The sequence below is a fragment of the Gymnoscopelus braueri genome (genome assembly GCF_963280865.1).
Source record: "Gymnoscopelus braueri genome assembly, chromosome: 11".
Lineage (NCBI taxonomy): Eukaryota > Metazoa > Chordata > Actinopteri > Myctophiformes > Myctophidae > Gymnoscopelus > Gymnoscopelus braueri.
In genome coordinates, this window is record NC_137613.1 from 48,011,669 (window position 1) to 48,078,404 (window position 66,736).

General features: G+C 41.2%; 3 protein-coding genes across 4 annotated transcripts in view; all 3 read right to left on the reverse strand.

Moving 5' to 3' along the window:
* LOC308095689 (5-hydroxytryptamine receptor 3E-like) overlaps nt 1–7,341 on the reverse strand; it is a gene marked incomplete at both ends in the record, with an annotated part of 14,139 nt that extends 6,798 nt beyond the window's left edge. The window contains 3 exons of the mRNA XM_080442732.1: nt 3,574–3,680; nt 6,119–6,223; nt 7,315–7,341. Of these exons, the coding sequence (XP_080298858.1) occupies nt 3,574–3,680; nt 6,119–6,223; nt 7,315–7,341 (239 nt within the window). The remainder of the gene's footprint in view (nt 1–3,573; nt 3,681–6,118; nt 6,224–7,314) is intronic.
* An 11,198-nt stretch (nt 7,342–18,539) lies between these two features.
* Nucleotides 18,540–25,255, reverse strand: LOC308095690 (class I histocompatibility antigen, F10 alpha chain-like; the record flags this gene model as incomplete). Its single annotated transcript, XM_080442733.1, has 6 exons — nt 25,155–25,255; nt 23,388–23,654; nt 22,308–22,586; nt 21,122–21,439; nt 18,739–19,154; nt 18,540–18,614 (listed from the first exon to the last, which is right to left on the reverse strand). The coding sequence occupies exons 1-6, from the start codon at nt 25,201–25,203 to the stop codon at nt 18,540–18,542; spliced, it is 1,404 nt and encodes a 467-aa protein (XP_080298859.1). The 5' UTR covers nt 25,204–25,255.
* A 2,278-nt stretch (nt 25,256–27,533) lies between these two features.
* Nucleotides 27,534–59,963, reverse strand: sema4ab (sema domain, immunoglobulin domain (Ig), transmembrane domain (TM) and short cytoplasmic domain, (semaphorin) 4Ab). 2 transcript variants are annotated; one of them, XM_080442806.1, is made up of 15 exons: nt 59,847–59,963; nt 48,556–48,796; nt 45,644–45,804; nt 44,413–44,472; nt 41,938–42,036; nt 41,487–41,583; nt 40,252–40,374; nt 39,184–39,311; nt 38,492–38,673; nt 37,789–37,933; nt 36,418–36,607; nt 35,079–35,194; nt 34,719–34,882; nt 33,434–33,528; nt 27,534–29,506 (listed from the first exon to the last, which is right to left on the reverse strand). In XM_080442806.1, exons 2-15 carry the CDS (start codon nt 48,653–48,655, stop codon nt 28,677–28,679), a joined length of 2,490 nt encoding a protein of 829 aa, XP_080298932.1. In that variant the 5' UTR covers nt 48,656–48,796; nt 59,847–59,963; the 3' UTR covers nt 27,534–28,676. The 2 variants fall into 2 exon arrangements, with proteins under 2 accessions (XP_080298932.1, XP_080298931.1); XM_080442805.1 differs by lacking the exon at nt 27,534–29,506 and adding an exon at nt 31,186–32,544.
* Between the last annotated feature and the right edge of the window lie 6,773 nt (nt 59,964–66,736).

Consider the following 66,736-nt stretch of genomic DNA (forward strand, 5'->3'; position numbering starts at 1 on the left):
ATCGGAGTGAATGAGAATGCATTTCTGCATTCTGCTTTTCTGCAGCACTCATCTGCGTGGCTGCAGATGAGTGCAGCCACGACAATCGGATATAGCTCGTGTAGTGCTGAGGAAGGGTGAGGTGAGGGGGGGATGAAGGCGAGGAAATCTGGTGACCAGGCTGACGCAAACCACCGTCCCTGGTAGAAGCCACCAAAACCGAGGGAGGGGGCCGCGTCAGTGTACAGTTGGATGTCATGAGGGTTGGAAATTATCGTGTCATGAAATAGGGTGATGCCGAAAAATAAAAAGAGCCCTTCCAGGCCACCCCGAAAAGAGGCCAAAATTCGGGGCGTAAGGGCAGTACCTTGAACGCATTTGTAATGTCTGCTTTGGACAGCATGGCCCCGTGACCGGCGAGATGGATGAGGTTTATTGCATGAGTGACGGTGGAGTATTTCATGGAAAAATCATGACTGGGGATGGTGCTGTTGATGCTGGGGGAAGGGAGGGAGGGAGGGGGGAGTGAGGAAGGCGCACGGCGCCGCTCCGGGAAAGGAAGCAGCCAGCTATGCTTCGCTGGAGGAGGAGGCAAGGTGTGCCGTCCTGTTAGGGGGGCGGCGGGGGCGCTGTGCCGTCCAGATGATAGTGGACGGCTGTGCAGGGAAAGGAGGGGAGGAAGGGAGGGAGGGGGGGGGTAGGAGGGAGGCGCAGGCGGAGCCTAGAGCCTGCGTGGGCGGGGCCGCTGGAGCGGCCGCTGGACCTGGAACTGCTGGGCTGAGGTGGGCCAGGTAGGCTTGAAACAGTTCGGGTTTGTGGTCTGCTCTGGAGAAGGGAACCCCCCTCGCCGCGAGCACGCTCTGTAGGCCGGCGACAGTCCACAAGGAGATGGAAAGCAGCGGTACGGGGCCGTGCGAACTGCCGCCGGCTGTGACGGCGCCGCGGCGAGAGGAGGACGCGTCCGCGGGTCCGCTCCGCTGATCGCGTCTCGGCTGCGCTGGAGGGAGCTGAGGTTCGGGTTCTGACCCGCGGACGTACGACGAGAAGCTGGATTCTGACACCGTATGGGAAAACGGTGACAGAGAGAACAGCTCCTCGTCGTCGGAGGCATGCAAGTTTAATTCGCGCTTGTCCATTGACGGAACGGCGGAGGACGCACGCTATACTATACCTGATATACTACCTGCTTTGAGCTATAAACACTTGCACTGTTGTTTTAACTTTAGCTTTAATTAGTTTAGCAACAGTGCTGCTGCTTAGATGTTATGAGGAGAAAAGAACAAATGGAAAACTGCTTTTTACCTGCTGAATGCGAGCGAAAGAAAAGGCGATTACTTATAGCTGCTTTGTTGGTGTTTGTCTTGTCTGAGTAACGCAAGCGAAATCAAACAGGTAAGTGATACAATCGCAGGTGTATTTATACTGTAGTGATTGCTACATGGATTGGCTGAGAGATAAGCAGTGCAGGTGAACTTGATCATGAACGTGAGTGGCTGAGCAGAGGGCGGTCTCTACTCCCGAACCTACGTTGAACACAACTACATTTAAAGTTTCCCAAGATTAATACATTTAGTTATAAATATATAGAGTAGGTACTCAAAAAACAAAGGGGGGGACATAGTGACATGCTGCAGCATAGGACATGAGATTGTAATAGTTTAAACAGGGTCTAAATAATAGGGGGGATCGCCACTTGGGAAACTTTAAATGTATTTTAGTTTATTGCTATTCTTGGATGATCCTGGGATGGGTACACACTGTTTATCTCCAGATATTCTTGACTTTACACATTAGCCAACCTCCTGATTGAGTTGGCTGCATGTGACCTCACTTGCCCTATTGGGGTGAGCCTATCATTGAGCCTATCATTGCATAGTAAACCTCTGTGTATGCCCTTTTCCACTATATATGTCCTGATGAAGGCCTGAACAGGCCGAAACGTTGACGAGCAATACATTCTGGAGCTTTTTGCAACTACCAGTGTGCAGACTTTATTCTTTTTCATTATACTGTACTTTGTTTGTCTAAGCACCTGGACCAACGGATGTGCGTGCACTACCTTTTTCATTCCTCGTGTTTAACCCATCATCAGGACATTAGCCTGGCATTAGCTAAACTCATCACGTGGGTTCACTGGCCAAAGTCAGGCTATCATGCCGAGTACTGATCCGATACAGTACCAACATGTAATAAAAGAACAATCTAGGGGTAAATCTCTGCTGTCCAGCAGAAACCAGCTTACTCCAAAATGTTAATTTTTCAGGAAATTATAAAAACAAAACAAAAAGTGGAGTTAGGAAGTTTTGTTCATCATTGATAAGAACAGCTGAATGCACCTCCAAGCTCACAATGAGGTTGGAGGTCAAAACGGGGTCGAGCCTGGAGTCAGCAAAACCAGCTAACTCCACCCCCCTTTGGTGGACTTAACTGGTTTAGCAGAAAGTTTGAGGATCTAATGGAGTTAGTTGGTTTTGTCAGAAGCGTTTTTTAATAATTTTCATTGGTTCAATATATATATATTTTTTTATTAAAGATATGTTTCTGCCTTTATTGATAGGATAGTGGGATAACAGGAAATGGGGAGAGAGATGGGGGGTGAAACACAGCAAAGGTCATTGGGATCGGGAGTCAAACCCGCGACACGCTGTCAAGCTGGATTAACAGCATATGTGGTCTGCGCCTGGACCGCTAGGCCAGCGGGCGCCCAATATTTTTCTAATCAACACACAGATGTAAAGGGTGTTCAATAGCACTGATTTATGGAAAAAAAATGCAAAAGCGGAAAAATTGAGTTAGCTGGTTTCTGCCGGACAGCAACGAAATAACAATTCCATAATAATAGTTAAAGCCACAAGTTAAAATAATAATGTAAACAGTGCAGTAAGAGTATAAAACAGTACTGCAACATCAACTGAAAATAATTGTTCAGTGCAAATGAGAACATCATATTATAAATGACGTGGTATCATATTGGCATAGACTGGCATACTCGCTGATACTGATCCCAGCATTTTTGGGCAGTATCGGCAGCTTTTCTGATACTGGTATAGGTATTGGAACGACTCTACTTAAGAGACAATCATGTAGTACAGGGGTGGGCAACTTTGATGATGGAGAGGGCCACTATATTTCCACACTCATTCCAGGGGGCCAGATTGCATACTGTCGGGCAGACACCTCTTATCTCCGTTTTTTAACTATTTTCATCATTATATCACTCAAAAGTAGCAAAAATAGCCGATTTGAGACGCGTTTTGAGCTTGCAGATCTGCTATTTTTGCTATTTTTGAATTGGAATCCAGATTTCTTTCCCGCTATTTTTTAAATAGAATCCTGAAAAGTATTTTGATTTCATTTCAAATGCATTTAGTTATACTAACTAGAATTTTAATACTAGTCATTAAGCTACTAATATAGACTGAAGTAATTAAAGCGGGTCATGTTTGCATGTTTGGAATTGTGACAGCTGAAATCAATAATATATCAGTATTCCCATATTAACCTGCGGGCCGCATAAAGTGAAGGTGGGAGCCGCATGTGGCCCCCGGGCCGCCAGTTTCCCATGTATGATGTAGTACATGTAACAGAACTCACATTTCGTTGATCACTACATCTGGAACCCAAAACTTTGTTCTGGGTAGAGTAATAATGTCGGTGCCACACTGGACCGGGTCCCAGCTGAAGAACTCATTCAACCAGCCCTAAAACAACAAACCAGTGTTACTATGCTGTACACAAAGCAGGCCTGCAGTAGGTTATATGGATGCTGGGTTAAAGGAGTAGTTCACCCAAAAAATTACTTACTTTCTATCAATTTTACACCCCATGAAGCCTTGAATTCATGGAGATTTTAAAGTTTCTGTCGCATTCATAAGCCAATAATTTGATGACCACCTACTGACCGATGACCCGGTCATCAAATTATTGGCTCAGGAATTTGACAACAACTTTAAAATGTCCATGAATTAAAGGCTTCAGTTGATATAAAATAAGTAATTTTTTGGGTGAACTACTCCTTTAATAATGAAGTCATAGACAATGCAAAATATTTTTATTGTCATTACTGAATTTTGGACTGTTGCATTGTTGTCAGAATGTAGAACACAGTGAAAGAAATTAAGTAACGTCCAAATAGCGGTCAGCCACAAGTAATTGTTTTGCATTGTTTAAGATAAAATACTCACAAAATCGAGCCAGATGAATGTAGTCAGAAGCTGAGCTTTTTCATCCTGATTTTTGTTTTTATAAAAAAGAAAATAATAATAATTAAGAAATATATAATTCTTTACATAAGGACCTATTATTTTGCATTTTTAGACGGTTTATGTATCACAATACAATGAAAGACAAACTAGCATAGACAATTGAAAGTCCAGACTGCATAACAACACTTGAACTAAATGAAATACTATAAACCCCTTGTATGGAGTGAATGGTCCACATCAGAGGTAGGCAACCTTATAGGCACGGGTGCCAACATTGGCACAGGGAGAGGTGATCACTGGCACATGCTGGCATAAGTGTGAGACAGAGGATTTCTGGTTTAAAATAACAATATTTTAAAACATTTAGTCAATTAAATTAAGTCCCCTCACATTTGTATGCAGATTGCATCCTGCCAGGGGTCATCGCCATGCCTTGTGGTGGACATTTTGGTCAAAATTAGATTTTTGCCACAGACATACAAATGAGTGGACAATAATATTACCAGAAACACATAAAGAGCTAGCCCTGAATGACCATAACAGGTCTGTAACTCTGAGAGTGTACAAACCATTTGTATACTCTCAGAGTTAAGGGGGTCCTTGCACATAAAACATTTGAGAACCACTAGTTAAGGGTTTGAGGCCTATAAGGCTTGAAGCCTTATTGCATCTCTTGGTTTTCACTATTATTATTATTCTGCCGTCTTTGCAGTTCTGGCCTAACCGTGTGGTCACTTTTTACGAAACCCGGCAGTATGGTAGAGGGCTATGCCAAACGGCCAAGCCCCGAAACTCACAACCATTGGCCAAAGGGTGGCGCTGTAGCACTGAATTGAAAATGCCAACTTTGAACAGGTACAACTCATGCCCTGTTTGACCTACAGCCATGAAACTTCACACATGCGTCTCCTCATGCCTAACAACTTTTACACTCTAACTTTTCACCTCTGACCTTTAGATCTCCCACCATTTTGAATTATATGAAATACAGTAAAAATCTATCTCCTCCTGGGATCTTTGAGCAATCTGCACAAAACTTTTACGCATGAGCTTTGGACCTATGCCGACAAACTGGGGAAGTGGATTTTCCATAAGTGAAAAAATGAAGCTTTTATGAGCCAATGAATATTGCAGTTTTATGAAAATTATTCGTCTGCCCCTAACACCTACATGCAGACTCACATTTGTTTGAAACTTTGCAGTAATGTAAAGGGTCATTCCAAGTATCACTGAAACCAATCTTACTTCAATTGGTCAAAGGGGGGCGCTATAGCAATTTTTGGAAAATGCTAACTTTAAACAGGCAAAAATCATGCCTCGTTTGGCCGACAGCCGTGAAACTTGCTTACACATGTGCCTTGACTCATGAGGAACACAACTATCACTTTGACCAGTAAGCTCCGCCCTTAGATTTTCCGCCATATTGAGCAGTTTGAAACATTTAAACCCAGCATTTCTGAGCAATTTGCGTGAAACTGTGTTATATGTCTGAGCTCCTTTTTCACCAGTTCAGGTCTGTTGGTCAAAATGCTTCTCTCTACAGTACCTGCCTCACAACCGCAAGGTCATCGGTTCAAACCTCACCTCAGGCAGGCTACTTTTCAAGTCTTTGCCACGGACACATTTTGTCCGTGTACGGACATATTGATGACCCCTGCATCCTGCACATAATTCTACACTCATTCAACACTCTGACTGGGGAGGGAATCTGGGAAATAGGTTGGGGTCTAATGACAAAATTTATGGACAATCAAAATCTATTGGAAATACTTTAATTTGATGTGGTGTTAATGTTGATATGTTACACTGACTATCAAGAAAATAAAAACATGGCACTTCATGTCAAAAAGGGTTGCTGACCTCTGGGTCCACACTGTAATAATTATGTTGTGGAGAACCGAATGTTCACTGAGTGATTCTACAAGAGGACGTACCACGCCGAGAATAGCGTACAGGATGAAGGATGTGTTGACATAAGTGGGTGTCGACATGTTCATGACGGGCCGTATGGCGCTCAGCTTGAAGACAGGTCCCAGAGCCTCCAGGAGAGCAGTGGGATCCGGACGCGTACAGTTCAATACAATGGCACCGTCACATGGAACTGTGGGACGACTCTGGTCATGATCATGCTATGGTTATTTTGTTCTCTTACAGACTTTAAGTGAACTGTATAACCACTAAAACCCTGTATACCTTGTTGTACAATATATATATATGTGAATATAGCCAATATGCAAGCTCACAACATGGTGAATTGGGACACATTGTGAGCTTGCTTTAATATATCATGTTATTATTTCAGGGGTGGGCAACCTTAGGCACGGGTGCCAACATTGGCACAGGGCAGGGTGGTCACTGGACACAGGCACAGTGCCACAAGTGTGAGAGAGGATTTTCTTTAAAGTTAAATATTTTTTTAAATGTAGTCAATTAAATCGCAAATTACATCCTGAATGTAATGTTACATTAATTCAAACTCTGAACTCTGACTGGGCAGGGAGTCTGGGGGATAGGTGCATCGGGTTAGAGTCTAATCCTGAAAATATATCAAAAGAAGAAAAATAAATAAAGGTTCCTATGTACATGGACAATCAAAATCTGAAATAATTGATTTTGATGTGGTGTCATCATTCTTAATGTTGACATGGCACACTGACTGTCAAGAAAATTAAAACATGGCACTTCATGTCAAAAAGGTTGCCGACCCCTGTGTGACAACATTCCACTGCTTCTACTATAAGCATTAACTATAAGTTAGTTACAAATAAAACAATGTTGATTCTTGTAGATATGCTATTATTCTTATTCTGAACATTTTCATACATAATTAGAGCCCACAGGTCAATGCTGGGGTGGTGGTTGGAGCAAGATAACAAAAATTAAGCATCAATATTAAAAGACCACTCCTTACCCTTCATGACACTGATGGTAATGATGCACAAAATCACAAAGGGCTGGACTGATGGCTGGAGCAGCTAAAATTGACATTAGCAAGATTAAGTAATATAATCAACAGTTAAACATGACAGAACTAGAAGTGTTTATCACAATCAGAGCTTAATCCAGTTTTTTTGTCTTACAATTAACCTACACATGAGACTACAGTATGCACCATGAAAACATAATTTACCTTCAGTTTAGAATTCTTGTCAGCCATCAATCACACTGTGATTTCAACGTTGTCAGAGTGTAATGGTTTCTTCAGCTCCCAAATGGCTGCAGATCACAGATTAATTTATAACCAAAGCAAAGGTATTTTACATAAACAAATGATCTTGATCGACGTGTGCAGGGACTGCGGATGGAAATGAGCTTCCGGCTAAATCGGGCATGTTTACATGAGATCATTTTCATCTTATTGAAATCACATTCATTTAGCCCTTCTTCACATTCTTATAGGAACAATTGGCAAAGGGAGTTGGGCATGGAAATTTCGGACGACATGTGGGAAAATGTTATCAATAATATACACCGCAGCACAATTAATTACAGACACTCTTTAATCCAATTTAAAATTGTTCACAGGCTGCATTTTTCCCCAACTAAATTGAATAAGATTTTTCCGTACTCTTCTCCCATGTGTGGGAAGTGCTCTATTGAACAGGGAACTCTGTCTCACCAATTCATTACATGCCATAAATTGCAAAACTTCTGGAGTCAGCTGTTCGATTTTCTTTCCAAAGCTTATAAAAGAGACTTTCCCCCTGCCCCTTTGACCGCTCTTTTTGGAATTGTGGAACCAGGAATGGTCCACAATAAATATGAAAACCAGGCCATCTCACTATCTACCCTGTTAATGGCATGCTCCTATTAGCAGAAAAAAGCTTCCTCGATGACAAAATTGAGGAAAATCAAAGCAAACCACGAGAGCTTTGGAAGCTATTCAACAACCTACTAGGCTGCGCAGAAATTGAAAACCAGGTTTACAAACATGTGAATGACACTCTCATCACATCCAAAATCCTCAACATATTCTTCACGACCATAACCTCAGATTTGGTTGAAAAACTACCCCCTCACTCTGGGTGCTATGGTGAAGAGTATGTTGACTCATTTTACGAAAAACAGGGTGTACGCAAAGATGATTTTAAACTCTCCCCTGTGAAAACAGAAGAGGTGTTTAAAAAATGTAGTGCTCTTCATCAACACAAAGCCACAGGCCTCGACAATATCCCCGCCAAATTTCTAAAAGACTCAGCCGCCTCCATTGCTCCAATCATTACCCACATAATAAACCTCTCCATCATACAGGGACGGGTCCCTAACGATTTCAAAAAAGCAAGGGTGACCCCTCTGTACAAAAAAGGAAACAAATTAGACCCAGGCAACTACCGCCCTATTTCTATTCTTAGCTCCATCTCGAAAGTCATGGAAAAAATAGTCTATGAACAGGTCGATAAGTATCTTGCCGAGAAAATCTAATCTACAAATTCCAATCTGGTTTCAGAACAAACCACTCCACTGACACATGCCTTCTCTATTTGAACGACTCTATCAAACAAGATGTCGACAAGGGCAAATATTGCGGCATGGTCATGCTGGACCTCCAGAAGGCCTTTGACACCGTTAATCACCCAATTATGATCAATAAGCTCAAAGCAATAGGTTTTGATGATACGTCAGTGAACTGGATGAGATCCCACCTGGAAGGGAGGGAGCAAGTGGTGGAAGTAAACGGCACCCAGTCCCCCCCCTCCCTGTGACTTGTGGTGTCCCACAAGGAAGTATACTAGGACCTTTACTGTTCCTGATATATGTGAATGATATGTCATCAGCCTGCGACTGCAAACTGTTCCTGTTCGCAGATGACTCGGCCCTGCTAGTCTCGGACAGGGACAGGCTGCAGGTTGAGAAAACTCTCAGCTCCGAACTCAACAAGATCTGCATCTGGCTCTCTGACAACAAACTTTCATTACACCTGGGTAAAAAAGAATCCATCCTCTTCGGGTCCAGTCCTAACCTTAGCAAGGCAGAGAGTTTCACGATCAAAGTGGGTGATGATGTCATCAAAAGAAAGGATGAAATTACCTACCTGGGCTCCATCTTGGAGGCAAACCTCTCTGGTAACAAAAACGCTGAAAAAGTGATCAAAAATGTCAACCAAACAACACGCTATTTGTGGAGGATTGATCGTTTAGTCAGTAAGAATACTCTGAAGATTCTTGCAGGGGCCCTCATTCAAGGTCATTATGATTATGCATGCACTTCATGGTATCACAACACCTCCAAGGCCTTAAAAACAAGGCTCCAAACATCCCAAAACAAACTTGTAAGGCTACTTCTTGGCCTCAATCACAAAACCCATCTAACCCCTGCTCATTTTGCTAGGATTGGATGGCTTAGGGTTGAGGACAGAGTACAGCAACTTGCTATGGGCCTGGTCTTCAAGATACACCACAACATTGGGATCCCCCTGTATTTGTCAAAATACTTCCAAAATGTTAATGAAGTCCATGATCATAAAACCAGAGGCAGCTCCACAAATCATGTTCAACCCAGATTTGGCTCAACTAAGGGAATGAATTCGTTCTCATGCTATTCATCAAAAATGTGGAATGCCCTACCAAAAGGAGTAAAGGAGTGTAAAACCCTACTCACTTTCAAAACTGCCCTAAAGATACACCTTCAGGAGGCTGCAATTCGACAATGGCCCCTGTCTAAGTCTTAACCTACCCCCCCTACCCCCCCCCCCCCATTCTGTATAGTAGTGTGTATATCTGTCTGCCTCTTACAGTATATGTCATCATGATTTGTGTGCATGGGGTTCTCATCTTAAACAAGCTGCGTGCTTAATGAGAGTTCCAGTTTAGTAGACCTTGTATTGTGAATTTGTACTTCCATGTACTGTTATGTACTGTCATGTACTATTCTCATGTCTTACTAAATAAACTATATAAATCAATCAATTAGCCAGGAAGTTAATTCTTCAGGCCTGGAAATCAGAGAAACCTCCGACAATCAATGGCCCTCATTTATCAACGCGGTGCAGCCCAAATAATGGGCGTACGGCGAGATCACCGCACCTTTCGGCATTTATCAATGTATCCTGACGTGGGCTTCATCCTACCGTAGGCTGAAATCTCACGTCTGGTCGGGAGCAGTTGTTGACTTTGGCTGCGCCCGTTTATTCCATTCTAGACCTGCGGAGCAACATTGTCTGACTGTCTGACAGGCATCTAGACACATAATCCACATCTAATTCTACACTACAATAAATAATCCCTGTGAAAATATAACATTTTATAAAGTCATTTAAACAAACTCCTTTAACAGTCATTCAGATAAGATTGTAGATCTGGCTGCATTGAAAATAGCAGATCTCCAAGCTCACAAGCCAGCGTCGCATCGCGACGCGTTGTGAGCTTGTAGATCTGCTATTTTCTAAATATACGAGCGCTTCTGCGAGAGCACTCTCGGGAGTTTAGACCGGTGCAGCGGCCCTGCTGTTATATTTTCATGGCCACCGGGAGATCAGACATTTAACCCATGGTCCAACACACACCAGCCTTCATCCATTAATGTTCTCTCCAGGCTATCTCTCATTAATGCGGAGCGGGACGGGACTCACGGTCCGAGTCTCACTGGGAAATGGGAATAGCCTACATGACGGCTTTATTTTAGTGTAACTCGAACGCGCACTGCTCGGTATGGGTTAAATAAATTAATATACAAACGTATTCCATTCATGGCGATGTGATTCATTGGTATCATAATATGTCATTCATGTAGGCTACAAGCCTACGTGGCAAAGATTGTACCGCTACGGTACGGATTACATGAAAAACACAGCTGGGCGGGCATGTGTGTGTGTGTGTGTGTGTGTGTGTGTGTGTGTGTGTGTGTGTGTGTGTGTGTGTGTGTGTGTGTGTGTGTGTGTGTGTGTGTGTGTGTGTGTGTGTGTGTGTGTGTGTGTGTGAGAGAGAGAGAGAGGGGCGTATGCGTGTGTGGCGAGGCGAGCGGGGGAAACTCTTTCTTATTGGCTTTTCATGATGTCTTCTTTGGTCGTATTCTGGTTCATGTCGTAAAATCGGGGCGTTTTGAGAATATTTAAGGGCGTGTTATTTAAATGACGCTCGGTTTCAGCCGTGACATTTATCAAGGCTGGGACCAAATGTGCGCTCGGATCGGCTGTGTTGACTTCGACGTTGGTGTACGGCCGAATATATGGAAAAATATGCGCCGGTTTATACGCTCCGTTGATAAATGAGGGCCAATATGTGGCTAAAGGAGCTGGGAGGAGTGTTGCACCTGGAGAGGATAAGGTTCACCCTTTCTGATAGGGAGCCACTATTTCAGAAGATCTGATGGGCACCTATTCTTGGGCTGCTCGATGAGATGAATTGAGTGAATATAGTGTTGTGTTGCCCCCCGGGGTAGTACCTGTTGTATGCCTTTATATTATACTAGATTGTGATGCTGTTCGTTTTGCCCTCTGGGTGTGTACCATCATCAGCCTCATGTTGCTTGTATGTCGTTTTGTTTAGTTAAGTTGTGTATGTGGTTGTTCTGTTATGTATGCCTCTGTTTTGTTTCATGTTGTTTTTGTATTTCTAATTTCATTTATATTGTGTCTTGTATTTCTTTTATCTGTGCAAATCCTGTTATCAATATCTGAAAAATACCTGTGCGAGAGGAAAAAAACTACAATAAACAGATGTTTTAAAAAAAAATGTACTGAATGTAGCCTACATTAACATACATTGTCCTGTCCAAATAAACAAATAAAGTAAAGTAAAGTAAAGTAAAGTAAAGTAAAGTAAAGTAAAGTAAAGTAAAGTAAAGTAAAGTAAAGTAAAGTAAAGTAAAGTAAACTTTCCCCAGAAAATTACTGGATCATAGTTTTTTTTTAAACTATTCAATTTCTTCATATTAATCAATCCTTCAGAGAGAAACGATTGCAGAATCTTAAAACGTTTCTAAAACTGTGCAGAAGGATCTAATCCAATACCATATGCAAACTCTTGCTAATCCCAAATTAACTGCATTGTGTTAGAAAACTGCATCCACTTGTGGTGTTAGCAGGTCAAATTTTACCCATGATTTAAATCAGCTCAAAATACTCAAAAGAATATTATTTTCATTCATTTTTTTCTCCCACCTCATAGCTGACTTGTAATGCATTCATGTCCATGTAAACACGTTTTAAAATATTACGTTTTGGTTAGGGCTAGGGTTTCATCTTTCAATATAGCTCGTTTTCTATTATAAAAATTTAAAAATTCACTTATTAAATGTCCTATAATGAAGGCAATGGATAATGATGTTAACTAGCTATAATATAATAATTAAGAATAATAATTAGACCACACTTCCAAAAAAAATTATAAAAGATATACTTGTTTTTTTTACTTTAAAAAATGTTAAAGGGATACTTCACTTTAGGGCCGGGGACACATTTAAAAAAAATATTAAAAATAAATGAAAAAAGTTATGGAAAATTCATGGCCCCCTCACGCATTAGAGTGTCCTACTAATGTGTGAGGGGGCCATGAATTTTCCATAACTTTTTTCATTTATTTTTAATATTTTTTTTAAATGTGTCCCCGGCCCGAGAGTGAAGTATCCCTTTAATATTATAAAAAATAGTGACACTAGTGGTGTTAGGGTCATTTTTGACCCATATACCATAGAAGGTAAAAAGTCATTTATTTTTCATAAACTCAAACTTTATTTTACTCCTGATAGCAAATGCTTATTGAGGACAAGTCTCTCTCACTCTCAAACATGTAAACATTGAATATTGACAATTTGGGGGGAATTGAGCCACACTTCTCTTCCGGGTCATTTCGGACCCTAACACCACAAGTGTCACTTTTTTTTATAGACACCATCAGAATTAATTAAAATGATGATAAATAAATGTGTTGCGTTAAAATAGCTATTTCTGAGGATATCATGAAGCCTCGTTCCAATAAAGAAATGTAAAGAGTACTTTTTACCTATTCAAACTTGAAAACGGGTCAACAATGACCCTAACACAATGGAAGGGTTAAAGGGATATTTCACTTTCAAAAAAACTTTTGGTAATTTTATCATCTACTCAGGCCTTTGTGAACCCCCAGACAGTTTTTAAGTTGCTTGATTAATTATTTAGATATTTGATATTCATTTTATCAGACACGCCCCCTTCCTATACAAACCCATTGTAACTCCATTTTAACCATGTTGGATTCATCAAAAACACCAGTCCTTGGTTCTGCTGACTCACCCTGCCCTCCTAATGCGTGAGGGGGCCGTGTTTTTCCGATTACTTTTTTCATTTATTTTATTTAATTTTTTTATTGTATTTTGTTTTTTTCATTTTCCAAAAAATATATAAAAAATAAATGAAAAAAGTAATTAAAAAAACACGGCCCCCTCACGTATTAGGAGGGCAGGACGGGTGTTTTTGATGAATCTAACATGGTTAAAATGGAGTTTGAAGTTACAATGGGTTTGTATAGGAAGGGGGCGTGTCTGATAAAATGAATATCAAATATCTAAATAATGAATCAAGCAACTTAAAAACTGTCTGGGGGGTTCACAAAGGCCTGAGTAGATGATAAAATGACCAAAAGTTTTTTTGAAAGTGAAATATCCCTTTAACCTTGTGTCACCAGGCTGTCAAATAAGACATGCAGTGGCACAGACAGCATAAAATAAGGCAAGCGGGAAAAACCTTCAGCAAATCAGGTGTCTTTTTACATTTCTGTTCTGTTCTGTTGCCTATACTGTAGGTGTTTGGACAACAGAGCTTCAGTTGTGATGGATGGCTTTGTAAGTCTGTGCGTCTGCAGGTGGATGAGAACTATAACCACAGAGGTGTGTGACTCTCACACCGGGGGGGGATTTCACCAGTGATGGAAGAAGTACTCACATGTTATACTTAATTAAAAGTACCAAAACTGCATTGTAGATATACATTGCAGTACACTTCTGTTACAAGTAGAAGTCCCGTATTAAAAATGTACTTGAGTAAAAGTACAAAAGTATCCGTATCAAAATAAAGTACTAAAAGTAAAAGTACTCGTTCTGCAGAATATCCCGTTTCACAAGTCCAAAATGTGTGAAAAATCTTTTGAAAATAGCCGATCTACAAGCATTGTGTTCAAACTGCTATTTTCAAATGGCGGAAATATATATTTGGCTGAAGTGGTTAGTGTGTTTTGTAATAATAATCCAAATCTACGAAGTAACTAGTAATTAAAGTTTTTATATAATTGTATTGGAGTAAAAGTACAATAATTGTCTCCGCCAGGCCGAAAGGCATGGCGAGAGAGTATGTTTTGCCCCCTGTCCGTCCGGTGAACGGCCTTTTTGCATGTAGTTGAAGCGCAAGGGGCCAAATTTTCAAATGGGCCTTTATAGCGCCACCAGGAGGCCGATTTGTGCAAAACATATTTTTTGACAGTACTCCTACAGATTTTGTCCAAAAATCCCGTAAATCGGTACACAGTATCTCTATAGTCATTAAACGAAACGGGTCTTTCGGATTTTTCATATTCCATCCTGATTGGCTAAATATGGCTTCCAAAGTTTGCAGGAGTGCTCCGTTTTCAACAAAATGCCTCAAATCATGAACACAGCATGCAATTTCCTTGAAATTCTGCACGCATATTTCCCCTATGCCGAGGAAGAAATGCCACTGGAAAATGTTCAAATCAGCCTCATGGTGGCGCTATAACAGGCCGATTCGTGTTTTTACCTATAACTGCACCAATCTGTGTAAAACTTTGTAAGCGCACTCCCTAGAGGTCAAGGAAAAACCTTTGCCCTGCATTTTTCACATCTGCCTTTTATAGCGCCACCAGTAGACCGACTTATGTAAAACAACATTTTTTATATTACTCCTTCCGATTTTATCCAAATTTCACGCAAATCGGTACACATGATCTCTATAGTCATGTGATCAAGACGGATGTGTTTTATTTTTCATATTCCATCCCGATTGGCTAAGATTGACATCTAAAGTTTGCAGTAGTGGCTTGTTTTGAACAAAATGCCGCAAATCATTCTTTTCACGCACATTCACACTATGTTGAGGAGCAAATGCCACCCTTTTAACATTGGCCTGTTATAGCGCCACCAGCAGGTCTAATTTAGAAAATGCCTCAAATCATGAATGCAGTGTCCGATTGCTGTGCAAGGCCTAAGAAGAAATGCCACCCTTTTCACATTGGCCTATTATAGCGCCACCAGGAGGCCACAATAACCTACCTGACCTGGCGGAGACCTGTGCTCTGAGGAGCACTTTTTCTAGTTTCCTCTGAGATGAAGTGGGGTAGAAGTAAAAGTATTGAAAATTGTAAATATACTGAAGAAAGTAAAAATACCTAAAACTTTGACTTAAGTACATGTACTTAGTTACTTTACACCACTGGATTTCACCCCCACCCCTTCATGGTAGGGGTTACATCTGATGGCCACACATCAACTTTTCAAACATTTTGAATCAAAATAGTTCAACCTGTGAAACGTGATGCTGATGTTTGTGTGCTAGAAAGCCAGTGGGATTAGCAGCGAATGCAAATGGCTTTCTCTTGTGATTCCGGATGTCTGGATTTATTTGCATTTCATGCATTGTATCATGGAGTGCTGACTTCATGTCACGAAGCCAGGTATGATGAGGAGGAGTCAGACCCATATTAATCATATTCATAAAAGTTGTAATTTATTTATTTTATGTACACATGACTTTTAAAGATCTTCCTTCAACGGAATTTCAAGCATTCCAGAAAGTTCTTCATATCCACTCAAAGCTGCAGGGATATTGTCATTAGAGGATGGCAGAGTGTGGAGAGTTAAACCAATCTGCGAGCTAGCTATCCAGGAGTCGAACCTAGATATATCTATAGATGGTGGATGTCCCTGAGATCATCCATTAAGGAGATATGACCAAGATATCTCTGCTGTCCGGCCAGAAACAGCTAAATCCAAAATGGTAATTGTTCAGGAAATGAAAAACAAAATATCAATTATTCTGAAAATGAAGAAAACCTTATATTTTTTAAAACAAAGCAATATGCCTCATCAAACTTGGTATTGTGACTTTATATATTATCAGATACTTGCATGTGTCATTATATTATCACCACTTTACCCAAATCCAGCTCAAGTGGAGTTAGGAGTTTTGTCCAAACACAAATCCAGCGCAAGTGGAGTTAGGAGGTTTTGTCCATCATTGATAAGAACAGCTGGCAATGGATCTCAAAGCTCACAACACATCACAACGCATTGTGAGCTTGGAGATCAGCTATGTATGGTGAGCGCCATCCTCATATACTAAGTATATATCAAGCTGAATTCTGTACTTAAACAACTTTTATTTTAACATGCATTGTAAATGGATCTAACTGTTACCACTGTTGTTCTTCTACAGTTGAGTGCAACAAACAATTCTGCCTCAATACTCAATCATGTATTTAACAAAAGCAATCATGGCACACCAACAATAAATAAATGGCATATAAATACAAAATACATTCATGAAAAATAGAATCTGTAGCCTATCAAATCTGTAGCCTACTGCACTAACAATAACAACCACAGTTGAATTTACCTATCATATACCTATCAACATTTTATTATCACACTGTTGTGTGTTGTGTGTTGCGTGTGTGTGGTGGGTGTTTCTTAGTGCTTTAGATTGTCATAAAAGCTGTGAAAGTCTTTTGGCATGATCTCCTTGAGCTCTTGGAGATGTTTGAAACAAACTCCTGCACACACTCATTCTCTGTCCATTAACATTTAAAAAGAAAACACGAGCAGATGACCTTTTTGAAGACACCCTTCTCCTCTTTACTGGGGTGACATCTATCAAACCTTGCACATACATTCTCTTCTCTTCCCAGTTTATGTTCTCCCAAAAGCATTGCAAAATCTTCTCCCTGTCTGCTTCATACAGAGCAGAGCTTCTCTGAAAGCCTGAGAGGAGGGGGGAGTTGTTTGTTTTTGACGGACAGTTTGAGGGTCCAATGGAGTTAGGAGTTTTCGTCAGAGGCGCTTTTTAATACTTTTCATATGTTATTATTTAAAAAAAAATTACACAGATGTAGAGGGGGTTCAATAGCGTTGATTTATGAAAAAAAAAAAATATTAATGAAAATGGAGTTAGCTGGTCCCGGCTGGACATCGACGATATGTTAATTCCATAGAGTCCTAGACATATCTACAGATATTATATTGTCAGTCATTCCCAACACATTTAGGAGACAGAACACTTCATTTTCACCAACCAGTTTTGTCTTTATTAAAATTGTCTCAATGACAAAAATGTAACTTGTTTTTTTTCTTTTTAACTGAGCTCATGTAGATCATCTATATAAGTCCATAACGTATAATGCATTATAAACATATACCAGTAAACATTATGACATTTTATTGTTATAAATCATTATGAATGATTATATTGACAACTGTTTATAATGATACTCTTATTTTTACTATAATGAAATATATTCAAAGCAGACCTTGTTTCATACAGCATATAATAGACTGCAGATATGTCCATGGATGTCCTTTTCTCACTCATAACTGTACAATGTACATGTATGACATATTTAAATGGCCGCCAGAGTACCTACAGTAGTACCTTTTACTTCGACTAATTATCTAACTCTGCTCAGCTCTATTTTTCTGTTCCTCATGTACTAACGAATACCAAAAATAAAGTAGTAGATCTACAAGCTCACAATGTGTCATATATTGCGATCCGTTGTGAGCTTGTAGACTGGCTATTTTTGGTGACAAGATTTTGTGTAGACGGAGAAAAACTAGTGGTCCTAGTATAGACCCTGGTCAACTAAGTATATAGGTTTTAAGTGGTTAAGAAAAGTATTAGCAAACAAAAGAATATTTAAATGTGCAGCTGCATCAGATTGGAATAATTTACCTTTTAAATTAAGCTCATTATTTTGTCTAATCTAATCCATTGGCTGCATGTGAAGGAGTGAGAGAGCTGTTTTGTTTTTAACACTGGCACATTCTCACTCCCAATTTGTCAAATATGGCCACTTGGTCAATAGAAATGCCACGGTGTCATAATTTAATAACTACCCGTGGTAGTACAACAATATAGAATTGGATCGGGCCACCGCTGGCGATGCTACGGTGGTGTCGGACATGACCAAGCGGCCGTATTTAACAAGTCGGGAGTGAGATTGTGTCGGTAATGCCCCTTGTTTATCCATCAAGGCTGTGCAACACACAGTGGAGCTTTAAAGGTATCTTCCAGGTTTGATTTCAGTGTGATGTTACGTAAAAGTTCAAACTTTGACTAAGGTGATGTACAGTTACATGATTGATGTTACAAGATGAGCTCATTGGAGATCCTTCTCTGGGTCCTGATAGTCTCCATTCTATTCACTCTGCCTTGCGTCAGCCCCTGGAACCAGCAACGTTAACGTAATCCATCTCAGTGTTCTCCACTGCTGCTCTCTGCCGTCTAATGACCTAATGAGAAACACAGCAGCACTCAGCTTTAATATAGTACAAGATCAGATCTGTCTCTACAGTCTAATTAGGCTACTTACATTCCAGTCTTGTACTGAATAAAGACATACAGTATAGAGTATACCTTCCAGAGACCATAGCTGATTAACAGCATGCCTATCAGCAACATCAGCACGGTGCCTGAAGCTTTGAAGATGGTCAGATGAGAGTCCGTGGTGGTATCTGTCAGATGAGAGGCCGTGGTGGTATCTGTCAGATGAGAGGCCGTGGTGGTATCTGTCAGATGAGAGGCCGTGGTGGTATCTGTCAGATGAGAGGCCGTGGTGGTATCTGTCAGATGAGAGGCCGTGGTGGTATCTGTCAGATGAGAGGCCGTGGTGGTATCTGTCAGATGAGAGGCCGTGGTGGTCTCTGTCAGATGAGAGGCCGTGGTGGTATCTGTCAGATGAGAGGCCGTGGTGGTATCTGTCAGATGAGAGGCCGTGGTGGTCAGATGAGAGGCCGTGGTGGTATCTGTCAGATGAGAAGCTGTGGTGGTCTCTGTCAGATGAGAGGTGAGAGAAATATGTTGGGATGAGAAAATCACCAAACAAAAATTCCCTTAACCACTTTCACCTTGGTGTACCTTGGGCATGTCATGAGGTGGAAATGTTTCCTATGAATCTGGCGGCAGCCTTTGATGGCTTCCTCTTTCAATTAATGTAGCCACTATTCCTTTAACTTTGAACTTTGAATTATGCTTCCAATTGTAAGGGTTTCTAGGTTTCGGAGGAAGTCCCGGAAGATTCTACAGTGGATTCTACATCACTTCTGAATTGTGCAAGTTAAAACGGTGGTTTGATAGAAATAAATTGTCTTTAAATTTAGCTAAAACTAAATTCATGATATTTAGTAATTATAAAATAGATAATCAAGTAAATATACAAGTAGATGGGGTCGATATTGAAAGAGTTTTTGAAAACAAATTTCTTGGGGTGATAATAGATGATAGAATGAACTGGAAATCTCATATTAAATATATACATACTAAACTATCAAGAAGCATTGCAGTTCTGAGCAAAGCAAAGCATTTTTTGGACTATAAATCACTCCGCATGCTTTACTGTTCCCTGGTGTTACCATATCTAAATTACTGTTCAGAGGTTTGGGGAAATACAAATAAATCTTCACTTAAGTTAGTTATACTTCAAAAAAGAGCTATAAGAACAATACATAAAGCTGGATATCGAGATCATACAAATATATTATTCTTAAATTCAAATCTCTTAAAATGTAGGGATATTATAGAACATAAAACTGCCCTTATAATGTACAAAGCTAGGAATAATCAGCTCCCTGGTAATATCCAGGTGATGTTCTCTGATAGAGAGGGGGGCTATAATTTAAGGGGGGAGTTAAATTTCAAAACTCAAGGTGCCCGGACGACATTAAAATCGTTCTGTATATCTATATGTGGTGTTAAGCTATGGAACAGTATGAATGTGGAACTCAAGCAATGTTCAATGTGATCCGGTTTAAAAAAAGATATAAAGAATGTATTATTATGAGGTATAGGGAGGAAGAATACAGTAATAATCTATAGGTTACTAAGACAATTGTATTGATGATGATATATGTAGATAATAATTATAGAATGTGTAAATACTTGTTTATATGTTACTATGTATATATGTATATGGAAATGTCTATATATGTGTATATATATTTATATTGATTACTTTAATTTAATTTGAAATATTTGGTTTAGTTAAGGGTATACCATGTGGGTATATGATAAAGAATGTGATGATGCTGAAGGAAGCGGAAAGAAGGGGTAGGATCAAATAAGTTTTATACTTCAACCTACTCCTTTTTGAACATGTAAAATTTTTGTTTTGTTGTTGCCTGAGAGGCTGTATTGCAATGTATTGCATTTATTACATTTTTAGTTTTTAACATGTTCAAATAAAGATTCATTCATTCATACTGTACATCACAGTCTCCTGACTTGAGCCCCACAGAAAATCTCTAATGGGATTTGAAGAAAGCGGAACAACGCAAATCCAAGAATATGAGTGAACCGGAGGCCTTTGCACATGGAAGGAATGGGCTAAGATTTCCAGAAGTTGGTGTCTGGCTATGCATCACTTTTGCAGCTGATCATAACAGCAAAAGAGTGCTCTGATAAGTATTACAGTTTGAATCATTCGGAGCCTGCAGTAGTCAAGTAAAGCAATCAAGTAGTAAAGCAATCAAGTGCTAGGAGCCCAGAGTTCACCTTAAACATGAAGAAAAAAACAATATGCATATTCATCATATTTTTTGACTATATAGCCTATCTAAATTATTGATTGATGGATTGATTGATTGGTTGGTTGATGTTTATTTGTATGTTTGTGTGTTTGTTTGTTAGTTTGTTTGTTTATTTATGTATTCATTGAATTCATTCATTCATTTATTTGAAACAATGGCTGTTGCCCTCGGCCCAATACAAATTGAATCTCAGGGAGAATAAAGTTTATCCTTACCCTTCCCAGGCTTCCCCCAGTTGGTCTTGATCAGATCTCGGTCCAGTCTGGTCTTGATATCCTCTGTGACCCCATAGAGCTGAAACACACATTCATACTGGTTCCATTCTTCAACTGAAGACAGGTCCAGGACCAGGTCAACGCTCATCTGGAAGGTTCCATCATTGTTGGGGAGGAGCTCTCCATGGTCCACGTTCTCCTGGAGCTCCTCTCCATCTTTAGCCCAGAACATGATGTGTCTGTCTGGGTAGAAACCTGTAGCGTGACACCTCACTGGAGAGGATGGAGTCTTCTGGAGGAAAGATATAGAGGGAAGCTCTGAGAGACAGAGACAGACAGAGAGACAGACAGACAGACAGACAGACAGACAGACAGACAGACAGACAGACAGACAGACGAAAAAGAGAGGTAGAGACATAGTGAGAGAGCAAGGGAGGGGTTAAGAGAAAGAGAGCGAGAAAGAGAGAGGGAGAGAGACAGATACAGGAGAGAGGGAGAGATGATGGGGGTGTGAGAGCCAATGGGACGATATTATCAGTTATACAGCCTGTGGCCCAAAAGCCCTCAGAGACGTAAGCAAAATGTTCATTTTTCAGGAAATGAAAAAACAAAACAAAAAGTGGAGTTAGGAGGTTTTGTTCATCATTGATAAGAACAGCTGAATGGACCTCCACGCTCACAATGAGGTTGGAAGTCAAAAGGGGGTGGAGCCTGGAGTCAGCAAAACCAGCTAACTCCACCCCCCTTTGGTGGAGTTAGCTGGTTTAGCAGACAGTTTGATGATCCAATGGAGTTAGCTGGTTTTGTCAGAAGCGCTTTTTAATACTTTTCATCGGTTCAATATTTTTTTAACCAACACACAGACGTAAAGGGTGTTCAATAGTACTGATTTGTGAAAAGAAACGTAAAAGCTGAATAATGGAGTTAGCTGGTTTCTGCCGGACAGCAACGATATAATTATTATAATTTGCACTGTATATATTTTCATGAAATGTGTCCTAACTAAGGGGCAGTGGGTGCAATTAACTGCAGGGAGCAGTTAGCTGTTAAGTGTCGTGCTCATTGACCCTTCGACACATTGACTAGGCGGACCGGGGGGATGAACGAGGGACCTTTTGATTCCCAGATGGCCTCAGTCTCTGCCCATTTAGCTCTTCACGCAAGTACAAATAACATCATGTTGTACCTGTTCTCCATAGAGTCTTCTTCCCATAGTTCACATACTTCTTCAGCCATTCAATGCACACATTGGTCAAGTAGTTCTTCAGGCGTGCTAATCCAGCTTTGTCTTGATCCCATCTCTGTTTAGTGATGAAAGCCTGTGGTTTTGGAGCGACCCATGTCTCTCTCTTCAGGTCAAATGAGAGAAAGTCCTCGCCATCATAACCATACTGATTATAACCATCAATGTCTCCAGTCTCATCATCCCACTCACAGCCATACATCCACTGGACGATGTGCACTCCTGAGAGAGAGAGATAGACAGACAGACAGACAGACAGACAGACAGACAGACAGACAGACAGACAGACAGACAGACGCTGCAGTGGTTGGTAGTAACAAGAGAATACCAGACTCTACATCTACATATGCTCCTCACTCACTCGCTCGCTCACTCGTGCACGTGCACGTGCATGTGCGCAGTGGTTGAAAAAGTACTCAATGTTTGACTTAAGTAAATGTATCAATACTGTAATGTAGAAATACTCTGTTACAAGTAAAAGTCTGGAATTCTAAATTTACTTGAGTAAAAGTACAAAATTATTGGTATCAAAATATACTTAAAGTACCAAAAGTAAAAGTACTAAAATCTTTCAAAATAGCAGATCTACAAGATCTGCGATTGCGGCTATTTCCAAATAGCCTAGGTATAAAATTGGGCTAAAGTGGTTAATGTATGTTTTATAATGTAATAATTTATATCTGCAAACTAACTAGTAACTCAAGTTTTCAAATAATTGTAGTGGAGTAAAAGTACAATATTTGCCTCTGAGATGTAGTGGAGTAGAAGTTAAAGTATAAACAATTGGAAATATTCCAGTAAAGTAAAAGTACCTCAAAATTGTACTTAAGTACAGTACTTGAGTAAATGTACTTAGTTACTTTACACCACTGCATGTGCGTGTGCGTGTGTGTGTGTGTGTGTGTGTGTGTGTGTGTGTGTGTGTGTGTGTGTGTGTGTGTGTGTGTGTGATGTTGTGACTATGAAGGAAGTTACAGCTATAAAATGCATTTAGCAGTAACTATGAAGTAAAACATGCAGTACCTCCAGTTTGGTTAAAGCGCTGCTTTGCAATGTCCATGTTGTTCTTGAAGACCTGCTGGGCTCCCACAGCTGTCAGAGTGTTCCTCTCCAGGTACTGAGGGTCATCTGTGGAGGCCTGGCTCATCCAGTCCTGTTTGACAACCACTCTCTGTGTGTTGCTGTCATAGTAAACCATCTGGACGTCATCAACCATCCCAACAATCACAAACTCTGGAAAGTTTGGAACCTCAGAGGACGCAGTGTAGAAGTATGTCAGGGTGTGAGTCACTGTGAAACAAAATGGAAATAATATTTTATAGAAAATCTAACATTATTTAGGCTAATAACAAATATTTTTGTATCATTATGAATGACATGCAATGCAGACAAAAACTTTTCTTTCTTTCTGTATGTTTTTCTTTCTGTCTGTCTGTCTCTCAGTTTTTCTACAAGTTTAACCACTTTCAACCTGGTATCCCTATTTTGGGTATGTTATTTATTAAAAAAGGGTTAAAAAGAAGAAATAAAAGAAATAAAAACAATATCAATTCAAACATTGTAAATCTACAAGCTCACAACACATTGCTCCCAATGCTCATGTTGTGAGCTTGTAGATCTGCTATTTTTGCCAAATCCGAATGTTTGCCTACCTGTATTATGAGTTTATGGCATGTGCAGAATACAGATGTTATGGTTCAATGCTTAAACATAATTTATGTCATCAATTTCACTCCTATTCATATTATGTCTACTTTTCAAGCTTAGATGTATTTCTGTCACAGTGCTAATATGCAGAGCTGGATCCCTGAACGGGCCAAAGGTCATTGGGGTCTTCTATAAATTGTGCAGACTGTTCCAGAAGTCTAAAGGTCATTTCAGACGGGAAGCGGCCGACGCGCCTATGTAATTCATTTTCAATGAGAGGCAGGCGATTATTTGGGACGCGCGGAGAAGTTGAGGGGCGGTGAGGCGAGCGGGCACGGTCCCGTGAAATTCTCACGCTCGTGCTCGTTTGTACACGCGGGCGGCAAGAGCTGGATTGTGGTGAGCTTTTATTTTCCCCGCACTGCGCAGGAGGACAAAACAGCAATGATCGCAGCGCAATCCCCACTGATCCGAGCGGTAACGCCCATGTCCACCGCTCCCCGTCTGTTAAGACCTTTAAACTTCAGAATTAACTGATTCTATACTGCATGGATATTGAAGACCCCCTGTCCCCTTGCACCGCACAAGATGAGAAGGTCCTTTATGTCAGTGTCAGTGTGTGTGTTTTGTGTTGTTCCATAAGCCACTGGCTGTATTAGGCTACAGTAAAACCCTTGCAAACGATCAGTGTTTTGTAGATTCTTTAAGAACACTCTCCCCAGTGTGTTGGTTTCCTTAAATGTAAATACTGTAGACAGTTGTGTAGAGTGTGTGCACATTCAACGTACGTGCACCGCGTAGTTAGCTCTGGCTGTGGCATTGATATGCATTGTGTGTGAGGGGGGCCTAAGACAGCGAGGCTGTCTTAGGCCCAAGGGCCCATAAATAGAGATCTTAACAATTTACAACCTGGTCGACCATATTCTGGGAATGTCATTGTAGCGTTCTGTAATTTTCTTTTCCCAAAATTGAAAATATAAAATCTATTTCACATCACATGCTGATGTGACATGCCATGAGCTTTTATATAGACTATTCTCGCCATGTGACACCATTGTACAACGTATGAAATAGGGCAGTGTGGTTAAACTGCTTAATAGCCAGATTAACAGTTTAAATGAAATAATTGAAGCATGACTTTACCTGGAGATGTGACTTGACAAAACAGCAACAGCAACATAAACTCTTTCATCTTGCTGTCGGTTTGAAAAATCTGAATAAAATGACAGCTCACTGCTGGCCCTCTCCGAGATTCTTGTTAATGTAGGCTAACGTGATTTTCCACTCATCATCACACTTCTCTTCTGAGGTCTGGGGTGACGTGTGTGACGTGTGTGTGTGTGTGTGTGTGTGTGTGTGTGTGTGTGTGTGTGTGTGTGTGTGTGTGTGTGTGTGTGTGTGTGTGCTTGTACTACTAAACCTGTGAGGGCCAAATGACCCCACAAGTATAGTAGAATTTAATAGACATTAGGACCATTAGAAAAGATGATTTGAGTTATAGAGAGAGGTTTACAATTATGAAAATATTCCGGTTGGGGAAAGGGTTAGGATTAGGCTTTTAGCGGTTAGGTTTAGGTTTAGCTATTGGAGTTATGCCAGATTTATACACTTAGTTGTGCGCTGGTGTCGTGCACTCAAAATAGCAGATGTACAAGCTCACAACGCAGCGCTTGTGAACTTGTAGATCTGTAGATAGATTTTTGGCTTCAGGGTTAGGTTTTAAAAAGGCATACAAAAAAATGGCATTCATAAAATCAGCCTCCTAAAATGTTGATGTCCTCACAAGTATAGTACAAACGTGTGTGTGTGTGTGTGTGTGTGTGTGTGTGTGTGTGTGTGTGTGTGTGTGTGTGTGTGTGTGTGTGTGTGTGTGTGTGTGTTTGTTTTAAGTTCACACCTCCCCCCATTAACCGTCATGGTTCCCGTCTTCCTTTCAAACCACAAGCACCTGCACCTCTGTGGTATCGTGATTCGTTTCTGAGGAAACAGTCGTACACGTAAATGCATCTACTGCACAGTATCATGTCAACATGCACACACATGCATCTATGTATCTATATACATACACAGTCACACCTGCACTGTATGCATACTGTGCACGCAGACACATGCACGCACACACACACACACACACACACACACACACACACACACACACATCTATATATACACTGTAAAAAAATGTTTTCAGGAAATAAAAAAAGAACCTGTATTACAATGGATGCAATGTAGTTATAATTTAGTCACAAGCTCTTGTTAATACTTTTCATTGGCTCAATATTTATAAAACCCACAGACAGATTTAACCTCTTTCACTTCAAAATAATTAAAAAAATTGCACATGTGAAACGTCTTTTGTGTGACGCTCTAGTATGACGAAGTAGGGCATTAATTTCCGGTGGAAAAAACAAGAAAAAACGTTGACAAATTTAGATATGAGGTTTCTGCCCGACAGCAACGACATGTAGCTAATGATCAGATAGCGATGGAGAGGAGAGATTATAGAGGAGAGATGAGAGAGATTATGAGAGGAGAGAGAGCGTTATAAGCAGGACCACAATAAGACCATATGAGCCCAGGGGTATGGAGATAGATATTTTGTGGGTTGGAAGACTGGCATAACGACTAAATTGGGGAGAAAAAGGAGTTTATTTTTAGTGCAGATGTGCGCATTACAATTTCAATTTGTAATCTGTATTTCACAGACACCCATTCCTGAATTTGAAGTCACACAAATGCGAAGTCATAGAAAAAATACACACGTGTGAATCAGCGGTTGCTCATTTGTAATGTTACATAATTTGTATTTATGTGGGGTCTTTTTGGTTCAGCTTCTGAAGTTCAGAGGGTCTCAGTTGGCCATATTTTTTTACCTTTGGCTCCTCCGAGTCCCCTGGGCTCTGGGCCTGGGCCCGACAGGCCCATTCAGGGATCCAGCTCTGCCTGTGTAAACTAATTGAAAAGGATTATTCCAGACAGAGATCCCTTCCTTGATCTCCCTCCTGTGTGTATTTTTTAAGTTTGATTTTCTTTTGGTTTTCATAATAGTATGGCTCTGGATCCTTATAGGGTTAATTAATTCATGAACTGTACAGTATATGTGTCACAGTATAATTGGAAAACCAGTCAGATTGAAAACGGTGCACTGGTGCCAAGCGACGCAAAGTCACCTTCAGCCGTCCGAATTATGTAATCGTAAATCATCGTCCCCCTAGTCTCGGTACCTCCGAGATGACATTTCATTTTTTTTACTGTTTTTTCAATTATACTGTATCATATTCATTGCAAATGCTTCAATGCCATTAGCGCATTGATCCAAAGTTGGTTCTGTATTTGTATGACAGCTTTCACCCCAAGACAAAACGTTAACCAAATTCCTTCCGATAAAAAACCTAAATGTCATTGTATTGATTTATTTACCAGGACACTATATGAATTAATCTAAGTATCTTTATTTGAATCACGTTTTTTGCAGACATTTACTTTTTCATCATTTGGTAATAATTTATAATAAGGGTACATGACTTATTAATGAATGCATTAACAAATGCATGACTGCATAAATAACATGTGAATTAATGCATGGCATTTCATAAACTCCCGACCCTCCACATTCATAAATGAATAAGAACAGCAATAATAACTCAACTCATTACATCTGAAGTTGAGTTGATTAATACATGAATTGATAAGTCACTTACCTTAAATATAAAGTGTTACCCAAGTCTCTGTCACTAATGCAGCTAATTGAAAATAAACTGGATGGTAGATTTTCCAAACATTTCTGTACTTAGTACACATTATGCTTTAAACAGTATGCTTTACACATAGCTAATGTAATAATTTATAAAAATGTTCTACCAATGCCTTGTCAATCTCAAAGGTTCTAGTCTAGTCAGTGTGGAACCTTGTCTTCACATTGATGTACAACACACACAAATTCACGCACGCATGCACGCACGCACACACACGCACGCACACAAACACAACCATTGTCAACCCCAAGGCTTTTTATCTTGTCCAAAGCAGTTTGTCCATTTCTGTTTCAATGTAAAAAACCCTTAGGGTTTTAGAGTTGTACTCCTTACATTACCAGCCAAGGTCACAACAGTCCACAGAGTCACTGGTTTGAAGCATAGTGGCTTTAACTTGCCTCCTAGCTACACATTCTCACTTCCAGGTTGTAAAAAGGTGACGAGTGTCAGATGTTTGATGCTTTTCGACATTCCCGGTATTCCCGTGTCACGTGCCTGACGAGGAAATGCTCGTAGCAGGTTGATGTGCCAGTAAAAAAACATTTAAAAACAAGGCAGGCGCGCAGTCAGAAGCAGACGTGAGGCGTGAGCCACGTGACGCACGCCTGAGCAAGACTCTAGCTGAGAGAGACTCTAGCTGAGCGAGTGCCCGCGCTGAGCAGTCTGACGTCCGCTTCTGCGGACTCAGCTCTGTTCGAGTTGCAGGCCGGAAGGGTAAATAATTTCCTCCTCATCAACATGCAGCGCGCAAGAAAAGCCTCTCGCGCCAAAAGTCTGATGCTTGGACAGATGTTGACCAGCTCGTCACTTTAGTACGACCTGGTTGTGAGAATGCATTGGTCCTAGCAGTAAGTCCCACCCGTGTTAAACAGATATTAAACAGCATTTAGAAGAGGGAGAGGTGCGCTGTTCAGATAGGTGTGTTGGGAAGATGCCCGTTGGAGGTCTTGAGCTTCCCATTGCGCATCGCCCCGTTGGGCTGGCCACTGTTTACAGCTGGACCTTTGTGTTTGCTGTTGCTACGAGCTACCTGGCCCCCGCGGAGAGCCTCCTGCTCCGCGATGCTCCCCCGTTCAGAATCCGTGGACGGAGTGTTCGCCTGGGGCGCCGTCCGACTGCGGCATCGCTGCCTGAGACTGTACAGAGCCAACGTGATCAGCAGGCTGAGGCACAGCGCCAACAGCACGGACACCACCACCAGCTCCTGCAGGAGATCGTTTTCCCCACGCAGTCTCACCTCCCTTGCGGCCGACGGATCGTGCCACGTCTTGGTCAAGTTTCTGCCCGTTCCCCTGGTGGTGACGGCCGGCCTCTTAGAAGCCGCCGTTGGGTCCGACTCTCTGGGCCACGTCTGCGTCCGTTTAGGCCAGACCCCCGCGAAGGTGGGAGGTCCGGGCCCTCGTCCCGGGCCGGACGCGGGCCGAGTGGAAGGGACGGGCTGGGTGTGAGGGCGCGTGGGGGCGGCTGTGGTTTGGGGCAGGGGGCTGCTCTTCTGCTTGACCTGGTACACGACCAGGGTCTGCTGGTAGCCGTTCTCAGTGGACAGGCACAGGTAGTGGCCCATGGTCACCGGCGTGGCGATGAAGTGCAGGCTCCCGTCCAGCTGAAGGTAGACGTCCGCGGAGAGGCGGCTGTTGGGGCGCTGCCAGTGACGGCGGGCCAGGCGCGAGGCCTCGGGACATTGCAGCCGCACCACTTCATTCAGGGACACGGACACCAGTTCCCCTGCAGGACAGGCGGCTGACATGACAGAGAACACTTCAATTAGACTCTCATTGCACACATCCAACACATTCTCACAGATAGACGTCAGTTATTGCCGCTCTGTCATTTACACTCATTAATGAGTCACTATGATTTCAATGATTTAAACTACTACTCGAATCAAAGTCAGTCAGCTGCCTCGGTGGATAACCTGGTAGCAGCGCTTAGCTAGTAGCTGTAACATCCCGTGATCAAATCCCATCATTTTATTTTATTTTTATCTCTCCACGTTTTTGTGAGGTTAGGGTTAGGATTAAGGTTAAGGTTAGGTTTAGGCATATCTTTGTGAGGTTAGGGTTAGTTAGGATTAGGGTAAGGTACAGTATAGGTATATTTTTGTGAGGTTAGGGTTATGTTTAGGTTTAGGCATAGTTTTGTCAACATGCGACAACGCCATGGTGTCCCGTCACGTCAAAGCTTGACTTTCAGGGCGTCCCGTCAGGTCAAAACTTGACTTTCAGGGCGTCCCGTTAAGTAAAAACTTGACTTTCAGGGCGTCCTGTCATGTAAAAACTTTACGTTTCAGGGCTACCGAGAGAGCGGCAAAATGTGACGCCTTGGGAGTGAGAACGGGTTGACACATCATGGGTTATTGACCAAATTCACACAGCCGCCATTTTACTCTTATGTCGCGTATCGAGGTGGGTAAGACCAAAATGGCCGTCGTGTGAAACAGCAGAAGCATACAGATCTTTTGTATAATACGTTGTTAAACATGCATGCTGTAGAGGTGCATATCATATCGTTGCTGTCAGGTGGAAACCTTCTATGTCCAAAACTGTTAATTTCCAGGAAATGGGAAAAGATTACCTGTGTTCCAATGGATCTAATATAGTTTTTATTTAGTCACAAGTTCTTCTTAATGCTTTTCATGTTATTTTTATATAAAAACCCACAGACAAACATGTTAATCAATCTCCTTTTGTTAAAAACCTAAATATGCACTTGCTAATTCATCTAATTATCTTTATTTGCATTATCTTTTTTTTCATCAGACATAGCTTATCTTTTTTTTCATCAGACATAGCTTTTTCATCAGCAGTATGATTTATTTCTCCCCACCTTTTTTGGTAATAATTTATAATAAGGGTACATGACTTATTAATTAATGCATGAACAAATGCATGACTGCATACATAACGTGTGAATTAATGCATGGCAATTCATAAACTTCCGAGCCTCCACATTCAAACAACTAATAGCAGCAATGGATTTGATAAGTAACATACCCTAAATATAAAGTGTTACCTTATTCTCTATGAATAATGCAATACAAACTTGATAATGAACAGGTTGGTAGATTTTCCAAAGATTTCTGTACTTAGTACACATTATGCTTTAAACAGTATGCTTTACTGTACACATAGCTAATGTAATAATTTATAAAAGGTTCTAGCAATGCCTTGTCAATCTCAAAGGGTCTGGTCAGTCTTCACATTGGTGTACAACACTTAACGCCACACACACACCACACAGACCACACACGCCACACACACACCACACAGACCACACACACCACACACACACACACACACACACACAGTCAACCCCAAGGCTTTTTATCTTGTCCAAAGCAGTTTGTCCATTTCTGTTTCAATGTAAAAAACACTTAGGGTTTTAGAGTTCTACACACCTTACATTACCAGCCAAGGTCAAAACAGTCCACAGAGTCACTAAACCAGTGACTCTGCATAGTGGCTTTAACTTGCCTCCTAGCTACAAATTCTCACTTACAGGTCGTACAATGGTGACGAGTTGGACAATCTACGGTCGTGTCAGATATTTGATGCTTTTTGACATTCCCGGTATTCCCGTTTCACGTGCCTGACAAAGGAATGCTCGTAAGTGGGTTGATGTGCCAGTAAGAAACTTTTAAAACAAGGCAGGCGTGCAGTCAGAAGCAGACTTGAGCCTCGTGACGCACGCCCAAGCGAGACTCTAGCTCGAGTTGCATACCAATAGGCACGGAAGGGTAAATAATTTCCTCCTCATCAACATGCAGCGCGTGAGAAAAGCCTCTGGCCCCAAACATATGATGCTTGAACAGATGTTGGCCAACTCATCGCTTGAGTACGACCTGGTTGTGAGAATGCGTTGGTCCTAGCAGTGAGAAGGTCAAATGAACAGCATTTGGAAGAGGGAGAGGTGTGCTGTTCAGATGGGTGTGTTGGGCAGATGCCCGTTGGAGGTCTTGAGCGTCCCATTGCGCATCGCCCCGTTGGGCTGGCCACTGTTTACAGCTGGACCTTTGTGTTTGCTGTTGCTGTGAGCTACCTGGCCCCCACGGAGAGCCTCCTGCTCTGCGATGCTCCCCCGTTCAGAATCCCTGGATGGAGTGTTTGCCTGTGGTACCGTCCGACTGCGGCATCGCTGCCTGAGACTGTACAGAGCCAACGTGATCAGCAGGCTGAGGCACAGCGCCAACAGCACGGACACCACCACCAGCTCCTGCAAGTACCGGGGCGCCCGGAGGCCAAAAACAAGATTGTGTTCCCCACGCAGTTCCACCTCCCTTGGGCCCGACGGATCGTGCCACGTCTTGGTCAAGTTTCTGCCCAACACCCTGGTGGTGACGGCCGGCCTCTCAAAAGCCGCCGTTGGGTCCGACTCTCTGGGCCACGTCTGCGTCCGTTTAGGCCAGACCCCCACGAAGGTGGGAGGTCCGGGCCCTCGTCCCGGGCCGGCCGCGGGCTGAGTGGAAGGGACGGGCTGTGTTTGAGGGCGCGTGGGGGCGGCTGTGGTTTGGGGCACTGGGCTGCTCTTCTGCTTGACCTGGTACACGACCAGGGTCTGCTGGTAGCCGTTCTCAGTGGACAGGCAGAGGTAGTGGCCCACAGTCACCGGCGTGGCGATGAAGTGCAGGCTCCCGTCCTCCAGCTGAAGGTAGACGTCCGCGGAGAGGCGGCTGTTGGGGCGCTGCCAGTGGCGGAGGGCCAGGCGCGAGGCCTCGGGACATCGCAGCCGTACCACTTCATTCAGGGACACGGACACCAGTTCCCCTGCAGGACAGGAGGCTGACATGACAGAGACCACTTTAACTAGACTCTCATAGCACACATCATGGGATATTGAGCGGCCATTCTACTCTTAAGTCAATTATGTAAGTAATACCAAAATGGCCGTCGAGTGAAACCTTCGTTCTAATTAAGCCCACTGAACCGAGAGGGAGCAGTGAATCGCATTGGACATGCTGGACGTTCATAGGTACTGCAGCTTATTACGGCCGGGGCCCGAGACATGAACGAGCTAAAACGGTTTTGACCAATGGGCTCGACTCGAGAGCTTGCGCAAGAGCTTGTGCATGGGGCTGCGCATCTCCGTGACGCAAACGCGTCACATAGGACCCAAATAGGCCCCACCCGTCACATTTCCCAACCCAGAAGAAGGGAGTATGCGCTAGGGGAGCAAGTCCATGCAAGTGGATGGGCGGTCATTTCCGGTGCCCTCTCTATTATTTTTAACTCTATGGTTCCAATGGGTCCAATATAGTTATTATTTAGTCACATGTTCTTCTTGATGCTTTTCATTTATTAATATTTTCATAAAAAAACACAAGACAGACTTAATGACCTCGAACCTAGCCTCCCTATTTTGGCATGTCATTATAGCCACAAAAAAAACTCCAAATGTTCCTAAATAGCAAAAACAGAAAAACAGAAGTATAAAGTAGGGAATTAATTTATGGAGAGAAAAAAAAAGAGAGAAAAAAACAGAAATAAATAGAAAATAAAGTCTAAAATATGGAGAAAGGTTTCTACCTGACATTTAACCTGTACACTGGTCATCAGCCAAACTAATGCGGACTGATACACATACAATGTGTACAGTACACAATATGATGGACATATTGTTCACAAATTCACAGACTGTAACGGTGCTGGTGTGGTGCAGGTTGATGGTCACCTGTGGGCAGCTTGTGTGGTCCATGCCTGGCCCTGGGGCTGAGAGCAACACCGTTGCACACCTCTTCAATGTTGGCGTTGTCCACATCCTGGCCTCTGGTGAAGGGTTACATTAATAATACATTTTAGTTGTAATAAATGCCCTTTACTTTTGAAACAAACTTTAAAGTGGTACAGAGTAAACATTTTGCATGAAAACACAAAAAAAACTGAAATAACTAGGAAGAAATTGTTAAAAGTTATAAAGATACAAAATGTAATAATTAAATAAAATAAAGTCAAAGAAAGGCATTGATAAGGTACAGCTACACAAATGTCTTTGTACTTTTTTTGTACAATACAACCCCCCTCTCTTTACACTATCACTGTGCTATATATTAATACTTTAAATCTGCCTGTATTATAGAAGCATAATAACATTGACATGAAAACCCTGGCAAAAGGGGCAATAATCATTGGCACAAAATAAAGCATTATAATTCTGTGCATTCATGTTCAAAGAGCTTAAAATAAACGTTATCTGTATGCATAGTTATTGAGTGCATTTATTTGTTTTCCTTTAGGGCTTAAATAATTACAATAGAATAGTACTTAAGTTCTACATATCAAACAAGCAAGTAGACACATCAACAAAGGCATACTAGGTAACGTTTTCAACAAAAATAAAGTTAAATTGTATATATTTTGTGAGTGGCAAAAGTTTCACAACACCCACTCCATGAATTTCACCCCCGGAAGCCTTTTATTTATATATTTACTATTGAACGGTGAAGGGGGGGACTTTCCCGGGAAAATGACGTCATCTGGCCGGAAAACGGAGGCGGAAATGCACTGGTTTCCTGTTTGGCCAGGAACTACCGAAACGGTTTCCTGTTTGGCCAGGAACTAGCGCGCTAATAACAAAAAGGAACCTCACGCTGATTTTAAGAGAATGTAGGATTGGAAGATCGAAAAAGAACAGAAAAAGAAAGCACAGCTCATGGTAACTAATGCTCCACTGGCTAAGAGAAACGATCCGTAGATAGTATAAAACAATTAAAAGATCGCTTTTTGAAACGCTTCCGGCTTCCGGTGAAAACGAATGGAATTCTGGGTAATCGAGGACTACGGAAATTGTATGCAGTGACGGTAGTGACCAGCAGAGGTTGCTAAAAATCGTTATTTGTGATTTTGCATTGTACAACTTTAACATTTTAAATCAGTTGTGTTACTGTTAATTAATGTGAGTTAGTAGTCATTCTGTTTGCTGGATCCACCAGTATAAAAAGACAGCATATGATACTCACACATTGAGCTTGAAGGTGGCTGCTTCCACGCAGGTGTCAGTGTCAGGGTCCCAGCCACAGAAGGGGTCTCGAGCCAGCACACACTGGGCACAGCTCCAGTAGAAAGAACAGTTGGCCACTGGGACCCTCACCACGCCCTCTGATGTGCCCACAAATACCATGCCCTGTGGGTGGTAGGACCCCAATTAACATTCAGCATTCAATGGTAATGTGTGCATGTAAACACTTGATCTCTATTATCCCTATGTTGGTGCAAACATCTGGCAACCGTAGTCTATTTTTGCAGAAGACATTTGGTGTGTGTGTGGGAGGGAGGGGGGGGGAGACGCAATATAGATGATTGTCTAGAGAAGAGAATACCTTGGCTATGGAGAGTTGAAGGTTCTTAACAGACTGAGGTTGTTTGAAGACCTGGATCTCCTCAATGATGTGGGGTCCTTTCTCCAGCAGAACCGCTTTGTGGAGGAAACCAGATTCTAAAAGGAAAACAAGAAATCTAAATGAGCCGCTTTGTGGAGAAGAAAGAACAAATTAAGTTTTGAGCAGAGACATCCATGTGAATACTGGCTTTCCCAAACGTACTGTCAATACAGGATATATACAAGTAAGACGTGCGAACGCGGGAAGCGAACGCTTTGAACTTGCCATCCGGCCTGAAATATGCACAAATGACATGGAATTCTTAGATATCCCAATAGCTGAACTCGTCTAGATGCTTATAGATGTGTACTTTTTTACTGTAGCTGCTATATATATATTGCAGTCTGGCGCACTCTGGCGGCTGCACACAGGCAGTGCAGGCAGTGCACACTGCACACAGACACACACGGACACACAAGCCGAGCACGGTTTCATAGTAAGCTCCACTTGCGCGGAGGCGCGCGCCTCCTTCCGCTGCGTTCGCAACCAACATCCTCATTGGTATAAAACTCAAATGTAACCAACAGGACCCGTCCATTTGTACACTCTCAGAGATAAATAACACTGAGAATGGTATCAAATGGGGGTCTGGCTTAATGCATATCAAACTGGGGGTCCTTGAAATGCAAAAGATTGAGAATCACTGGTATAGTCCCTCTCTACTTGTGAGCAAAAAAGAATGTTATTAGCCAAATTCCAATGCCCAAATCTCTACTTACTCACTCACTCACTCCACACTCAGTACTCCGGCTTTAACCCAAAAATCATTCGTATCCCAAATGGTAATTCGCTTTTGGAGGAGCCGAGACCGGGCAGAGAGTGAGCTCACCAAGGCGCCAGGGCTGTCATGATTATGAAATTTACTTATGGCGATTAATTGTCATACAATTGCAATTAACGATTTAATTGTGTGGCAACAAAAGTTGCACAGGGCAGATATGACAAGAGCTTAAATACACAAAGAAATGAACGATACAACAATCAAAATAAATAATATATTATTTCCAAAATACGCCATATTCAATATTTTTTACTAAAAAAAAATTATACAATAGTGGAAATAGTCGATCTACAAGCTCACAACGCGTTGCATCGTAACGCGTTGTGAGCTTTGTAGATCTGCCATTTCCTCTATTTTTGAAAATGTTTCAAAATGTATGAACCGTTCTCAACATGTAAACGATTATGATGATTATGCAAAATAATTGCAATTATCTCAAATAATTGCGATTAGGCGAATTCTTGTTCGCTTCTCCGGAAATGCTGACTGCCTATCTACCTGTGAGCAGAAAGAGAACAGTGTAGTCCCTCCCGTTGGCGGCCTGGACCCACTGTGCAGCCAGGTGGCTGTAGGACTGGTCAGGTGACACCATGGTCAGACTGCGTCCCACTGGCCACACGCTTTCATCAGCCAGGAAGTTCTCTTTGACAAAGCGAAGGGTGTTGTCTGAGGCGTTGTGGAGGCCGCACTGGGTAGAAAGAGAGCAATGATTAGAATCCGGCAAAAAAAAAATCACTTAAATCCGACTTTTTTTCACTCTTATTTGATGTGATGTGATGTGATGTGATGTGATGTGATGTGATGTGATGTGATGTGATGTGATGTGATGTGATGTGATGTGATGTGATGTGATGTGATGTGATGTGATGTGATGTGATGTGATGTGATGTGGTGTGGTGTGGTGTGGTGTGGTGTGGTGTGTGTGTGTGTGTGTGTGTGTGTGTGTACAGAGACACACACACTACACAACTACAGAGAGCACTTTAATACCAAGCAGCAATGCAAGACTAAGAACTCTGTTTCCTCTGGTGATCCAGCTAAGGACATACCCACGGATTGGTTGTTGGAGGATTTCGAACAACTTGGGATGTCCAAAGACGAGGCAGAAAGTATTTTGCTGTCTCTGCTGCCATATGTGGCGGAGCCGCCGCTACTTGGAGTGCTGAGTGACATGCGTGTTGTATCATGAGGACATATCCATGAGTTTGTGAATGTAACCTTTACTTTACTGCACCTAAAATATTTGTGTCCCTGTATGCTTTCTCTATGTGTGGACATAAATAAATTGCTAAACTGCGTTTTCTTTTCGTTTTTTTAATAGTAATTGTTTCCAATTAGGTAATATTTGTTTCTTAGGATATTTAAATGTTGCAAAAAGGATAATAGTTTATCAATCTTCTTGTAAGTTTGGCAAAACGTAATATACAGTACATAGAAAACACAGCAACATTATATGTATTTATTTTATGAACGGGACACATCCAAACCATTCAGCAGTTTAGGGAATAATAACTCTTTAAAGACTTTATGTTATTATGAACCCCTGACACCAGCTGTTCTATGAAGCGATACTGCCATCTGCAGGCTGAACACCTTAAATGTAGAAACCAGCCTAGACATAAACATTATGTGTATAGCAATGACGGTCCTGTGAAAAGGGCCACTTGTGATCGTGTTGGGGGGGTGGTGGGGGTTGCCAGATAATGGCAGCCCCTATAGATGATGCACATCTTGTTTATGCATAACTTTCTTGCAACCACAGAACATGTGGAAGACAGTACTGTATCATTCAACGTGTCTGTGTCTTTCTTTGGTCTAATTATTCTTTACGTGTTTTTATCGATTGGTAGAGAATGAGATGGCGGTTACCTCTCCTGGATTTGCGATTTTCTCTTGCACTCGTGAGCTCCACCGCAACGTGTCCCGATTCAAGACCTTGTAGTTGCCAGAGAAAACCGCTTTGATGTCACTGAGGCTGAACGCACACACTGCAGACCGGCCAGAGTTCACTGACCTTAACAGGGGACAAACAGAGACATGTGGTGGATCAATGGAGTAAAGCACACATCATGCCATGCTGTTAACAACCCAGACAGAAATGATGTAATCTGAAAACTATCAATCATTTGTATAAGCATGACTAAAAATTAAGCATTATTATTTCCCCAAGGGGACAATAAACAAAATAATAATAATAATAATAATTATTATTATTATTATTATAATTATTATAAATCAAATCATGCTATAATTAAAGCGGCACTATCTAGCCTTTTTAATTAATAAAATGTAATTTTGTCGAATCTGTATTGTAGAGATATGTTAATACAATATAACTTATACAATTGGGGTGGTTGTATTTTGTCTCCCTGCTCTTCTATTGAGACATTTAGATGGTGTCAAAGGTCATGTCTCACCTAGACCCAGGATCTCAAATGAATTTTGAGGAAACCGGGTTCAAATCCGGGGTAGAATAGGAAACTTACATAGTGCAGCTTTAAACCAAAAAAAATTAAATTAAATAAAAAAAGAAATAAAGGAAAATATATATATTTTAGATCTGTTTACTCACCACTGAGAACGGAAGATGCCATAAAACATTGTGTCGTGCACGGGGGCTCCCTCTGGTGGCAGTAGGGTGACAACATCTTCGATGACATTGTAGGGCAGCTCGTTGTCAGACTGGCAGAGCAGCTGAGCTTTAGCGAACGTGGTCCATCGTCTCTGCAGGGTCCGCTGGCCCCCCACGTCACTCTGACATCGAGGAAGACAAAAACACACACTTACACAAACTACAATAACACACACTTAAAATCTTTATTTATACATACATAGCCAAGTTTACACAAAGCAATTCATTAATGACGAAATGAAAGCATAGGAAAAGAAGGAAACACTCGATAAGAAGAGGTAAAACGAGGTATAAAATAGAACAAACTAATAAAAAATGCTTCTAATAATATATCGGCGCTGTTGAGCAGAAACCTTGTCCAAAAGTGTTACTTTTCAGAACATTTTAAAAAGAACCTGTGTTCCATTGGATCCAATATAGTAAATCCCACAAACAAAAGCACATTGTGACGCGTTGTGAGCTTGTAGATCTGCTTTTTCGCTACTTTTGCGCATCACTCTTGTACGACCAAGCAGGGCATTAATTTACGTTTGAATTATATTTAAGGTGAAATATGGTGATACAAGGTTTAACAAAATTTAAATATGCCAATTGTAAACTGGAAAATTGTAAAATGGTGCTGTCATTCATACCGTGCAGATCTGGGCAATGCGAGAAACTGTGAATTTATCAATGAAGTCGTACTCTCTGCCCACTTCACTGAAGAAGAAATACACTTTCTCCTCACTGGGGATGGAACTGGAGCTGATGAAAGTTGGATCTACAAGTTAAGTAGAGTTTCACGTTATGTTGGCACAATATTAAACATCCATCAAGGTTAAAATGACAAAAACACCACATTCTTTCCACCCAGTCTAGCCCAGCTGTGTTTGTGGGTTGTGGAGGGAGTGATTTTAAAGCAGAGTAGTAACCATCCCACACGTGGTTGTCTACAGTGTAGTCTACTGTCTACACCAGTCTACACCATCCCCAATACCAACAATATGGGTGGGCACTGGGCACTGATATGAACACTAGTGTCCCTATTCTGGGCATGCCATAATAGGCGAACATTCAACGAAACTAGCCAATCTACTGTACAAACTCAAAACGTATCAAGTTGCAACGTGCTGTGAGCTTGTAGATCGGCTACTTTCGATTAAGGGATTTGGTGAAGAGGGGGGAAAAGGAGTGGGTCTAGTACAAACCCTTGGGGTCAACAAAGTATATCGTTGCTGTCCGGCAGGAACCAGCTAACTCCATTTTTACGCTTTTGCATTTTTTTCCCCATAAATCAGTGCTATTGAACACCCTTTACGTCTGTGTGTTCGTAAAAAAAAATATTAAAAAGTGCTTCTGACAAAAGCAGCTAACTCCATTGGATCCTCAAACTTTCTGCTAAACCAGCTAACTCCAGTCTCCAGCTAACTCCTTTTGACCTCCAACCTCATTGTGAGCTTGGAGGTACATTCAGCTGTTCTTATCAATGATGAACAAAACCTCCCAACTCCATTTTTGTTTTGTTTTTTTCATTTCCTGAAAAATGAACATTTTGGAGTTAGCTGGTTCCTGCCGGACAGCAGAGATACAGAGTTTAAGTGGTCAATATATCAACTGTGAATTGACAAGCAATGACAGCATTATGTGTCTTTGTTTTTTGTTTTTCTTGGTAAGTGTGAATAAAATAATGTGATGCATCTGTCATGAGACAGCCGACTCACCCTCCAGCCAGCCCAACGTATCGTCCAGTTTGAGGTCAACATGGCTGCCCACGCTGAGGTGTCTGGAGATCACCGGCCGGTTCCCTCTGTAGTCTGCTACTGTTCCAGTATATAACTCTCCATCTGAAAACACACATCAACACTGTAGTCTGCTACTGTTCCAGTATATAACTCTCCATCTGAAAACACACTTCAACACTGTAGTCTGCTACTGTTCCAGTATATAACTCTCCATCTGAAAACACACATCAACACTGTAGTCTGCTACTGTTCCAGTATGTAACACATGACATTCCACTGTCACCATCTACACCACTGAAATTATATGTCTCCCCGGGACACAAACTTCTGAAAATAGCAGATCTACAAGCAAGTTGTGAGCTTGTATTTCTGCTATTTTGAAATTCACTAGTTTCTTTTTTTCTAATTCATGGTATTTTCCCTTTTTAAATGAAAATCTTTAGAAAAATGTTTGAATTTGTTTTTAATTTATGAAAAATTCTGAGAATGTTGTTTGTAGGAAACGAAAAAAAGGGATGTTTACTCGCGACCCATACAAATGTTTCCGCGACCCGCAAATGGGTCCCGACCCAGTGTTTGGGAAACAGTTATCTACACTACACTGACATACTGTATGTGTCACCTCAACATGGCATTCGTTTTCACCATGACATTTTACCATTTTGAAGCATAAAGCTTCTGTTGTTGTTTTGTGGCTAACGTGCCGGCAAAATCGAACTAACCACTTCACCATGTTACTGGGCATTTCTCTGGGCGTTTCTCACAACACGTCATGCATGCTTAGTCTGGTTTTCTCGACCACAAATGTACAGAACGTGATTTAGATATCATGGTAATTAGACAGATGCTAGGTTCATGGTTGGCCTGGTATCCTAGTTGCTTGAGGCACTGCACTGTTCTCTCTATGCTTGTGATTAACTAAGTTGTTTATTGTAAGTCACTCTGGATAAGCGTGTCTGCTAAATGCGTGAGTTTGTGAGTTTATATATCGGCTATTATCAGCGCACGTGACTGTGTCGATCCATATAGCGGCTCATTGTCTGTGCAGGGAAACTGCTTTGAATAGGCAGGCTCTCATCGGACCCCCCAGGCCCCCATAACAATTTCTCCTCAGAGCTACACAAATCACGCACATTACCTGTTTTGTATTAAAAACGCCGATTTGCGACGAAAAGCGACATGTTTACATGCCTGTCATATGGACCATGTCTTACCCACAGTGATGGCAGTGTTGCGTTGGTAGGGATCATACGGACAGCGACCTCTTCCTTCCTCTGGCTTGAGGCTCGTCATTGACAGCATCTCTGTGGTCTGAGGATTCATGACAGACAAATAACAGATGATGAGGATCAAAGATGCATGATTAACACTGTCATGATGCATTCAATTATTCACTTAACATCTCTGAAATGGATTTCTATTACATTCATAAACGACAGCTCTTCATAGAAGGGATCAACATTTGACAACTGACCACTGTATTTACTGAGTCAATCACCCAGAGAATAAAATTCCTTCAACACCCGGCAGCACGAAAATGCACATCACACCTAACAGAGCTACAAGCATCCTTAGCATGAGTCTCAAGTTATGAAATAGATGTTCACAGGAAGTACAACCGTTGTAAATAAAGTCCATATTTCAATAAGGAACACGATGTCTTACGATGTAGGTGCAGCGCGGGCTGAAGGCGAAGGTTCCACAGGCGTACAGGTGTGTCGAGTTAACGAACTGCAGCACTCGGATGAAGTTGGGACAATCCATCTGGAAATGGAGCAGAAAATCAGAAAAATTAATCCAAAGGGTTTGTCACCTCTGAGGAACCCTGTACATGTGACACATCAACATGTCTCCTAATGACGGGCATCTAAAACCAACGCATTTTCACACCACAGCTTGTAGATCTGCTAGTTTTGGCGAATCGGTTTGTGTAGTGAAATAAGTACCAAATGCACTCTTTACAGGTCAGTTTTATCAAGTATAGAGGGTTTAAGTGGTACTGAATTTGCATCTCAACAAAAGCTAATTCATCCTAGTGTATGACGGAGGACTTCACAATGAATTAAAATCTCAGCGATATGATTATTGTGAACGTTTTTTTATCACGATAATAACGATTATTGTCCCATCCCAACTCATCACCCCTATTACAACCTGTGGGTGAGAATATGTAGCTAAAACATGTCCTCCCAATTTACATTACAGTCATTTAGCAGACGCTTTTATCCAAAGCGACTCACAATAAGTGCATTCAACATAGGTAGGGAACAAAACTACTAATCACCAGAAGTCTTAAGTGCATTTCCTGCAAAAACAAGCAACCAAGAGTATACCTAGCGCTAAGTTAAAAGTGCAATATATCAGCTACCTACTTTCTTAAACAGATGAGACAAAATAGCAAAATCAAATGAGCACGAGCTAAAACAAATAAGTGTATCGACTAAACAAGATCCAATAAAACAATACAAAAATAAAACAAGAGTTCGTACAACTAGTTAACAACAAGTAGGCCAGGCAAAGAGGAAGGGTAGTGTTTCCTGAAGAGGTGGGTTTTCAGCCAGCGGCGAAAGATGGGCAGTGACTCTGCTGTCCTGACATCAGTGGGAAGTTCATTCCACCACTGTGGGGCCAGAACAGAAAAAAGTCGTGACCGTGTCGATCGACCAGAAGGACCCTTGAGTGACGAGGCAATCAGTCGCCCCGAGGTGGCAGACCGAAGTGGTCGGGCAGGGGTGTAGGCATCGACCATAGCCCGGAGGTAAGAAGGAGCTGTTCCTTTCACTGCCCTATAGGCTAGCACCAGGGTTTTAAACTGAATGCGAGCCGCTACAGGGAGCCAGTGCAGAGAACGGAGAAGGATAGTTGTGTGGGAGAACTTGGGGCGGTTGAACACCAGATGAGCTGCAGCTTTCTGAACAAGCTCCAGAGGTCTGATGGCTGATGCCGGAGCACCAGCAAGGAGGGAGTTGCAGTAGTCCAGGCGGGAGATGACAAAAGCCTGGATGAGCACCTGGGCTGCCTTCTCCGTGAGGAAGAGGCGAATCCTCCTGATGTTGTAGAGGAGGAATCTGCAGGACCGTGTCACTGATGCGATGTTAGCCGAGAACGACAGTTGATTGTCCAAGGTCACACCCAGATTCTTCGCAGTCCGAGTTGACGTCACCACAGCATTATCAATGGTGATGGCCATGTCTCGGTGCGGACAGCCCTTCCCCGGGAGGAACATCAGCTCGGTCTTGTCCAGGTTGAGCTTCAGGTGGTACGTCGACATCCACTCCGAGATGTCAGCCAGACAAGCAGCAATGCGTGCCTCCACTTGTGTGTCAGAGGGGGGGAATGAGAGGATCAGCTGGGTGTCATCGGCATAGCAGTGGTAGGAAAAGCCATGGGAATGGATGACAGCACCAAGAGATGTAGTGTAGAGAGAGAAAAGAAGAGGACCCAGAACCGAGCCTTGGGGAACCCCAGTAGTGAGCCTGTGTGGTTCTGACACAGACCCTCTCAGCATCACCTGGTAGGAGCGACCTGTCAGGTAGGATGCAAACAGGGAGAGTGCAGAGCCTGAGACACCCATCCCCTCGAGGGTGGAGAGGAGGATCTGATGGTTCACCGTGTCGAACGCTGCAGACAGGTCCAGGAGTATCAGGACGGAGGAGAGAGAGTTCGCTCTAGCGGCATGGAGCGACTCCATCACTGCCAATGATCCCAACACCTAAACCACTTATCAAAGGTTTGCATCTGCAATACATGGACAACATCATCTCCACCACCAAACAACAACAACAGTCTTTATTTATTCTGATGTTGATCTAACATCTGTGTGTCTGTTTGTTCCTTAACGGTTCCCTTGAACGATTCCTACAGGAAGTTCTAAATAGACCCTTACAGGTCTGTAACTCTGAGAGTTTACAAATGGAACCAAACGGACCCTTACAGGTCTATAACTCTGAGAGTTTACAAATGGAACCAACACATTTCTGGTCATTTGTACACTCTCAGAGTTTTGATTTCAGTGTGATAAATCGGTTCCGGTAAAGGTTCCAAATGTGATAGAACCGATTCCGGTTCCTCAATGTTGGACCCGGTTCTTCCGGATTTGTAAAAGAAGGACAAAGAAAAGATGTTCTTTAGTTGACTTGCCATTTTCTTGCCTTTCATGGAACACTGCTCCAGGTCTTTCTCTGACGGAGACCAGTCCAGCTGAGACAGGAATGGAAGAAGAAAGGAAGGCAATCAGGTCAACGTCACATGACCCACACACAGCTGTGTTTGTCAAACCACTCACATCTCACATTACAAATAAATACTTTCAGTCTGGACTGGAGCCTGTACTTCATGAAATTAAACTTAAAACCACACAATTCTATTGATTGGCACCATTTGTTTTACAATACTATTTAAGTCCCTGTCCTCAGGAAGTTACAAAATGAAAACAAATTCATCCAGTATCTTTTAAGCATACAATACCAAATCCATTATAATCAGTTTTTTCCCATTTTTTTTTCTTCATAAATTAATGTCCTATTTTATACTTCATCATCATGACAGCGCTGGCCAAAAATAGCCAATCTACAAGCTTGCAGTGTTTCACACTGCCACACATTGTGAGCTTGTATACTGGCTATTTTTTATATATTTTGGAAAGAATATAAAAAAAAAAAAAAAAACGTTTTCTAAGTTTTCACTTGATGTGCCCAAAATAGGGATGGCAGGTTTAAAGTGGTTGTGTGTGTCTATAGGTGTATACATATTGAACCAATGGAAAGTATTAACAAGAGCTTGTGACTAAACAAGTAAGACGCGCGAACGCTGGAAGCGAACGCAGCTCGAAAATATTGTGTATTACGGACTTGTAATCCGTGTTATTTCACTGTGATGGGGAGAGAACATTGTGTGTGTGTGTGTGTGTGTGTGTGTGTGTGTGTGTGTGTGTGTGTGTGTGTGTGTGTGTGTGTGTGTGTGTGTGTGTGTGTGTGTGGTGCTGCATTTAAATCAGAGCATTGTCTAAATTCCTGCACTCTGGCGCCCTCTACATAGGTAGTGCATGCACACAGACAGACACACAGACAGACAGACAGACAGACACACAACCTGAGCAGGGTTACATAGTAAGCTCCACTTGGTTTGATTTTTTTTTTTTCAAAAATAGCAGATCTACAAGTTCATAGTGCGGCACTCTGAGCTTTGAGTATATCTATGAGTTGCTATGAGTATATCTGCTATTTTTGAATAGCCCAAAGAAATCTAAAATGACACAGATGCGTTCCCGGATTGAATGGGTTGAACTACTTTTGATACTACATTAAGGACACCTGGGGGTCCCCGGACCGCACTTTGAGAACCCCAGGGCCTGTCGGCCCTCCCGCTGTACCTTGCTCCTCATGAGCAGAGCGTCCTGTTGGCTGATGTCCAGGGAAAACACAGCGTCCCTCGCTCCCACGTACAGCGTGTCTCCGTCGTCGCTTAGCAACAGCGCGGTGGTGTTGCTGATATCACCACTGCTGAAGTGGGTGAGGGTCCTCCCCGTAACACCTGCCATTGACAAGGAAAAGGGTTAAAGTAAGCAGTAAGCAATTTTCTTTTGTTAAAATAAGTGTTAACCCATTAAGACCGCGAACGCATCTTTGTCATTTTAAGATGTCTTTGGCTATTTTTTTTTTATCGTGAATATTTATGCAAATTGGACGATTCTACAAATGTCTAAATCCTAAAAAATAAAAAATTTAACTTATGTTGCTATAATCAGTGGTTCTCAAACTTTTTCATGTCAAGGACCCCCCACAATGATGTATGTATTTGGCCGCAGACCCCCATCTCAAAATGTTTTGTTCCAGGGACCCACCAGAAGCAAAGATTTGAGTTAAAATGTTCTCTTTGAAAAATATACATTCAAGGATTTGCACACATTTTCAAGATTTTTCCAAAAATAGCCAAAGAAATCTGAAAATGACACAGATGCGTTCCCGGTCTTAAAGGGTTAAGTAGCTCTACATTCTGATGGTAATTGTTGCTATAGTGTTTGTTCAACAACAGGGGTCTTCCTTGTCTCTCCAGATTTTTAGTAACATAAAATACATTTTCCAAGTTGGGATACCAATGTTGTCCAATCAGGAGAGAGAACCCATACAGGATAGACAAGAGGATAAATAAGTGAGATGACACAATGAAATCAGCAGGCAAAATTTTAAGTGGATTTGATATTTTGATTTGATGATACAGCTTCAATTATCAAATTGAAGCTATAAATGGGTACTCTCTACCAATTGGCTGAAATTGGCAACCCACCTGAAAATGTGCTTTTTGTTTATTAGAGAGATGGGGAGATGGGATGACTCCTGTTACTTAACAAACAAATATAGAGCTTTAACCTTTTAGCAAACCTTTAACCTACACCACCTTTAAATTGAGGTATCGTCCCAAATTCAGTTTACTTTCTATTCTGCAGTTGCCTGTAGATTTGGTAGATTTGGAACCAAGTACCTACATGACATATTTTTAACCACCTAAGCCTTTTTCCCTCTACACCAAATAAAAATAGCTGATCTACAAGCTCACAATGTATCACATTGTGACCCGTTGTGACAGATCTGCTATTTCCACCAAGTGTTGACCTAATTTTGTTTGTGTTAACTTGTACTCACTAAAAGATAAGAGTTCTTGTCAGATAGTAAGATGCACCAAATGGTTCATATGATTAAACCACTCCAATGTCTCATCTGCTTTAGTAGCGTAAATTAATCCTGCATTCAAGGACTCCCTGTAATCATAAAAGTCCAATGCTTTCATTAGGTCTTTGTAGGTAGGTTTTTTTGATTGATTGATTTTTGATTACATATGTCCATAATCCTGAACCAAAAGTCTGGTTCATTATTATTTTGTTGTGTACAAAACCAAATGCTGGTGCTCTGCAATGGCGTAACATCCATGTTGCTGTGGGGACCATGTACTATCGTGAGAAATCCATTCATCCGTGTTTCTGCTCTTTTCCATGAATCATCATCCATGTGTTCATCTTTGTGATCTCTTATCTCTCTCTCTCTCACGGCAGACTAATGCAAATGCTTCTTATGTACTTTGTAGGTAAGCCTCTGTTCAAATTTACAAATATCCTGATAAGATCATCAAGTCACCAGAATGCAATCTTTGTGACAGGTTGTATTGGGGGCGTAGACACGCACAATCCAAAGAATCAAAGTCACCGGCACACTCTCTTCACTTTCTCATTAAAGATACATTTAATATAGGCAACTTTAGGGCTGTCACAATCATGACATTTTAGTTGACGATTAATTGTCAAACAAATGATTACGAGTTATAATTTAATTGTGTTTTTGGCATTGAACATATACATTAAAATGTGCATTTCTGTTTGGCTTTTAGGCTGTTTTTTCTTTTTGTCAGACTGAACTGGGTCTTGTTGTTTCACTCTCTTGACAGCAGGTGGAACCTCTCGTCCCTCTGAGCTGGCTTTGTCTCTATCTACTGCTTTTGTTTACAACATGTGCGTTTGTACTGAGGCATGACGGCCCTGGAGAAAAGTGTTTTCAGTTCACTGTTAACACGTGTGGACTGAAAGTCAAAACAAGTTGACATATACTTTGTTTTCTAAAACAGGCCACCACAGGCATAAATTACACTTGCATTGAGGAAATGAATTTAAAGATTAATTGTCAACATTTATTGCCGTTATATCCAGGCTATTTATGCCACTACCACAGTACAAATGTAAGCCCTATATACTTTGTTGTGCAAATGAAAATGGCAGATACAAACACGCTCAAAACACAGTGCAATGCGACACATTGTGAGCTTGCAGATCTACTGTATTTTCGCCGGGTTTCTAACATTTTGAAAGTTTAAATGTGTGGCATAAAAATGTGTGCCTACTGCCTATATTTGATTTTAATAGTTTAAATGTATTTTAACCCATTTAGGGCAGGAACTCCTATTTGTAACTATACCTTTCAAGATGGGTATCCCTTTTGGGGTCGTTGTTGCTATGTACAGTATATAGCTACATCATTTTTGTGTAATTTTTGAATAAATATTTGAAGTTTTTCAGAAAACTTTATTTAGTAGGCGTTTTTAGAAATAGCCTCAGGTCTAAATGGGTTAAAGATAAATATTTAACATTTCTTGCAGCTACGTATATCCAGGTAATATATGGCAATAACAGTGCAGAAATGTTACAATATCATTGCACCTTTAATGAAACATTCAAATGCGTTTCTCTCCTGCACTTCCCGTTGGTTCACAGGTGTTACTGTAAGCAGGTCCACTCACCCATGGGGAAGGTGACTCGAGGGATTAAGGCGCTCACACGTGGCCTGAGCAGGGCGACCAGAAGGACCGCAGTGAGGGACAGCAGACCTTGGAGCTCCATGACAGCACACAGAGGAAGCAGACAAGGCGGTCCCGGTGTCACCGCGTCGGTATCAGAGACGTGTCGGACAGGTCGTCCGCCACGGCGCAACCTGCTTCCTCTGGTTTACGAAGCTGGACGTCATCTCATCTGCACCACGGGCTGGAGGGAGGGAGTCGGAAGAGAAGAGAAGCGTGTACGATTGTTACCTCAATGCATTTGGAAAACGTCATGGAAATTCAACCTCTCCTGTAAGCACTCCTCACGCCAACGCAAAACTGATTACCTGACGGAAAGGAAAAGAAATGCATGCAAGTAGCCAACGAATACAAAGACAACATGATATTCTGTTATATATGAGAGAAAGAGAGAGAGAGAGAGAGAGAGATGCTACTGTAAGTGAAAATCACGTTTGTTTGTGGTATATGCTTTTACAGGCTTCGAATACTCTGTTCTCACGCGAGTTACTAAATACTGCGTCACATAATGTTTCACAACAACAATACTTGTTATTAACAACATGAACGTTTCATAATTAATTTTGTTACACGTGTTCATTGTGCTTATTCAAAATATAGTAGGCTTATGTCCTGTACTAGGCTGCAACCTGCCTATTTTAAAGGAGTATTTCACCCAAAAAATTACTTGTTTTTTGGGTGAACTACCCCTTTAATACGAATTACTCCCAAATGCAAAAGGGATCAAAAATAAACCACCAAAAAGATGCATCTCAATAAAAAATACTTCAGGTCAGTGGGTTCACGTCTACAGTGTAGCTAGCGGCTACGCATAGTGAATGTCTCCCTACATCCTTACCTAACCTTAACCACACCAAAGCCATGACTAAGCAACACTTTTATCATGCGTCAGCATCTAGACACGGCGGTCCCAGCACCAGCAGCGTTCCTTACTTACGCCACTGGTTCTCGATGTCAGGCCCTGGGACCATCAGGGGTCCAAATGGGCTCTTGCAGGTCGGTAACTCGACACTGAGGATTGTACTTTTGTACAGTTCTCAAAGTCCTCAGTGCTTATCTAACTGAGAGAGTGTACAAATGGAACCAAATGGACCCATAAGGGTCCGTTTGGACCGTGCCGGTGGTCCCCGGACCCCGCGGTAGGAACCAGTACTAAAATGGTAACTAAAATTGGGGAGAAAAAGGGGTAAAAAAAAATAAACGTTGAGCTGGCTTCAACTTTTGACAACACTCCAATGACGCAATGAAAGGTCAATCAATCATAAGGTTTTTAATTCACCATTTTCTCTACCTACAATTCCTGCTTGTAATGGGGGGGGACTCACTCAGCTTTTACCCAAGCAATACTGAACCCTAGCTTCTATTTTTGCACATGATTAACATGTATCTTCCAAATGTTTATTTCACAGATGTTTCCTTGCACATTCCAAACAAATGATTATATGTGACGTAACGTTATGCTTAATTTATACTCCACTGCGCAACGCTGTTGCTCGCTTGACAAAAATAACAAATCCACATGGTTTCAACACATTGCACTACAAGGCGATGATAGCTTGCTACAGATCTGTTCTTTTTTGGGAGGCAGCTTCACTCTATGGAGTGAAGCTGCAGGATTGTTTTTGGTCAGCGTTGGTTTGCTTCAATGTTGACATCTAGCCAGTGAAATTAAAGCATGTTGTAATTCTTGCAATGGGTCTAGACAGAGCCCTCTCCTCTCCTCTCTGTGTAACTGGATATTAACCCATTAAAACCGGGAAAGCATGTGTCGTTTTAGATTTTAGCAACAGTATATATATATAGCAACATACGTTTTTCAAAAACTCCTAGGATTTAGCACAGTAGTTTAGAACAGTAGTTCTCAAAAATAGCAGAAATACAAGCTCACAGCGCGTCACTTCGTGCTGCGCTGCGAGCTTGTACATCTGCTATTTTTGAAAGTTTAAACACAAATCTTCTCTTCTGAGGGTCCCTGGCACAAAACAGTTGTCAGATGGGGGTCATTGGCACGAAAAAGATTGAGAACCACTGATTTAGAATTAGAAGGCATTTGCAGAATCGGTCTCAGGTCTTACTCTTAATGAGTTAAGCGTCCGTACTGGTAGTGCAAAATAATATGACTTTAGTTTCTAAAGACAAGATGGAGCCGGCTTCCATCGTTAAAACATTTATAATAATAATAATTGACATAAAAAGTCAGCAGCGGAAGAAGGGACTGAATGCATATAGGGAAAACACAAAAGCAGGAAACTAAATTATTAAGGAACAGCTCTTTCTCTCTCTTTTTTGGAGAGAAACAGACAAGAGTAAATAGGTGGAATAATCCTGTAAAGGTTTATTACATTAACTTCATTTACTCAATAACTATGTTGTCTGTATAGCTAATTTGACCCGCACTGCCCAAACCGACCTCAGTCCTCTGTTGTTCCACACGCGACTCTATTCAAGTGGGAGGCTCAAAATGCTGTATACACACTAACCATGTGATTACAACCGGCAATTTAGATTACACTCATTTATGGTAGTCATAAAGACGAGTCTGTCTCTTTTACAGCCACGGGTCTCTAGACCAGTGCTTCTCAAACTTGTTTCATGTCAGGGACCCCCACCTGAAAATATGTTGTGCCAGGGACCCCAAAAAGAGAAGATTTGTGTAAAAAAGAAAAAATCTAAATCAAGACTGCAAAAATAGCAGATGTAACGAGCTGATAGCAGCAATAATAGCAGATATACATGCTCTGTACATGCATCTTCTATTTTTCAAGCCAAAGTATAAAATATGGATAAAGTGGTTCAAATTATTGTGACGCTATTAGTTTTTTTTATCTGAACTGAGCTACAAAATAAGCCTATAGGGGTTTTTATTCCCCTTTAACACTACTGCTAGTACCTTATGATTAATGGAGGAAGGGATGTATCGCATGTATCATCATTACTATGAAATCCCCAGCATATGACTCAGTGACTATATACTTAGATAAGGAAGAAATGAGAAGCCATTCCGAATAAATGTTCATTTGATTCAGTGCAGCTGTGTAGGGTTGCAAACATACATTCATTTCTTTTACTTATCTTTTATCTTCTTTTTTTATGTTTTATACATGAATCAACTAACAAATTAAATAGTTCAATTTGTTGATCTACAAGCTCACAACGCATCGTGACACGTATTTCCTTTTTTTTTAACTTTTCGCCTATGACATGCCTGAAAGAGATTGATTACGAATCAATCATTTTATTAAATTATTGATTATAATATATTAAACTGATCGATTAACGGTTGCACCCCTACTGCTGTTAAGTAGAAGGACAGACCAACTATCCAACAACACAGCAATATGCCGTTTCCGTTCATTTGACCATGTGAAGATGATTGTGACTCACAGCAGCAAACCACAGCGTCAAGGGGTTTTCTACAAGAGGACCTGCCCTCAAACAAGCTCTGTTTCAAAGTTTGAAAAATGATTCACGACATACAGCATTGCCGCTATAATTTTTTTTTTGCAGAAATAGCAGACATGTCATGTCACAACGTGTTGTGAGCTTATAGATTGGCTATTTTGACTATATTTACATTTGGAACGGTTTACCAATTAAACCCACTAAGCTTAGTAAACTGGACCCGAGTTACAACTGTACTTGGACAGCTTTTTTCCGTCGACACCAAATCTCTTTGCCAAAAATAGCCGATCTACAAGCTCACAACGCATCGTGGGCGATGCGTTGTGAGCTTGTAGATCGGCAATTTTTGGCTAATATTCCTCCAGAATATGAATGCTGGGGTTCAAGTGGTTAATAACTCATAAAATTAGCTAATTCTAGGCATTCCAAGTCAAGTGCAGAGGGCCAAAGCAAGAGTACTGCAGTGCACATCAATATCATTTGGTTCAGGTGCTTTATTCCTATAATCCCTGTGTGTTACTACCTGTTTACTCTTTTGTTATCATTATCGTTTTACTGCTAGCTGTATCTCCTTTTCTGTATCCCTGTTTCCTAACTGCTGTACTGCAGTGCCTTGATGAGCAGGATTTCCCCCTCGCGGATCGATGTCTGTCTGTCTACTGCAGTGGTTCTCAAACTTTTTCATGTCAAGGACCCCGAAATTGATATGTATGTGGCCGCGGACCCCCAGCTGAAAATTGTTGTGCCAGGGACCCCCAGAACTTCCAGAAGCAAAGATTTGTGTTTTAAAATGTTCGCCTTTTAAAAAATATATATTTAAAGATTTTCAATTTTTACGAAGTTCCAAAAATAGCAGATCTACAAGCTCATAGCGCGGCACTCGGTACAGTACTGTATTTATTTGATGTACAACAAAGTATATTGTCGCCGTCGGGTGGAAACCTTGTACCTCCAAAACCGTTACTGTTCAGGAAACTACTACTCTTTCAGTAATAGTGAAAATAGCAGATCTACAAGCTCACAATGTTGCGAGCTTGTAGATCGGCTATTTTCGCTATTTTAACTCGACACTCTCGTGCGACGAAGCAGGGCGTTAAGTGGCGGAAAAACATTCAAAAGTTGAAATATGGACATACAAGCTTTCCACCCGACAGCGACGATATATGGTTTAATTAAACAAGACAGATTGCGGGCGGGCGGTGGCGGAACGCTCTCCATTGAGGACACAAACTTGAGAACAGGACTGCCAGGGGCCGTCTGCTTACATCAAAACCTTACAGAAGCCATTGTGTTGGATCAAAAGGTAACCCCACCTCTAGACGGACAGAGATGGAAGGAAAGACGAGACACGCACAAGACAAAAGACCGCGGAGACAGTCTCTGGAGATTGACGCTTTGATCCCTACATGTGGATCCAGGGGACGTTTTCTGTACTACGGCAGTAGTTCTCAAACATTTTCATGTCAAGGACCCCCAAATTGATACGTATTTGACTGCGGACCCCCCATCTGAACATATTTTGTGCCAGGGAGTCAGGGGGGCCACCAAATTTGTTTAAATTCTTCGTCAATTATTCAAGATTTTAACCATCTCCTCTATACTACAGCCACGGCCCGGCAAGCTCATACCGCATTATCAAGAGCCAGACCACCAGATTTCTGAACAGTTTCCCACCCGGCTACCATTAGACTGCTGAGCAAGCCCTGAAAGATAGAGAGAGAGGAGGGGGGGGGGGGGGGGGAGTAGGAGGGGGATAGGAGGAGGGAGAGAAAGAGCCTATTTCACCCACGCAAAAAACCCGGGCCAATGCTGGCTACTGAAACCTGAACACGCTGATCAGATGCGTTGTCAGCGCAACAACCCCCGCCAACGCCACGCAAGCTGATGCTTTCTGCTTGCGCCTTAAGAAATCACTGCCAAATCCCATCGGACTGTTGCACCACGTCTGAACTGTTTGGTTTGTACTATCTGACTGCAGTCACGTCTGTGCTGCTCTGTGTGACCTCAAGTGAAACAGGGCAGGGTAAATACAGTGTATCGATGTTACTGGATTTTGCGCGTCATAATATCCGGATATGGCATAAGTGTTGTTGTTGTTTTTTTTTCCCCCATGGTTTTAAAAATGTTCAAGATTGTTTTGAAATAGCTAAAATTGTCGGTCTACAAGCTCACATCCCATTTTAGTGTGACACATTGTGAGCTAGATCTGCAATTTAAACTACCTTGTTTATTTTTTATTATAAAAAATACCGTCACAATATCTACATTGAGGTATTTGGTAAAAAAATAAATATTGTCATATGACTTTTGTACATATCGGCCAGCCCTAAAGTGAAATGTTTGTAGTGGTTTGACAAAGTTGAACTGAATGTTGAAACCACAGTTTCAACTGCCTCTTTGGACCAAAAAGAAGAGGGAAAAAAAGTATACCAGCTGCCTCACTCTTTGCCCATATGAATCACGTTAGCACAGTCAGAGGTTATTGAACATTAATATGGGGACATATTTTCAAACTACCACACATTGACAGCACATTTATTGTCCTAAGGCCAGAGTCCAATGAATGGTCATAGTGGGTTTTGGTTTCAAGAACATTGCAAATCTTCTCTGTTCTTCTCCATTGTTCACACGCCATGCATACAGCTCAGTTTGCGTTGATATCCTCAGTGCTAAATTTCTACCTTTGTAACTCTGAGAGTGTACAAATGGAAGCAAATGGACCATTTGTACACTTTCAGAGTTAAATTAACACGTTGGATTTTACTGTGTGGAGAGGAACCGAGCAGCTGTTTATCTCTCTCTCTCCCTCTCCCTCTCTCTCTCTCCCCTGTTTTTCCTCAGGATAACAAACATTCATGAACTCTGTTACAAACAGTAACATGCTAGTTAAGCAGATGTACACGCAGTCCTTGCCAAGTTCTTCATTCCAAATGTCAAATGTTTAGGTCAACATGCGTGCACCATTTATTTGTTTAAATTCCTGAACCTGATACTGTCGGTTACCGCATTAAAGTAGTATATTACTTTTAGCGGTGACAAAGTAGCATGGCACGTTACTAATAGGATATCAGTAATACATTTACAGTTACTATGTAACGCTATAACACGCACAATTTCTGGCGTCATTCTTACACAAAGTTGATGCGCGCAACGCCCTGCGCATGGTTTTGCAACATGGCTTTTTAAATCACAAACAAGGCAGGCGCGCCGACAGCGAGGCCTTAAAATACATTTTAAAAAAAATAGATTTTTTTCGGGTGAACTATCCCTTTAAGAATAGGTTATCATTGGGAAGCAAAACAAGTGCTCCCCGGGATCCGGGTTTTGAGGATGACTACCGGTAGCTTGGGAATGGCATACACGCCGTTCTGGCTCCACCGGTAACACTTGCTATGCATCCCATGTCTATAATGCGTTATAAACATACGTATAATGCGTTATAATTTGCTTATAACTGTATAATTGTAGTTGTAAGCACACAAAACTCCTAATGATTTATAACAATAATCATAACACATTATAAAGCATTTTGTAATGACTTTGAGGTCACGTGTAAATGCATTGTAATATGCTTATAACACTGTATACTTAGAGTTATAAGCTCTCTTAACTCATTCCCTGCCACTCACGTAAAAAACGTAATTTTTCCCGTTTACCAATCCTGCCACTGACGTAAAAAACGTAATTTTAATTTTTTCCCCAAAAAAAACTTTTTTTTTAGTTTTTTTTTTAGTTTTTGTTTCAAATTTGACCCAAAGACCAAGGAGATATGATTGTTTAAAGATCTAGACTCCCATCCACTTCCTTGTTAACTTAAAACTTAAAAATTCTGTATCTCGGCTCCTGAGTACTTTTTTTTTTTGATGAAAAATCTCTGGCAGTGGGCAAACGCGGCCAGCAATAATTGTGGCAGTGAATGAGTAAGAGCTTATACTTTATAACTATAGTTATAAAGCATTATGAGTATTTGTGAGTGATTATAGCTATAATTATACGGTGTTATAAGCCAATTATAATGCATTACAAGTATGTTTATAACGCATCATAGACATGTACGCATATCAAGTGTTACCGTGTTTTTTCTGCTGAATGGGTGTGTAAAAAGCGTCTAAAACAACACATTACTCTGTAGACAGTATTGCATTACTTTAAAAGAACAGTAACTAGTAATATGCAATATTACATTTTGAAAGAAGTGGCGGAAAGTATTTAAGTACATTTAGTAAAGTGCAATTTTGAGGCACATTTTTCGATACTTTATACTTCTACTGCACTGCATCTCAGAGGCAACTATTGTACTTTTTACTCCAAAACAATTATTTGACAGCTTTAGTTACTATTTACTATAGTTACTATAGTTACTATAGTTACTAGTTACTAGTTAGGATTTATATTAGTAATACAAAGATACAGTAAATGATTATGTATTAGGCTATAGATTAAGCCAGCAGCAAATAAAGACATTAAAATCATCCCCACTTTTACCAGCTGCAATATTGCAGGTGATGAACTTGAACACATTAATGCATTACTAGTGGCCTGGGAACGCCTCGGGATCCCCCTGGAGGAAGTTGCTATTTGCTAATTGTCATGATTTATGACCTTCATCTGCTTGACCCAGTACACACACATGTGCATCTACGTAAGCATATTGATATCCGTGATACGATGACCATCAACTACTTTATCAGAGAGACTGACGTCTGTGCACAATGACACGAGATGCATGTTCTATTCCTATCCATTCCGTTCTTGTCCTTGTTCCATATATTCTGGTGACGTAATGTGTCCACTGTAAATACTGTTCTCTATGTGTGTATTAAACTTCAGAGCTTTTCGTGTGATACTGCCTGGTGTCGTCTGGTTCTCCGCGTGTGCGACTCAACAGAAACCTTCACTCACCACCACCCTTATAGATGGAGACTTTTAGGGACCATATGTTGGTCAACAGAAATCACAACACTAATGTTGCTCTGGATAGGGAAATCTCTGTCGAAACTGTTACCCCTGCAACCCGATTCCGGATTCCGGATTAAGCGGTTGAAGATGGATGGATAGTAATCACAATCCAATAATATGATTGTGAAATTGACCGTTCTGCATAATCCTGCCCTGGCATAATGAGTCGCCTACTTTTGACTTCCAGTTCCTATTTTTCATAATTTTCACTTGTTTATCGTGCCTCCTTTATGATTTCTCTCTCCTTGATTGAATTAACTTGGTAGCCCAAACAGAAAACTTGCTGCTATGTGGACCAACCCATCATGTGTTGCCACTTCTTTGCACCTGATGTCTAAAAGCATGTATATACTAGGGCAGTCACGATTACATATTTAAGTTGACGATTAATTGTCACTCAAATAATTGCGATTAACGACGATTGAATTGTGTGTCTGACATTGACCATTGGAACATATTATTACAATTTTTATTTCTAAATAAAAAATGGCACAGAGCAGATATGACAAATAACTTCAATAATAAGAAATTATTTACATATATAATCATTTGAAACATGTAAAAAAACAAGCTTACAACGTGTCACAAAGTGACGTGTTATAAGCTTGTAGATCTGCTATTTCTGCTTTTGTTTATATTTCAAAATGTGTGAAAATGTTTCAACATGGAAACGATGATGACGATTATGCAAAATATAATTGCGTTTATCTCAAATGATTGCCATTACACGATTATGTAATAATTGTGACAGGCTAGTATATACAGTACCTCATCTGCTGTTTATGTTTATACTGAAATATTAGAATTTTCTGTTACATGTTTCTTTTCAGTTTTTCTCCTTTGCTCTTCCTCTCTGCCCCCCTTTTCTTTCCAGAAAACAACAGATGATGACTTGCACAAAAACACCCTCTGATGTAGGCCTACACCTGTAAACCTGTGATATGACAATACAAATTCATTCTTGAAAATGTATTTTCTTCTTACCTAAAGAGCTGGGAGCGATGGGGACTCAGGGAGACCCCTGTTACTGATCAAACACTCTAGCATTACTGTCAGAATATACACTAATAGAGCTGTTTAACAATTATTAACATATAACTTACAGCACCTTTAAGTCAATAAGCCATAATGTACCCTACTTCTACCAGCCCTGTTTAACTTGCCCAACACCAGTGATGTAAACTAACTAAGTACATGTTCTCAAGTGCTGTGCTTAAGTACAATTTGGAGGTATTTTTTCTTTACTGGAGTATCTCCTATTTGCAATACTTTCACTTCTACTCTATCAGAGGTAAATATAGTTTTACTCCACTACAATTATTGGACAACTTCAGTTACTAGTTACTTTGTAGATTTTACATATTATTACAAAACATACATTAACTACTTCAGCCCTATAGAGACTTTAAAATAGCAGATCTACAAGCTCACAATGCGTCACATTTTCAAAAGACTTTTTATACATTTGAAAACTTGTGAAATGGGACATTCTGCGTAATGAGTGCTTTCTACTTTTGGTACTTTAAGTAGGCCCACATTTTGAAACCAATACTTTTGCACTTACTCAAGTAAATGGACTTTCACTTGTAACAGAGTATTTCTGCATCCCAGTATTGATACTTTTATTCAAGTAAAAAAAAAGTATTTTTACCAGTGCCCCACCACTGCCTTTAAATCAACACTCCATAATGCAGTGGTTCTCAAACTTTTTCACGTCAAGGACCCCCAAATTGACACTTATTAGCCCACGGACCCCCATTTGAAAAGATAAGCCAGGGACCCCCATAAGAGAAGATTTTGACGGCTCTAGCCGTAAAAATCAATCGTATCAAGGACCCCCAGTTTGACATGCATTAGGCTACGGACCCCCATTTAATGGCATTTCTATCCCTGGGACCCCAATTTATATATTAAAATCAATGTTAATTTAACTCTGAGAGAGTACAAATGGAACCAAATGGACCCCTTAGGGTCCATTTGGTTCCATTTGTACAATCTCAGAGTTACAGACCCATAAGGGTCCATTTGGTTCCTATCCATCACTTAGCTGGGGACCCCCTGGAACCCCCTCAAGTACCCCTGGGGGTCCCCGGACCCCACTTTGAGAACCAATGCCATAATGTACCCTACTTCTTCCAGCCCTGTTTAACTTGCCCAACACACTGGAGTCTAAACTGCAGAGTGCAGCAGTCTGATCACACACAGCATGCGGAGAGAACACGTGCTGCTGTCCTCAATTCAGCCTCAGCCTCAACTGTAAGATCAGCTCTTGTTGTCGGCAAGCGACACCGTGGCACGACCTGTAGTATAGCTGTAAAAAGAGCTTTAAAACTAAAAGCAGCACTGAATGATACAGTGCGCGCTTCTTTTGAATGTAGAATAAACAGGGAGGGAGCATGATGCTGTGCTGTTGATAACAGCAGCTGTGGTGGGAAAAGTACTCATAATATGGTTTACTTAAGTATAAGTAAGTATCAATAATACTGTATTCGATGTAGAAACACTGCAGGTACAAGTCCGGGTATTCAAAATGTACTTGAGTAAAAGTACAAAAGTATTGGCATCAAAATGTACTTAAAGTACCACGAGTAAAAGTACTCATCATACACAATGTCCCATTTCACAAGTGTATAAAATAAAATAAAATAAAATAAAATCGACAAGCTCAAGTTGTGAGCTTGTAGAGAACACTCCAGTAAAAAGTAAGTAAAGATACCTCAAAACAATTGTAGCCTACTTAGCTAAGTACAGTACTTGAGTAAATGTACTTGTTACTTTCCACCACTGGCTGTTGATAACAGATAGCCTACAAACATAGACCTACTATAATGGTCTGTTTAAACAGAATAAACAGCAGTGCAGTGTGGTCTTACAGATCTGTTCTTCTTGCTGGTGCATAGTATATCCAGGCAGCGCGTTCTTCTTACTTCTTTTGTGTTCTTCCTCTTTTCTGTCCTGGTTACAATGTGTGTGTTTTCAGCAGGAGAACATCGTCCATAATGTTTTCTTAAAACCACAGGACTTTGCTCTCTCTCTCTCTCTCTCTCTCTCTCTCTCTCCTGCTCCTCCCCTCCTCCCACACACACACACACACACACACACACACACACACACACGCATGGACACACACACACACGCATGGACACACGCACACACACACACGCACGCACGCACACGCACGCAGACTCAAACTCGCTCAGACAGAGGAGCAGCAGCCAGGCAGCGACCCTCTATCTATGACACTTTTTTCCTAACGGCGCCATCTACAGCAAGTCATGGAAACACGCACGTACGTATATACGCATAAAACCCACGAATCCACTGGGTCATCTACTTTTCTGCTAGTTGGATTACTAGACTACTGTTATGTTTATGTAGCTCTGTGTTAGAATTTAGTTGTGGTAGACAGTGGTGTAACAAAGAACATTTACTCAAGTACTGTAGCCTACTTATGTACAATTTTGAGGTATTTTTACGTTTTCAGTACCTTTACTTCTCCACTCCAATTATTTGAAAACTTGAGTTACTAGTTAGTTACTTTGTAGATTTTGTTTATTATCATGAGTACTTTATACTTTTGATATTTTAAGTATATTTTGTTACCAATACTTTTGTACTTTTACTCAAGTAAATTTAGAATTTCTGACTTTCACTTGTATTTCTACAATGCAGTATTGCTACTTTTACTTAAGTAAGAAATGTGGGTACTTTTTCCACCACTGATGGTAGAATATTCACTGATACATTACTGATACTGATTATTTTTGCTCTGCAACTACAGTGTGTCTCAAAGTGGGGTCATGGATCGATGGTTGCTTGAGGTTGTTTACGGGTCCATTTGGTTCCATTTGTACACTCTCAGAGTTATGGGGTCCTGGAAATTAAAAAGGTTTGAGAACCACTGTATACAATAAATGGAACAGAGCCGGATTTAGTATATGCATTGAATATACAGGACCACTATGGAAATAAGCCCTCAGGGCTTTTTGTGTTATCCTTTTATTTTTCTTTATTTAACATTTTTATCCCACGATTTTTGTAACCCAGTTTTTTCACCCAGTGCCAATTGCATATGTAATCCTGGGCGCTACACTCCCTCTGCCAGCCTAGGGAGAGCATAGAGCCGAGCTCATGCCTCCTTCAATGCATAAGAGCTAGCAAGCCGCTTCTTATCACCCGACAGGGGGAGGTTCCCTGGTTAGACGTAGCGTGTGGAAGGAACACGTTATTCCAACCAGTTCCTTTCCCCTCCATCAGGCGCCCTAGCTGACCAGGGGGAGGCAGTATAGAGACCAGGATTACTGCATGTTTTTGTGAGGGTACCTACCCTAGGAGACACGGGGAGAAAATGCAAACTCCACACAGAGAGGCCCTTTCGCCAACCCCATGTGTTATCCTTTTAGCACCGTTGTATAATCACCTTCTATTTGCAAACTGGTATTAAAGTATTCAATCAATCAATCAATCAAAGCGGTAAGACCTGTGAAGGAAGTAAGGAAGAGGCCCTGGCCCAATATGGCTGCTGTGCATATAAGTGAAGTGTGGGTTGCCACAATATTTCCCCCATAAAATGGGGTCAAGCTTTTAAAAAAAAGTAACCCCTGGCCTAAACAGATAGATCATAAATCCTACTTTAAATACGCAAAATCGCTGTCGCCTCACAGCTAGAAGGTCCTGGTTTTCGATTCCCGCCGGGGACACTGTGGGCGCTGGGGGTGAGTCTTCTCCTGCGCGTCATCAGCGCCCATACCCTAGGTGGGGTTTGCGAAAAGGCCTACTCTGTGTGGAGTTTGCATGTTTTCCCCTTGTCTCCTAGGGTAGTTAATACCCTCACAAAAACATGTAGTAATCCTGGTCGCTATACCGCCTGCCCCATGACAGCCAGGGTGCCTGATGGAGGGGAAAGGAACTGGTTGGAATAACGTGTTCCTTCCACGCGCTACGTCCAACCGGGGAAACTCCCCCCTGTCAGGTGACAAGAAGGTCAGTTGGCTCTCGTGCATTGAAGGAGGCATGAGCTCGGCCCTGGGCTCCCTAGGCTGACGGGGGGAGTGTAGCGACCAGGATCAGTTTGATAATTGGCACCGGGTGAAAAAGGGTTACAAAATCGTGGCATAAAAAAAAATAGAGAGAGAAAAAAAAGAAAAAAATAACGCAAAATCACTGCATGCGTGTCTGTCTGCTCATCTGTAGTTCACGTATCACGTAGTGAGAGAGTTATTTTGCGGGATGAAGCAGTGAGCTGGTTGGTTCCAACCTTTGGATAGGGAACTTTAAAAGGCTGGGTTTCCCCAGCTCCTGTGGGCTCTCCTCTCTCCACTTCCAGCAAGACTGCCAGCCAACCTGTAGAACTCTTTGGAATGTTAGGAGACTTTGATTTAATATTGTGTTTCGTAGGGGTGGGTAGTCTTTTCATTGACCTTATTTTCTCCTGTGTTTGATTAGGTGTTACATGCTAGTGATTTGTCTTTTGGTTTCTTTTGATTTGATTAAGTTAAAGTTTAGATTGGTTATTATGTTTAGTTCTTTTTTGTTGTTGTTTTGACTGTAAACCTAATCTGAAGTCTCTGGCTTTTTAATGAAACCAATAAAAACGCTGAACGTCCTTGTTGCTGGTAGTCTCGCGTAGCCAGACAACTATTCCACAATCTCAGAATGCTATATTGAGTCTGGAACTACACATCCCGAAAGCCAAGAACGGAAGCTGTCACCTGTTCGTAAAAATATCTTTATATTTTATTTTCGAATTTCCATTTCTGATAAGCAGCAAGCTATATATGCTGCGATTATTGTGATTTATATCAGGACAAATCTGCACGATTGTAAAGACGAAACAGAAGCGGGGAGATGGCATCATATCCGTTTATACTTGCTGCCGTGCTCCAGAAATCATTCCTTAATTTGCATCAATACTGAGTAGGCCGGTGCTCGTTTAGTATATAGATAGATAGATAGGCATAATTATCACGTAACAGATATAACTGTAAGTGCCATGGATGTCACATAATGTGGGCATTAGATATCAAGTAAAAGAAACAAGTAACAAAACAATTAAGGGTGCCCAATCCATTACCACCAAGCAGGGGCGTGTCTGTAAAATGTTTATCAAACATCTAAATATTGAATCAAGCAACTTAAAAACTGTCTGGGATGCACACAAAAGCCAAAGTAGATGTGCAAATGAACCCAGTAGTGTTTGAAGTGAAATATCGCTTTAAGTAAAAGTAGTAATATACCACCACAATGCAAACTGTAAGCCTAGCGGTCACAAGAAAAAAACATGTGTTCACAAGACAAAACGTGCTCACAAAGCGATGCGACGCCTTGTAGATCTGCTATTGTCAAAAGATCTTGGAAAAGTTTGAAAAATGTGGCAACATTTTAACATCCCTGGCTACAAAATAATGGGGGTATGTGGCCAAATATATATTGATTTGAGGATCCTTGACATGAAAGATACTATATACTGTAGGCTATATGTATATGCCCCAGTGAGGGCAGCGTGGCACTATCCCAGCTGATTTAACCTTTTTTTCTCCTCTGCACAGAAAGTGGAATTGTCTGAAATGTAATGTTTGTTAGTTTTTTCGTAAGCACTAGTATGGCACTGTGGAAAAACAACACAGACTACCGTACCTTGAGGTTTGTGCAGACAGGTTTGTGTGCATGTGTAAAAATGTGTGAAAAAAGGAGATAGCATGTAATGTACCATGAATTTCATAGCCACAGTGCCCCCATACTTTGGCCTATTTTGTGAAATAATCAGCTATTTGTATGTGCTCATACTATGTATTAAAAAGAAAATCATCCTTAACCCTTAAGTTACATTTATAATTTCTGTGTATGTAAAAATCATTGTTTTATTTGATGGCCTTGCTGCCTTGGCATTTGGCCATTGTCAAGAATTCACCCCAAATTGTCCCTAAACTGATTAAATTACAGGCCTGGTATGGTCCATATTGTATACATTATTCTATGTTGTTGTCCAGTCCAAGTTGTACTCACTTGACTTTAGAAGGTCCCACTGCTGCATTCTGGATCTCCCCATTGACACACAAACCACTTGTTGCACGATAAGATGCTTGTACTCCCACGAGGGGAGGCCCGAGTTCGAATCCCGGTTCTTACGTAGGCTATAGACGCACACGACGCAGCAAAGGGATTTTGCTCTTGTTTACACGGTCATTTCTGGCCTCCAGCTTAAAGGCTTGAACTCTGTGGATCCTCTAGTTGCGTCTCGGTTTTTCATCTTCACTCCTTTACTGGACTTCTTCCACGTGCATTTGGACACTGTGTTGAGCAATTATTAAATGCATTAAATCCACCTGTTCTGTTATGACGAGCAGAGCAGAGCTGTATAGCTTACAGTATAGGACTAGACTGATGGTCACTCTCCCTAAGGACTGGCTGGGTAAGATGGCAGGCTAATGTGGGAAAAGAAGATTTAGAGAGGCTTAGCAACGACCTCGAAATGGCTGTGAGCACACGATGCAGGGAAATGATCCATTATATCCCCCCCCACCCCACCATGACTAACATCAAATTACTGGCATATAGTTTCATTATACATTATGTAAAAATACTGAATAAATTAGAGTAAAATCTGTTGTCTTTTGGGGCATATTTCTGTTGTTGACACAGTTTTGCACACCTATAGGCCTAAGTTTATTCACAATTGTACACACGTTACACAACACACTGACACAGTTTACACTTTATTACTTATTGGTTAAGTTTTTAACTCGTATTACTTGTTTTATTATATATAGTTATTTTTTTTATCATTTATCATTTTATCATTTTGTATGTCATACCAACATTTCACTGCACATAGAAGCAGGACAAATACATCTTAACATAACCATTACACTTATTATTATTATTATTATTATTATTATTATTATTATTATTATTATTATTATTATTATTATTATTATTATTATTGGCTGACTTTAGCTGTGTCTGCCTACAGAGGGCGCTGGAGGACAGGGCAGCCATGTGCTCATATGGATGCAACTGAACTGGCTCAGGAGAACTGGGCCCTGTGCAAATGTATACTGTATGTATGGATCTGTGTGGAGCTGGAGCATTATGTTAAATTATTTAATGCTGCCAATAGTTTGTAATTAAAAAGTACAATTCTGTTGAAAATGTCAAACTTTTGTGTATCCTCAATGTCTGAGTGAGCACCCTTGTCGTGTTTATGGATTTTCACAGAACAATGATAGCTGTATGTTTGAATAGTAGCCTGTTTGAATAGTATCCTCAATATAAGTGTCATCAAAATGTATATTTAAGATGAAATAGTATGCATTTTCAGGAAATGGGCCCAGTTCGCTCTATGCCATTCATCCTCCTAAGAACAGAGGAACAATTATATTCCAGTTTAGGAAGTTTCCACCTGAATGTTAGAATAAAAAAATCACACCCAGTGTGAAGTGAGTGGTGCTATTTATGAGTTATTAATTTCATCATGCATCTCGGTAGCCAATCACAGCACGTCCTGCGAAGTGACGTGCTTACATTTTTTACATTATTATTAATTTCATCATGCGTCTCGCTAGCCAATCATAGCGCGTCTGCGAAGTTTGAAGTTAATTTCATCATGTGTCTCGCTAGCCAATCACAGCACGTCCTGCAAAGCTTAGCCTATGGGCGTGTTTTCCACAGCATGGCGTCACAGCGAAAGACAAATTTTCACAACGGAAAGAAAAACTTGGGTCCTAAACCCTCTTATAGGAGCGGTTGCACCGCTCAAAAATGCAATAAGCCAAAATCTCCAAGTGACTGGCTGCAGACAAGATGGCGGACCTCCATACAACAGTTACATGACCTCAGCAAGTCAAGTCTTGTTTAACATGTGGGGCAGCGCCAGCAGTGGCCTAAAGGTTAGAGGAGCGAGTTTGTAACCAAAGGGTTCCCAGTTCAATGAATGGCCACCACTTACCTCTCCCCCAACACTGCTGAAGTGCCCTTGAGCAAGGCACTGAACCACCAACTGCTCCAGTGGAGCTGCTCAGTTGCCAACGGTATAAGACTGTGGTTATACTGGTCAGCTCCCAGGTTTTAATTGTGTGTGTCTGTCTGTCTGTCTGTCTGTGTGAGTGTGAAGCAGCGCATTCCTGAAAAAGAGAAATCGTTCTCAGCCAACCTCCCCTGGGTAAATAAAGGTTAAAGAAAAACATTTCATGAAGGTGCAAACTCAATGAGCTTCACATTAAAATACAAAGAAGCACAAATATAGATTGACCAACCTAACCTCATGCACACACACACACACATTCTAACCATTAACGCTACGTCTTTGATCTGATTTTAAAAGTGTGCACAGTTTGAGTAGATCTCCGGTGAAAAGGTAATTAGTTTCAAAGAGTAGGTGCACCACTGACCACACTTTAGGTTTGTCCAGCTGTAGACTCAGCACTATCCGCGTTGCATACTGATAGGGTGAGAATCTGTTATAATATATTTTGAAATTGCACATAGACATAGTACTTGAAATGAATGTTGTGTTCAGATGATGCATTTGCATTATGGATATATATGGTGGCCTGGTTACAGCATCCAGACACTAGAGGGTGCTGTTAGTTAAAGGGGAAATCCACCCATTTTCAATATTTAACTATGTCATTAATATAGCATAAAGGAGTTGTGTGGAAATAAGAAAAAATTAAAAAAAAAATTAACATTGCAAAAAAATTTAACATTGCAAAAAAATTAACATTGCAAATTACACCATGACGAGTCATCACAGTGTAATTTG

Excerpts from the sequence above, each read along its gene's own strand:
- sema4ab (XM_080442805.1), bottom strand. The coding sequence starts at position 48,655 with ATGGAGCTCCAAGGTCTGCTGTCCCTCACTGCGGTCCTTCTGGTCGCC. Across the intron at positions 40,375-41,486 it reads CAACACTGCCATCACTGTGG|ATGGAGAGTTATATACTGGA; the intron begins GTAAGACATGGT and ends GTGTGTTTTCAG. Across the intron at positions 34,883-35,078 it reads TTCAACTCTCCATAGCCAAG|GGCATGGTATTTGTGGGCAC; the intron begins GTATTCTCTTCT and ends TACCACCCACAG.